This window comes from Trachemys scripta, chromosome 5 (genome assembly GCF_013100865.1).
Source record: "Trachemys scripta elegans isolate TJP31775 chromosome 5, CAS_Tse_1.0, whole genome shotgun sequence".
Lineage (NCBI taxonomy): Eukaryota > Metazoa > Chordata > Testudines > Emydidae > Trachemys > Trachemys scripta.
This window is the reverse complement of record NC_048302.1, coordinates 14513192-14585280: the sequence shown is the minus strand read 5'-3', so window position 1 is coordinate 14585280 and position 72089 is coordinate 14513192. Positions and strand designations below refer to the sequence as shown.

Genomic DNA, 72089 nt, shown 5'->3' with positions numbered 1-72089 from the left:
CCTAACTACAGTGTTGGGTAGGGTGACCAGATAGAAAGTGTGAAAAATTGGGACACGGGGTGGGAGGTAATAGGAGCTGTGACGGTTTACGCCCCTCATCACAGGGCAGCACAGCCTAGTGGCCAAGGTCCATAGAACAAGCCCTTGGGTACAGGGCAGCACAGCCTAGTGGCCAAGGTCCATAGAACAAGCCCTTGGGTACAGGGCAGGGGGACCTTACTGCTGGCTCAGGGGGGGTCCTACCAAAACACGCTGAGGCTTACCGGGGGCAAGGTACCAGTCCATCACACACACACCCGGGTCAGTTCCTACCAGCTTGGGAGTTGGGGTCGCCCACAAATCCCAGGGTCCTCCGCGGGTCTCCGGGTCCATTGCCTCCCCTGGTTCCTCCCCCGGTAGGGGTTCATGCCGGCCTGAAGAAGCCTCCGTTCCAAGCGGCTCCAAGAGCGTCAGCTGGTCCTGTGCAGGAGCTGCCCAATTAGGTCCTTTCCCTTCAGCCGCCTGCCCAGATTGAACTGAGTTCCCTCCTTTTATACTCACTGAGCATTTGGAGCATGCCCAGTACGGGCGGGGCGGGACTTCCGCTGACAGAGCTACTTGTCTGGCGCTGCCGGGGCTAGTGCGGGGTGGGGCTGCCCCGTCACAGGAGCCTATATAAGAAAAAGCCTCAAATATCAGGACTGTCCCTCTAAAATCGGGACATCTGGTCACCCTAGTGTTGGGCTATAATACATGGTTCAGGCATCCTGCATTAAAAATGATACCCTAACGCCAAGAGTGCCAACTGCCTCTGATATACAATCAGTGCTCTGGCAGTCTCTACAGACCCATTCCCCACACAGCACAACCCCAATTATAATCCCATTCCGATTAACAGTGCCTTGATGGCAATTTCATTACTCAGAAAGTAACAGTTATTAGTCTATTGTAACGTGTTGTGATTGTAATTCTAATGCTAATAGGAAGAAATTTAACCTCACTTCATTTTCACTACCGTTAAAAACCTTTTAACAATGTTCATAAATCAGGGCTTCAAATGTCATAAAAGCAGAATTACAGCTCACCACTGTGGGGTGTTTGCCCCCCATATTTTCATATTAAGCGTAGACTCTCTTTTTGAAAACTCCACACAGAAGCCACCTTTTAGCTAGATTATTATAATTATGAGAGCAGGGGGGAAAAAAAACCTGTATATAATTTGCATGATTTAGGTAGATTCTGTTTTCAATGACATTAATAAACCAAATCCGAGGCATGTTGATTAAAGCTCCTTCCTTGTTCAGAATTAACATTTTTATTAGTGATTTCTTTGGGGATGCCCTGCCTCCCACCATCACTCTACGACCCGAGAATGATTACTGGATTTTGTAAATAAAACACATTGCAAGTGTGGATTCAGTGAACTGATTGAAGACCTGGTGTGAATGACTTAACTAAATTAAAAGACCCTATAGCAGACAGTTGAGCCATGGTGAAATTCTCTCAATTCCCTCTTCTTTTTTGTAGGTTGATGATCTACTTTTTCACGTCTATTTTCACATGAAGCTCTTTAGAAAGGGAGGATTGTGTTGTGGTTACGGCTCTAGACTGGGACTCAGTTGCTCTAGGTTCAATTCCTGGCTTCGTCACAGAGTGCCTGTCTGACCTGGGGTGAGTCACTTGATCTACCCTGTTCCTCCTCTGTAAAATAGGGATGATGATGATAATACATTCTTCCAAATGCCATCCTTGTGCATCTCCCCAGAACTCAGACTGAGCAATGGGCGCTGGATTTGGGCCAGATTCTGATACCTTACTCCACAAGTGGTCCCATTGAAGTCAATTGACTATTTATGGGGCAAGGTATTCTACAACATGAGCGGGGATATTGGAATCTGACCCGTAGTAATTCATAATCAGACAATTCAGAACTTTGGACTGGCAAAGCCCATTTGAAATTTCAGGTCTTATTCAAACCCTTTTTTAAAGTGTTTCCTTCGTTTTCAGTCTTTTCCATATTTTATGCTTACTTCACTCGTTGCATATCTGTAAGGTTACTGCCGCTTTTAAATACAGAGTCAGCATACGGCAGGCAGCTTTCAAGCAGGCAATAAATTTGATGTTCAGAGCCAAATTCCTTCTTGCATACGTGGGGACAGCTCCATTGACTGATAAAATTACTCTGCTGACCCCAGGAGTGAGTGAGCCTCTCGGCAGAGCCGGTTCTGGCTTTTTTGCTGCCCCAAGCAAAAATAAATAAATAAATAAATAAACTTGCGGCGCGGCCGGNTGCACGTGGCTCCGGCCGCGCCGCAAGTTTATTTATTTATTTATTTATTTTTGCTTGGGGCAGCAAAAAAGCCAGAACCGGCTCTGCCGAGAGGCTCACTCACTCCTGGGGTCAGCAGAGTAATTTTATCAGTCAATGGAGCTGTCCCCAGGAGTGAGTGAGCCTCTCGGCAGAGCCGGTTCTGGCTTTTTTGCTGCCCCAAGCAAAAATAAATAAATAAATAAATAAACTTGCGGCGCGGCCGGAGCCACGTGCAGGGGGACTCCCTGCGCTGGTGCCCCGGCTAGCGGGGGGAGGGAGCAGGGGGAGAGAGAGAAGGGGGTGGCCAGTGCTTCAGTGGGGTGCTGTCAGCGGCCCCAATCGCCGAGCCGCCTGCCGGGTGGGCTTCGCGCCGCGGTTGGCTGGGAGGGAAGGACGCGGGCTGCCCTGGCGGGCTTGCTGCAGGGCGCTCCCCTCCTCTGCACCGCCGCCCCCTACAGGGCGGCCGGAGCGGAACAACAACAACAACAACAAAAGCGGTCGTGCCGCCTTAGGATTGTGCCGAATGCCACCTCGTACAATCTGCCGCCCCAAGCACGAGCTTGCTCGGCTGGTGCCTGGAGCCGGCCCTGCCTCTCGGTGTTCTGTGTGCGTGGTTGTTAGAACACTGTCAAGTCCCAGCAATTTCTGTGTCATCCTTGGAGCTCCTGTTCCAAAGATAGAGGCTTGGTCGTTCTTTAATACAGTTATGCCATATTGTTGAGGAGGCTGTTCATCTGCCTGTGGCTGCAGCAGACACTTCTAATCTAACAATCCCGATGAAAACCGCAGTATGGCCAATAGATGCCCCTCTGGTTGCAGCATGGGGAAACCTCCCATTATGGTCTGAGGGTACTACTGACCCAATGGCTTTGCCCTCTGTGATCTTACAACCGGCCTAGGTGTGAGCCCAAGGTGTGCTCTGTCCAACATTTCATGTTTTAAGCTCCAAAGGATTGTGTACGCTACCAACCATGCTGACAGGGCCTACTTTTGAAGATGCATCCTGTGATGGGGTGTCCACAAGGCCTGACGGGGTTATGGCCTGAATGGGCCAATTAACTGCCTAGGCTGCACCTGGAGGAGGAGATAGGGAGCAAGGACTAATTAGAGATGAAATGCATCTAGACAGGAACAGGTGGGGCCTGTATAAAGCCCCATAGTTGAGAGTAGAAAGGAGGCTGCCGAGAGAGAAACTGCAATCGCTCTCAAGGTGAGAGAAGGTAAGATAGGAAGTACCCCAGGGATACAGCAGTGAGGTTCAGGACTGTGCAGACTTTGACTACTTGTTGTAGGGCCCCTGGCCAGAACCCAGTGTAGAGGGCAGGCCTGGGTTCCCCTATGCCACTGGGCAGTGGCACCATTAAGGGGCGGTGAGAGGAAGGACTGCCTGGGACAGTGGGATTCAAGAGACTTATACTCTGGAAGAGGAGGACTACATTGACCTGGCCAGAGGGTAAAGCCATGAAGTGGGAGCAGTTGAGTCCCAAGTGAGGGAGACAGGTAGAGAGTACTGGAGTGATCAACTGCAAGAGGGACATCAGACTGGCAGCGCTAATCCCCAGACGCAGCCAGAAGGAGCCACACCATGAGGCCTCCATGAAGCCTACCAAGCCTTTGATAACCATTTGTCACTATCCATCCCAGGAAAGGGATAAGCAAGCATTCCCACAACTACACTGCTGTATAAACTGTGGGCATTAACTCAGGCCAAGAGAAACAGAGGTCGTCTCAGAAAAGCTGGCCTTATTGCTGGAACAATATACAAAACAGTGAAATCCTGGTCCCAGTGAAGTCATTGATTTCAGTGTGTCCAGAATTTCACCCTGTATCTTTAGAAGCCGTTTTCAAGCTGGGAGGAATAAAGCTTGGTATACATTTTTTACCTGTTGTTTACAGTACCTTGCAGGGGAAGGCAATGCAATTCTGGATCTGTCCTTGATGTACATTTTTGTTGCTGATGAATTAAAGTTACATCTTCACAGATACTAGGAGGGAGGTCAGATCAGCCTGTTTTCTTCTGCTGTAGTCCTTTCCCAATCCATCTGGACTCACACAAACCAATCTCTTCCCACTTATACGTTGAGAGGGCATTTTGTATTAGCTTGAGGGAACCTGCTTTCATGGTACAAACATTCCACATGCCAATGGAAAACACTTGCTTTATTAGCTTAATTTGCTTGGGCTCTAGTCACCCCTTCTCAAATGCACCGCTGGAATTACCCAGAGCAAAAGCATCAATTCCCCCGAATGTGGTAGCCAATGTGTTGCCTCTATGCTGAAGTGTCGCCATGTCATCATGATTGATTATGAATAATAATGCTGGTGGTGTCCATCTCCTCTCCAGCATCCACTGCCATTAATATCCGAGGATGATCATCTGCCTTGAGGGATGTGGCTTGGTTGGCATTAGGAGTTTCTTCTTCTAGGTGGCTGTGTACCGAGTCTAAAGAACCCTCCGTGCCCTGGGCAGCCTGGTTTCTTTTAAAGAGTGCCAGAGAGCTGCCTTTCACACCCCATTTTTTGGTAGAAACACCCTTTGAAATGATATTTAGGTTCCTAAATCAGTTAGGTGTTGCAATGCTCAGTACAGCAATGGCTAAATATCTTCAAAATCTGAGCCCTAGTGCTTGTGGAAAATACTGTAGAGATGGAGCAGCTGTGATCTGAAGAACACTGGCATTCATTTCCTCCCCTCTTTGGATGAGGATGATGATGTGTCATTTTTAAGAGCATATGTTATTTTGTTCGCTCAAAATTGATTGTAAAAAAACCATCTTCACCAAAAATAAATCCAGGGGGGGGGGAAAAGGGAGATTTTCACTCAGTGGTTTCTACTTTTCTAGTAACTTAACCGTGATTTTATTTTTAACGTCCTCTGCTCTATAGTGTGGGATTGCATCCCTGCTTGTCTTAATTCAAATTTTCTAACCAGAAAGAACAGAAGGCAATGTTATGCAATTTTAAAACATAGGGCTGGATTATGTCTGCAGGCACGTCCCTAAGTAAGGGGCAGTGGATACGCTGCACCATCCCAGGACAAGATCTGCAGGCTAACCCCACGGATACACAAATCTTTCCCTGCTCTCCCCTAGCCCTGGGGACAAATCATTTGTTAGTGGCCTATCACGGCACCATATTGCCTATGCTGGCTGGTGCTTGTGGGGTGAGAGGGGCAGAACCTTGGTCCACTTCCCCTCCACACTTCCTTACACTGAGGGGGAGTAACAGGTGCACAGAACCCACTTAGTCTTGCACATCCAAGCTGGGGCAAAAAGAGAGTTCTTATTCCCTCTTGCTCCCCTACAAGGGAGTGTAGTCCACTTTACAGTCTAGCCTTATTGTTTGCCAGGCAGAGGAGGTGAGAGGGGAAGGGGGAAGAAGGGACTTTGCATGAAGTTCTCAGGCTTTCTTTCTACCTTTCTGAGCTTTGCCATCTGGATAGTAATTATTTAAGTCTGAATGGTGCCTTCCCGCTAGCAGGAATTTCATTGGGCACAGTGTAGTGGAATTGCCCAAACTGAAATCAGGACTTTCATGTGCAGATGGTGCCATGGACTTTTTAATGATCCAGGTGGGCAGGACCTCAGCTTTATGTTTCTTTCAAAAGACAATACAACATTTGTGGTTGCATGGTGTCTTAGCACCTCCTTAGATGATGGCACATCTATCCCCCAGGAGAAGTGCCTTTCTGGGTCACATCACAAACTTTATAACACAGAAACAGACATAAGTGCCTGATTTAAATAGCAATGTAACAATGGGAGAGGTGTTAATAGATGTGGCAGGTGTTAGGTCGAAAGCTACACTAGACTTCCTTTTGTAATGGGCTTTTCTCTCTCATGCAAAGTTCCTATGAAACATGTCAGCAGAAGGGGATGGGCAATGTAAGGACATGGAGAAACACGGTCTCTGAGGGAAGCCCCAAGTCCAGTACCAAAGCCTGCGGCTGATGTGCCAAGTCCCCCCCAATCCTGCCCCCATCCCTTTCAGCAGCCTCCATCCCTGTGTTGTATAAAGCTGCCATCCCCATCTCCCTTCAACCCCCTGCTCCTCACCATCCCACACCTTCCAAAACAATGGGCCTAAAACGTGCTGCCCTACCACACTGGCTCCATGTCTTCCCCAAAGACATCTAGGGACTTTTCCTCTCTTGGTTGGGCTTTTCACTGTGTTTGAGCACCTGTGCTCAAGAGTTGCCTTTACTCATCTCCTCCTTCTCCCCTAATTCACTGTGGTGTGCGTCTTCACTGAATGCCATGAGGGAAACAGCCTTGGTTCTTCTTTTGTTCTCTAAGTTACTTAGATCAGATATTTGGGAGACTTCACAAAAACTCTATCCACTGAAATGGCCAAGATTCCTGGCCCTTCCCATTCTGTGGGACAGGGGGAAGGGTGGGCTTACACAGGGAAATCCCATTTTCTCTCACCAGCTCTCAGATGCTATGGTGCTTTAGCTGTCCCACCTTGGCTTATGCGCCTTCAAGAGCATTCAGAAGCCATCTCACTACCATTTTACCAGGTTATCCTACAAGCTTTGCTTTGTGAAGATGCTAAATGATGAGGTTATATCTCCTCCTAGCTCCTCGGCCAATAAGAAAACCCTTATTTGCCCAAGTATCTAATTTCTATTAGTTAAATTTGAATATCCACTTTTGGGATGCCCTCAGTGACTTGTTGCTTTAGCTGGACTGTCTCATCATGAATTTTCTTCCACTGGCTAATAATGTAAGTCACTGGCATTCTGCACAACCAGGTTACAAATAACAGGGCAGGAAATGCTTCCCCTGAAGCCATCTGGAAGGATGGGGAAATGGGTTTGCTCCTCCTCCTGAAGCTGCTGACTGCTTCCAGATGTTCGTCTTTTTATCTGATGCAAGCACCTGACCTTTTGGAAGTTTGATTCCCATCATTCACAGCAAGGTGATGCAATGGCAACTGTTTCACAGTTCTGTGACTAACTGTACCTCTGCCCACACCATGATTCCTTCAAAGGCACCCCTTAGGTCTCAGGCCTCCAGCCATCACCTCTTGAGGGGCAGGGACTGGTGTGACTCTCCCTCCAGACCAGAGCTTTGGGGTTTCAGCCTCCTTGCAGTCCGTTGTAATTATCCCACCAGGCTGACTTTAGTCCAGCCCCTGCGGTTCTGCTCTCCCTCAGGGGCTACTGTGGGGTTTACTAGTGACTAGAAGGCTTTCACAGATCACAGTAAATTTATTTAGTACAAGAGCATTACAGAGAAAATATGAAACAATAAACAGTCTACATGCATGCTATGCCTACCTGGAATCGCCCATCTTCCACACGGCAACTCTGGTAGGTTTCAAAATTCCTTCAATCCCTCCATCAGGTTAAAGTTTCGTGTCAATTCATGGATTGAATGAGGGTCACCCAAGTCAACTCAGGCTGATGCTTTATACCATTCCTAGTTCTTTGCTGGCCCTCTTCAACATGGTCAAAACCAGTGTATGTAATTTCCCCCAGGAGATGGTACTTCTACAGATTTGTTTACCCTGTCTAGGGATTTGTATTAATGTGCTTCCAGATTCCACAGGAAACCCACTCAGTGAGCCAGGAATATAAAGCTATATTGATACAATAGTCTACGTGCTCATAGCATCAGGCACATCTCAGTATGATAGTCTTTGATGTTTCCATGCTTCCAAGATCTCACATCTGTCACAGCAACTGCATGTTGTGAAGCCACCCAAAGTAAATTCACAGCGTTTGAAATTTTCCATGAGCTGAGCCAGCCCGAAGAACCCCTGGGAGGGGAGTGTAATCTACTGGTAAGAGCTGGGCAGGGAGAATCAGGAGATCTAGGTTCAATTCCTGGCTCTGGGAGCAGACTATGGTCAAGCAGTGAGATCAAGGCAGCTGAAATATAGCAGTTAGGATAGGAGTCAAGAGATCTGAGTCCTGTTCCTGTCTTTGCCACTGGATAACTCTGGAGAAAAAATAATTTCCCCTCACTTCAATTTCCCTGGTTGCAAAATGATCATATTTATCAACCATTTAAGTACTTGGAGGTCCTTGAAGGAAAGTTGCTATCGATGCAGTCTATTATTACTTGTCTGTGGATATTGGCACACCATCCCACAAAGTTTAAATGGGTGACAGGCAAAATCCATGCCAGGCCCCCCTTGTAGCTTTTATCTATTCCCCAGAAGTTGGAGGAGTTCTGTTTCTTGCTGTTGATTTTTGAGACTCCAAAGCCAAAAGGAGCCTTTGCTGGGAATTGACTCAAAAGCACATGCACTTAGGAAACTGGTGGCATCTGTTTCTACTCTGTGGGGAGGAACCTGTGGGTGGGAAGTGACTGAGAAATTCCTCCCCGCTCCCATCAGACTTCCAGCATTCTGTCTCCTTCTTGCTTGCTCATCCCTGTTTATAGGCGCCTCTGGGACAGGAACATCCCAAACTATGAAAGTAGTTTGCAGGCAGAGAGATGTCACCACAAGGGGATTGATGAACAGAGCTGGGGATTTATTGAAACCATTTCTGCTTTCTTTCTTCTTCTGCCCAGCCCCCCTCCAGGCCTTTCCAAAGTGGAATGTTTGTGGTACAGGAAGCGTCTGATCGCCAAACTGAAGAGTCTCCTGCTGAGAGAACAGGGATTTCCTTTTAGGGCTTCCCCTTATCTTTGGATTGTCAAAGGCTTCCTCAAGTTCCTCTAACCACCCCGCTATACAGACAAACGTTCCTGCCCACAAACACCCTCTGCCCCAACCTTCCAGCTAACTTCCTTCCAGCATTTCCTGAGCTGAGTAATTCCAGGATTCGTAGAACAGGGGGGAAATGGATAGAGAGATGGAGCTTCGGAGTTAGGATAGGAAACTCGTTTCTCATTCCATTAACATTGTCCAAAGGCAACAGACAAGAGGGAAGGACTACAAGGTACCTCATTCAGACCCAGTTCAGCCCAGGAATTCAAGCTCGTGACTTAAATTTAAGCATGTGAGTAGTCCCATGGACTTCAGCTGCTCAGATGTTCAGTTACGCACACAGTTAAGAACCTTGCTATATTGTGGTGTGAGACTTTCCCTAGATGCCTCTTTCTCATTTGTTTGTACTCATCACCTAGATACCACAGTGGTGACTGCATTAGAAATATAGAGGTAGTGTTAATGGTCATAATACTGAGCTCTTATCAAGCAGTTTTCACCAGGACTATCTAAGGGTTTTAATTCTAAAAAAGTCATTCTATTGCCTGTTTTTCTCAAAAGCAAACATAACCCTGCCCAGGGAAGTATATCCTTGCTTTCTTTTTCTGTCTTTTCTGATGGTTCTTATTTTTCCAGGGAAATGGCAGGTCAGTAAAGTTCGGTGATTTGGTTTTTTTTTTTTAGTACAGTCAGAAAAACATAAATAGGCAACAATCCCAAAACTGAAAACACAACCACCATTTCTCTTCTTCATTAGTATTTTCTTTTCTAGCCATATACCAACAATGTTTTCCTGTGTTTAGAATCTAGAGCCACTGAGCTTTCAGTCTAATGATTATGCTGAGTCTATTGTATTGATCTTCTGCCTAGCACGGATGTGACAATACTGGATTCCACTCCAATTAGAGGTTTCAGAGTAGAAGCCGTGTTAGTCTGTATCCGCAAAAAGAACAGGAGTACTTGTGGCACCTTAGAGACTTTTAAATTTTAAATTTGTTAACTTTTAAATTTGTTAGTCTCTAAGGTGCCACAAGTACTCCTGTTCTTCTTACTCCAATTAGAAAATCTTAACAGCGATGGTGGACAAACGTCAAAATCTTAGGACCCAATCCTGCAAGGTTCTGAAGCCCAGATTCTCAAAGGTATTTAGGTGCCTAAATCCCACTGATTTCAATGGGAATTAGGCACCTAAATAACTTTGGGCCTGAATGTCCAGGAATGTGATGAGCAGTCGTTGTGCCAACTGACTTCACGTATATACATATTAATTATTATTATTATTTATTTGTATCACAGTTATCTCTAGAGTCCCCGGCCAAGACTGGGGCCCCAGTGCAATAGCCACAAACACCTACTGTGTTACATTCACAGCCCCAAATTGCTTACAGTCTAAATAGAGAAGACAGAGAAAGGGTGAAAGGGGAAACCGGCTCAGAGAGGGAAAGTAACTTGCTCAAGGTCAGACAGTAGATCAGTGGCAGGGCAGAAATAGTGTCAGGTCTGCAGCTGGGTGCAGACACACATACACACACAAACACACACACACTCTCTCTCTCTCTTTCTATTTTCTTGTCTGATATCTCTGGACAATAAAGTCTAAAGAATGGTGGTCTGTGTTTGATTTTAGAGGTGATTGGTGATAAGGCAGGAGATACCAAGAAGTCTTAAAGGGAATTAGTTGGCCTAGGTCTTCTGACTAGTTTGGAGTGACATAGGGGGGCTCAGGTAATTCAAGCGCTTTCTCTGCCAGGTTACTGCAAGAGCAGCGGTTCTCAAACTTTTGTACTGGTGACCCCTTTCACACAGCAAGCCTCTGTGTGCGACCCCCCCCTTATACATTAAACACACTTTTTAATATATTTAACACCATTCTAAATGCTGGAGGCAAAGCCGGGTTTGGGGTGGAGGCTGACAGCTCGTGACCCCCCCATGTAATAACCTCACGACCCCCTCAGGGGGTCAGTTTGAGAACCCCTGTGCAAGAGCATCTAGCTGGAGCATTAGGGCGCTATAGCAACGAGAGGCCAACACAGCTCATCCGGCCTTGTTGGCTGAGTCCTGTGCAGAGATTGATGGTGTGTTGATGCTCAGCAACAGCTGGCAAATCCCCACTCGTCAAAAATCTTCACCCTTCAAAGCTCACAAAAATAAAATGGGGGCAAATCCGACCCGTCTGATTCACAAGCTAGAATAAAAGCTACTTTTCATTGGCATGCTCATGACCTTCAGGCGACCCAATACATTATTGATGTCAAATGTGGTGTTTGCAGGGAGGTAGACTATGGGGGATAAGGGGGCGGGGAATGAACGAAGACTGAGGATTTCACTTGACTCGCGAGCTATTTGGCACAGTCCCTTCCTGTAGTAAAATGTAGTGTTTCACAGCAGACCACGCTCGGACTAACCTGGCAGCTCGCTGAAAAGGACCGGCAGGAGTTCCCATGAAAACCGGAGGCAGTCTCATTCCTAAAGCAGAAAGGTGACTAGCTCGGCTGAGTGAAAAAGTGCAGCCTTATTCGGAAGATGAATTTTCTAACTGCACAGACGCCACCCTTGGGGCTGAGCTGCTGTTCCAGTCTAATTATTACCTCCAGTGTGCTGTCAGCAGAGAAAGGGTTGGGCCCTCTGAACAGGAGTGCATTTGTCGAAAGGAAAAATAAAGGGCAGGTTCTTTGACATAAACCCGGCCTCAAAGGACAAAAGGAAAGACGGCAGACACTTTCCAATAAAGGATAAACGTGATTCAGAAGATTTAGGATTTTGTGTGTGTGGTGGTGGGGAGGGGGTTTAGAATACTGCACAGCACAGAAGGTTTGCAGTATCTGACAGCACAATTTTGTTGTCTTTTGCTTCGGGTCACATGCAACAAATAGACAATAGGGGCCATTGAACACGCACAGACTTTACCTCCCAACCCCTAGCTGAGTTCAAGTAATGGCATCTTGCACTGCTCAGGGAGGGACTTTAAGGTGTGCTCGTGATCGAGAAAGGTGTTACCCTGACTGTCTTAGCATTGTGTTTGTCAGTTCACAGGCCAGGTACACCCAGGGCAGAGGCAATGCCGACCTTCATCCCACTGCCCCGCCATGGGATGCACCCCTACCTTAGAGGTCAAAGAGTTGTTCGGTTTACATTCCCATTTAATCTTTGATCTCTCTCGTGAAATTGACTATCAGTGCTGGTTGTGATGATGGTTTTGTGATGAAGCCCTGGGATTCTGAGAGGTGGAATAAGAGGGCCAGCCTGCTTCTCATACCTCCGTGAACATCCATGGGATGGTAGTGACTTTCAATCAATACTAGAGCTGAATAAAGCCAGTTGATTTTAGGTTGCAGTAATTTGCACCCTGTTGCTTTTCATCTTCAGTTTTGTGTTCCCATGAACCTGAAAACAAACCAAAACCCACCAGGCAACACTGAGTTTTGGCAGCACTAAGAAGTTTTGCATGGTCTCCACCTCAGTCCATAAATCACTCCTCAGCATCTCCTCTGTGGCCTCAGCAGAGAGGAAGCGGCTTCCCAGTTCCTCTGATCCGCTGAAGAATGTTGGATTATGAAGTCATGTCAGGCCCTCTTCTTCCTTGTAAAAAATCCTAAAATCCATTAAGGTTGCTCAGTGACAAAAATGTGCTTCTTACCTATCACATCATTCACAAAAAGCCAGCACTTAAAGGCAAGAAAATGAATAGTTAAGGAAATCACAAATCTTACACTGCCCAGCTAGTAAACAGAAGCATATTCTTCTTACTGAGTATTAAAAAATTCATAGTTTATCACCTTAACTCTGACCCAAGGAGCATTATTTTTGTTATCTTGATTCCAGTATCTAAATAATTTTGTTCAAGGGATATTGTTTAATGGGAATGATAGTTTACAATATGTATAATTTAACTGTTGGGTGTTTTGTTTTGTTTTTGTAAAGTTGCTGCTTCTTACTCATAGACTCATAGACTTTAAGATCAGAAGGGACCACCATGATCCTCTAGACTGACCTCCTGTGCATTGCAGGCCACAGAACCTCACCCACCCACTCTTGTGATAGACCCCTAACCTCTAGGCGAGTCAGTGAAGTCCTCAAATAATGATTTAAAGACTTCAAGTTACAGAGAATTCACCATTTACACTAGTTTAAATCTGCAAGTGACCCGTGCCCCATGCTGCAGAGGAAGGTGAAACCCTGCCAGGGTCCCCATCAGCTGCCCCAGCTGTAAGACATGGTTTGCAGCTTGGTGCCACTCATAGCTTATAGGGTTTAGCTTAGGGCTTTGGCCTGTGTTCACTAGTGGTTCATGCTGTTGGCTGACCATCCAGGACTGAAATCCCCAGTGTAGTAGCCTAGACAAGACCAAAGACCAAGATTCACAAACACAAGACTTACAACCTGTTTGAAAAAGATGGTTGTGCACATCAAATCTGTCTCTATGGCATCTTTGACATCTACAATCAGCTCTTACAAGATCAATAGCTTATGCTCGCAATGAACTCAGCAGCATTATAGGACAAGAATTTTAGATAAAGGCTGCTAAGTTCTTACAAACTCTCTCCTATTCATTAGCCACAAAGAGGCTTTCCTTCCCCACCAAAAATTTAACCTAGTTTCAGATGCAGCATGGAATTTTTTTCCAAACCTATATTTGTCTTTTTTCCTCTTTTTTTGCTAACTCCCCTGGAAGACTCCAGTTTCATAAAGCAATTGCTCATGTTTAGTGACCTTCTGCACCAGTAGTTCCATCTGTTGAGCACTGAAATCGATTTCCCTCATCTTCGCTTGCGAAAATCAGTGAACGCGAGTGTCCTTTGTCCCATTTGCCCAACACGTGGGCAGCAAGAGCCTGTGAAGGCAGCAGGTTTTAAGGGCATCCAAAGTGACACCATCAGGAGCACCGGCATGAACAAACAGTGCTGCAGCAATTCGCCTGGCTTCTGCTATGAAACCAATCCATTCCCACGCAAGGCACAGTCCCGCTGACAACCTCTTTGTTGCTGAGCATTGTGGAAAGTGTTTAGTCCGTGTTAGAGACTTGGGTGATTCTCATGCCATGGTCAAACATTCCGCCTGGCCTATAGATAGGTGCTTTTTGGTTTTCTCACACCTGTCCTGTTGCAGAAAAAACCCAGTGATAGGAAACAGCGCCTATATAATTACAGCAGTCGGACTGTGTATGGAACCCTATTGCAGGGTTCTGTAAGAACCAGGATATTTTATTTCCTCAAATGAACGTGAGACATGGAGAGGGTTTTTTCCTCCCAAAGTAACAAAGAAAGGCGTTCTAAACCAGTACAGTGATTTTTGCTGGTGCCTTATGGTAGTCACTGAAGACTTCTTTCAAATGTCTGTTAGAGCTAGATCTTCAGCTGGTGTAAATCAGCAAAACTTCAATGACTTTAATTTATACCAGCTGAGGATACAGCTGCCCATGGTGTCTAACTATGGGGATACTTTCACTGATCTTTAGACCTGCTCTTTTATCATCTCTCCCAAGTTATTTTTGTCCTGAGCCAGTCCCACTGAATACAATTGCAAAACATCACGCCCACTTCTAATGCTATATAAATACACCTCTACCCTGATATAACGCTGTCTTCGGGAGCCAAAAAATCTTACCTCGTTATAGGTGAAACCGCATTATATTGAACTTGTTTTGATCCGCCGGAGTGTGCAGCCCCGCCCCCCCCCGGAGCGCTGCTTTACCGCATTCTATCCGAATTCGTGTTATATCGAGTCGCCTTATATTGGGGTAGAGGTGTAATATTAACTGTTGGCTTAATATTAAGGAAGTTGCTTTTGGCCGATTGTAACTGATCAAATCCTCCTTGCCTTAACCACAAGAGTTGACTTTGCAAATGCAATTTGGTGGTTAGTCAAAATATATTGTTTTTGTTCTATTTATGCTGACTAAAAAAATAATATCCTCCAAATATAGCCAGAATAGAAGTGGAAAATGTGTCTTGACATCTGTCTCCAAATCTCCTCATTTTAAATTAAATGATAAACATACAGGGCCAGATCCATTCCTGGAGTAACTCCACTGAGTTTCAGTGGAGTTACACCAAGATGAATTTGGCTGGTGGAGTTGATCTTATCAAGTGAAAAGACTATATGTACATAAATGCCATCTGAAATATCAAGAAACAATGGACAAAAACTTTTTTGCCATTTGAAAGGGAACTTTGCTGTAATTTTTTTCAATTTCTTTCCCTGCAGGGTAAACCTTCTAGAAAATAAATATTACACACCCACACACACTCGTGGGGCTTTAGTCAAGATAATATTGTCATGTTCTCACACTGTTTGATCCTTGCCCTCAATATTCTGATTGCAGTAATTTGATTCATTCTGCTTTGGGAAAGCAGCTTTGTGTGAAAGGGACAGAGCATGAGGAAGGGTTCTCTCTTATCCTCTTTAGGTACTTTAGGTTAAATTAAAATGACTGTGTGCATCTGCATATGTTGTAGATTAGCATCCCTTCACAAGCCCTAAAAGCATATTTTCTAATGACTTTTTGGGGGGGAGGAGGAAGCATTAGTCAGGTAATGTTCCATTTGGGAGGGGGTGGTGCATTCAGATCAAGATCAGGAAAACACTGACATGGCATCTGTATGCAACTTGGCTTTACTGCAATGTCTAATCAGTAGAGGGCTCCCTCGTCTATTCCAGGCATACATGTACAGTACATTTTCTCTCTCTCACACACACTCACAGAGAATCCAGATGAATAAAGCTGTCATTTCTCATTGTTCTCAACTCAACCTTAATATCAGCTGATACTAAGACACAAGGGCTTAGAGAAATTAAAGTCCACTGAGCAGTACCATTGGCATCCACTGGCAATATGTTAGGGATATTTCTTACCTGGAAATACAGTTTCCTTCATGATTGAGTTCTTCCCCCCTTTGTACAGCTGCATTCAGCAGGTTTTGGACTTGTTCTTGTGTACGATGCACTTGGAATATTTGCACATCTCTATTCATCCCCCCCTGTACAACTTTGCTTACAGGGTAACTATTATCTTGCAACTAGCAATGAATGTAATGGAAAAAGGATACAGGGCCTCATCCAAACCCTATTGAGGTCAATTGCATTGAGCTTTGCAGCAGGCCCTATGAGATGGTAGAAAAACAGAAGAACAGTAAAGCTCATTTCCCTAATCCTTACCAGTGGGTCTGAGCAACTTTTAATTGTACCAGGGTGGATGGGTGAGTGGGGGCAGAAGAAATGTTTTTGACCAATGGTGTGCTGCTTTTCCTAGCAGCGTTGCTCTTGGGTTGGCCCTGCAGGAGATAATATATCTGAGGATCATGTGTGTACTGGTTCAAGCAGGTAGTCAAAATAAATGACTTGTTCATTGCATTTACCCCAGAAGAGCACTGTTGTCCGAGCACAGAACTTGCAGCTAGGAACTTTAATCCCATCTTTGACACAAACTCTCTCCCTGTGGCCTTGGGCATGTCACTTAACCTCTCTGTCTCATTTTCCCCTATCTGTTAAATAAATATGTTCCATGGTGATCATATGGGTTGCCTGCTTCATGGGGATGTCACAAAGTTACGTTCAGCTAATGCCTACAATGCATTTTTAAAGTGAAAGCTACTGAATAATTATTATCCATTGAACTTTGATGCTCTTGTGTGGTGGCACTGTACATACATGTATATCCTGTTTAAATTAGTGCATAGTGCGCGTGAATGTTGTTGCATTAGATCTTTCTCACTCCTTTATGGAGTAAACGTGGTGGGACTGGGAGGCTGAAAGCCTGGGTTCTGTTCCCAGTTGTGCTACCTACTCACTATTGGTCTGATCCAAAGCCCACTTGAAGTCAATGGAAAGACTCCCACTGACGTCAGAGGACTTTGTATTAGCCTCTGTGGGTAGGTCTACCCTGCAATTAGACACCCACGGCTGGCCTGTGTCAGCTGGCTCCGGCTCAGGGGCTTGGGCTGCGGGGCTGTTTCATTGCTGTGAAGACGTCCGGGCTTGGGCTGGAGCACAGGTTCTAGGACCCTACAAGGTGGGAAGGTCCCAGAGCTCAGGCTGCAGCCTGAGCCCAGCAATCTCCACCGCAATGAAACAAGAACCCAAGAACCGAAGCAAGAACCCAAGTCAGCTGGCATGGGCCAGCTCCGGGTTTTTATTTGCAGTGTAGACATGTCCCCTGCTGTAAAACCAGGGGTAAGGATACTTTTACCTCAAAGAGGCACTGTGAACCTTAAGAGGCCTAATCAATTCCTGTTTGTACAGTACTCCTGCCTTGTGTGGGAGACAAGCACCCCCACGCTTCAGAGTTAGTACCCTAAATGCTGCATACAGGTTAGGCTGGATAGAGTCCTTATTCTGTAAACATTTATTGCCTAGCTAAGATATTATAGGGTTTAAAAATCTGTCCCAGTGATTTTTCCTTGGAACCCCATTGCTCCTGATGCCTCTGAGCACCACCACTTCCAGGAATTCACCGTCTATGGGCATCACCAATGTAGCCGCTAACATGGGTCAAGACGGAGACAGAGAGAAACGGAGCTATGACAGATGTGCCAGGCTGGGCCATTAGCACTGGGGGCTTTGGTCCTCCTCAAGCAGCAGAGATGCTCCAAACTGGACTCAGCCTAGGCCCCATACACCATCAGTGGGATCCCGTATCGTAAATGGCCGCTCTACAAGATCCAAGCGGCATCTGCGGCAAGGCCAGAGAAGGTGGCCCATGGGAATGTGCTGAGGCCTTGCCACTTTGAGCCCGAGCCAGGAAACAAGGTGGGGAGAGGAGATCCTAGTCCTAGTAGCCAGGAGGCAGAGCCAGGAGGAGTCACTGGGTTGCCACTAGTGGGGTGGATGAGACTTGGGGGATCCCCACCGGAAGCACCCCGCCCTGAAGCAGGGGAAGAGCAGAGTGAAGTCAGGGGACACAGGGAGTAGGCACCTGAGTCAGACCCTGAGGCATGGGAGGAGCAGGGCAGGTAGGAGGCAGCCAAGCCTGAGCATGGGTTAGAGGGGAACAGAGCCAGGAGACCCCCGATGTTCTCAAAGGCCAAATAGGGGAGATGCCCCTACCCGAATGATCCAGCAATGTGGAGGCTGGCCAAGCCACAGGGCGTGCCTGTTACCTGGGGAACAGTTGTATTCACGTGGTGGCAGGTGTGGAGTGGGCGAGAGCGATCCTTCCCCTTTTCTCCCCTCCCCACCAGGCTGCACAAAGTGGATTGGCTGCAGGGGAGAGCCAGCCAAAGACACAGAATTAACTCTGACCCCTGAGGGTTTGAGCAAATGAGCAGACAGGGGCGGGAGAAGAGAACAGCCTGGAAAACTGGAAAAGGAAAGAAAGAAGAAGCAAGAGCTCTGAGCTGGGGCAGAGAGGGAGCTGCTGGGAGGAAAGACGGCTGCTGGCAAAGGGGACTCTTGGAAACTCTCAGCCTGGAGCTGACCGGCCAGCTGAAACTATGTAACTGACACAGCATCCTGATCTCACCCAGCCTGCCAGCATCAGCCCAGAGCGCACAGGCAGGTAGGAGTGAGGGGATTGCATTGGGGTGGGGCAGAGAGTCTGTGGGCATCCGTTGGGGGTGGAGGGAGAGTGGTTTTGCTGTATGCTACACCAGGGACGAGGGAGTTTGAGTAACCCCAGCTAGAGATCCTGAGCTGGGTCTGCTCCTGGCTTTGCCTGCTTTAGAGAAGTGTTGTTCTCTTGTTCAGTATGGAGCTTGTTCCAGGGGCTAACTCTCACCCCCCTAGGAGGGAGGCTTGATGATTGTGCTGAGGCACGTGGTGGGGACCTGGGAGCCCTTCCCCATCCCTGCTCTGCTCAAGATCCCCGCCCATCTCTTTGTCTGGCTGGTGCCCCCAAGGTAGGCCACAGGCCAGGAATTAGCTCAAGTGACTGAGCGCTTGCTTCGCGTGCGTTGCATAGCGACCTTGCTATCCACATGCTCCAGCTGCTGGGGTGAGGACTCCTGCCCACTCCCTGCGAGGTGGTCGGCCTGTGTCCTTCCTCATTTTGGCCTCCCTGCCCATAGCAGTGAGATAAAAGAGCAAAAGCTAGCCTCCCTCAGCCAGTGGTCACTGAGGGAATTCAACCCACTGTCCTGGCAGACCTCTAATCAGCTGAAGCATCTCTCTCTCATGAGTAGGGTGACCAGATGTCCCGATTTTATAGGGACAATCCTGATTTTGGGGTATTTTTCTTATATAGGCTCCTATTACCCCCCACCACCTGTCCTGATTTTTCACACTTGCTGTCTGGTCACCCTACTCATGAGTATTGGGCCTGCAAGGCATTTCCCTGTTGCAAGCTCAAATGTAAAAAGTATGTGAAAGTTCATAGGGTGTTACCATAACTGTGGAAAATAAGAGTTGTAATTTTGGCACGGCAGCCATTTTGAATGTTTTATTTATTTTTTATGGGGCGCATTAGGACTGTGTGTGTGTTTGTGTTTTCACATTGAGAGCCATTTAAAAAGTGTTAAGGCTAGAAGGAAAATAGGCTTTTTACACATTTAGGGCCATTTTCATTAAAGTCTTGCCATTTCTGTATGGCTGAATGGGGTTAATAATACAGTGCACAATTCCCTATGAAAAAAAATCTCTGTATGTGCGATTGGCTACCGGCGGGTAGAGTCCTGTGCCTGCGTGCTTGCGTCCTAGGGAAGGATACTTTGACCCTTTGAGAATTAGGGAAAAATGGTAGAAGAAAATAAAGCTGATTTAGAGTGCCCGTACCCCATGGAACAGTTCTCCTGCTGCTCCTCGCTGGCTGACCTGGGCACTCCAATCTCGGCATGTAGGGATGCCTTTGCCCAGTAGGCAGATTGGGTCCAGGAATGCCCCAGCCTCACCCCCCAGGAGGCTGACTATTAAGCCTCTCCTCTACTTTTGGGTGTCGACTATTAAGCCTTCCTCTGTGGCTTCTGCTGGAGAGCGTGATTCCCTACATTTAGGTCAGCATCTTAGCCAGAAAGAATTGGGCCACCAGTTCAACCCATTGGGTACAATGGAGCAACCTGGTGGCCTTGCGACTTAGGCCAATTCTCCTACAAGTGGGGGAGTCAGCTGCCAAGTGTTGCCCTGTCTGCCCCCTCCAGCCCTGGGTCCAAGAACCTTTCCGTCACCAGGTCGAACCAGACAGGAGAGGAAAGGAGGTGGCCAGACCTTTCTCCCGTAAGGGTCGCCCTGCCCACCTCCTCCTCTGGTCTGGTCCTAGGCCCTAAATCCCTCTCGGCCACCAGGTCAACCCGGAACCCCAGAGAGGGGCAGAAAGGAGGTGGATGGCCCCACCTCCTGTGAGGGTCACCCTGCCAACCTCTCCCAAGGAGACAGAGGAGGGAAGCACCCTCCACCAGGTGGCGAGGGTAACCTTTCCCATCCTGCCAGATGGCCCCTTTAGCGAAGGTGTTGGGGAAAAAAGTCTTGTGTCAAAGCCTGACTTTCCACAGATCACAGTGAGGTAGCTGCTCTGCTACACATGAAATCCTGACCCAGAAGCAGTTCATTTACGAGACCATGAACATGCAGCCCACTACGAGTCAGCGGTGACTCCCTTCTGTTCATACTCCGGTCCCGAAATGAATGGCTCTTCATACCAGGCCCTGTCCCTGGAGTGTGTGGCCAGCTCTCAAGGGCCAACCAAGGCTCCACAGCAGTGCCATTTAGGGAGGATTCTGACTTAGAGGCATTCAGTCATAATCCCACAGATGGGAGCTTCACCCCATTGGCACCTCAGCCAAGCACATACACCAGATGTTTGAACCTGCAGTTCCTCTATGACTGAGCAGGATTGCTATTGCAACCACACATCATCAGCAGGGTAAACTTGTGGAACGCCTTACCTGAAGAGGTTGTGAAGGCTAGGACTATAACAGCGTTTAAAAGGAAACTGGATAAATTCATGGAGGTTAAGTCCATTAATGGCTATTAGCCAGGATGGGTAAGGAATGGTGTCCCTAGTCTCTGTTTGTCAGAGGGTGGAGATGGATTGCGGGAGAGAGATCACTTGATCATTACCTGTTAGGTTCATTCCCTCTGGGGCACCTGGCATTGGCCACTGTTGGAAGACAGGATACTGGGCTAGATGGACCTTTGGTCTGACCCAGTATGTCCGTTCTTATGTTCTTATGTAAAACTAACCTGTCTCACAACAGTTGAAACCCAGCTCACGTTCCCTATTAGTGGGTGAACCATCCAACGCTTGGTGAATTCTGCATCACAGTGATAGGAAGAGCCAATATTGAAGGGTCAAAAAACAACATGACTATGAACACTTGGCCTCCACAAGCCAGTTATCCCTGTGATAACTTTTCTGACACCTTCTGTTTAAAACCCAAAAAGTCAGAAAGATCATGTTGCCCCACTTTCGTGGTCTGTATTCATACTGAAAATCAAGATCAAGTGAGCTTTTGCCCTTCTGCGCCACCGGAGGTTTCTGTCTCCCTGAGCGTGCCTTAGGACACCTGCGTTACGGTTTGACTGTAGTACTGCTCCAGTCAATCTCCCCACCTGACACTGTTCCCGGAGCAGGTCATGCCTGGCATGTACTGGATGCTTGGAGTGAGAAGTGAGAGTCCCTCAGGGCTCGGCTCCTGGCCTCACCAAATAAGTGAAAAAACAATAAGAGTAGAGGTATTTCACCAGCAGCCTGGAGGCCTCCAAATTATTCTACACACTCATGTCTCTTCACAGTGCCAGACTCAAGTTCAAGAGGATCTTCTTTCCCCGCTGATTTGGCCAAGCCCATTCCCTTGGCTGTGGTTTCACCCGATAGTGGGTAGGGACAGTGGGAATCTTGTTCATCCATTCACACATGTCACTAATTAGATGATGAGGCATTTGGCTATTTATAGAACCCCTGTGGGTTGCTTTTCTGGGTTATTTGGGGGGTATTGAACCCATCCTACCATGTCCATCCATCCATATGATCCTAGAATCATTTTAATCACCATGAGATTCCCAGAAAAAAGGGAGAGGTAGATAGGTCAGAGAAGAGAGAGTAGGGGGAAAAAAGACATTGCATGAGGGAAAAGACCCCATGGAACAGGTATCATCAGAACTTTCTAAAGCCAGCACTGCAAGGCATTCACCAACCTTTTTCAAGGGCTAGTGACTCTAATCCTCTAATCCCAGTCCTCTAATCCAGATTCAGCTAGTTCTCTGTAAACCAACCTTCAGGTGTAGCATCACTCTCAGGGGTAATATGTCTGTGTAGTCTTCCTTAGCAACAATTCAAAGCAAGCCACTAGGGGCTCAGACCAAAAGATGTGGCTCACCCAACTGGGTGAACGAATCCATGCAATCCTGAACATGGCGGCTCAAGCCTCTCCCCATCACCTCCAACTTCACTGCGGGCAGTCTTGGGGACTGCACTGAGGAGTGGCTCTGCTCTTTTGGGGGTCCACCATCCCAACTTCAAGTGACCAGTTCTTAGTGCCTGAGGCAGTGAATCCCAAGACTTCAGACTATCCCGGAGTGGACAAAGAGATGGCATAGAAGTTCTACGCAAGAACCCCCAGCGTTCTCAACATGTGATTATCAGGGGGGCATCATCCCCAGAGGCATGCTGAGGAACCACCGCCATGGCCTCGCCCCCTCCCAGGGATCTGGGTCTCGCCTCTGTTCCTAGTATGCCTGGGAGGCAGAAATGACACAGGCTATCTCAAAACCAACTCCTGTGCTCCATCCCAGCTGCAGCCTGCATTGAATGCCCCCCCACAGTCAGTCCTACTGAGGTCCCTTCCAGTCCTACATTTCTGTGATTCTATGATTACACAGAGGCCCAGTTTCTTACATTTGGTCTGATTTATCAACCAGTCCATAGCTGTAATATCACTACGCATAACAACTCAGAGATCTATGGCCCTGCTTAAGACATTTATGACTGTAGTTGGTGTATTTATTGCCTGTTGATTTCCATTGTTTATTTTGTTGCTTTTAGATGTAGCCTACAACGTAAAAGAGTGTGCCATTTTATACTTGGTTGACTGGTTCACTGCCGTGGTAGTTATTAATTCTGTGCTGAATCCCAGCGTTTACACTGTGCCCAGCAAGGAAATGTGGCAGGTTTTCTTGTGGCTGTCTAATGAAGACCAGCATGGCCAAAATTTTGCCTATTCATCTCAATGCAGATTACAGTTGAAGTCAGTCTATGGCTTTTAGGCTACAATTACATTTTCCCCAACTTTTATGCACTTAAATCATGGGAGAAAGTATTAACCACCTTTTTAACTTTGAGTATCTATTTATCACATAACTTGTTTTGGTTTGGCTTTTAGTCCTGCAAGATAACTGGCTCAGGAATAATACAAAACTAAGGGTGCAACAGTCCTCATCCTCCTATGCCCTTAAACAAAAGTTCCTCCTTACTTAGGGGGAGAGACCAATGGCCTTTTGAAATATTAGCCCTAAACTATTGGCTAAGAGCATTGTGCCACAGTTGTATAGACGACGATAGGTCATTTAAACAGGCCTGTTGATTAAAGATGGAAGTTCCTAAAAGTCCCTTGAATCAAGCAGTCAAGTGGCTCCTGAAGAGACAGAATACAGGTGAAGTTGTGGGAACTGAAGGAACATATATACTGTTGACACAAGGGGTTTTTGAAACATGTCATAACAGCTGGACAGCAGGGCTGGCTGCTGGTGAATGGGATCACAAGAACAATGTGGAGAAGAAACATTAGACCAGACCGTTGACCCAAGTTTTGTTTGAGACTCCGGACCCCAACCAGGAGACCCCAAATGATTCAAACGGAGAGTTGTACAGAGACAAGTCACAGGTATGTTTCATGTATGAATGTTTAGGGGGTTGGAGGGGACCTGGCTATGGTAGCTTGATTGTATGGACTCAATCCAAAAGGCTTTAACCAGAGTCAATATTTTTAAAGCTGTGAGCTGAAGGGGTCTCTCGATACAAAAAGTAAAAGGCTTATAAAAAAGTACAAAGATGCCTTACATCTTATCATATTCTGGTATGCAATCTAGACCAGCTGTGTCATGTCTTATTCTGTCACCCTGAGCGCTTCACAACACCACTCTCCTGTGACTCGCTGCCTGGGACTCCCATAGTCACCAAGAAGCATATGCTCCATGTCTATATTTTGGGCAGCTCTGGTCCATGGCTTTAGATCCTGGAGCCTGCCTGGTCTCCACCAGCCTTGGTTAACAATTGGTAGGTGATTCCTCACTGTCCCCAGCCCTGAATTTTCCCAAAACCACGTGTTCTGAACTGTCCTGAGCCCTGTCCTGGAACAATCAGAGGAATATTAAGGTCCGTTGCTCCTTTAAAGAGTCAATATTCAACAGTTTGTTACTTTAACTGGCGTTATCAATCAGTTCACTTAAACACAGCACTGGATTGGTTGAGATTAAAAATAAAACAAGTTTATTTAGTTAGAGATTTTAAGTGAGTACAAGTATAAGGATTAATGTCAGAAATGGTTACAAGAGAAATAAGGATAAAACTCTTTCTAGTAACTAAAACTTAACAAGCTAGACTTGGTTCAAGGTAAAATTCTAACTACACATTTCCATCAAGATGGCTGACCAAACTTCTGTGTCAGGATCTAACCCCCAAGTCAAAGGGTTGGTTCCTTTGTCTTCTTAGGTGAAAGATAGTTCACTTGGGACTTCCTGCCCCTCTCTTTTATTGTCCAGTGAATCTTTGAAATGGATTCTTCTGAAGGATTCCTCCCGATTAAAGTCTATTTCCAGCTGTGAGATAGGCAACCTGGAGTCTATCTTGAAGGAAGTGCCCTAGTGCTTCCTTCCCACTGGAGCTGTGTCTGCTAAAATGCAATTTTTTTAGTTCCTGCCTCCTCTGGTGCCACTGAATGAACATTAGATATGTGATTGTCAATCTCCTCCCCTGCCATGATAGTGTGAGGTTTGCCTCCACACGCTTTTAGCTTGATGGGTTTGTTTACGTGATATGTAAATACATTCTCATTGTCTTTCAAAGTACTTGGGAAGTAACTTTCCTTTCCTAGGGTGGGGTAATTCCTGCTTGGCTGACAGACACATTTTAAGAATTATAATTTCAGTTTATGTCTATAACTTTACATCCATTGCTTTCAACTATATTATGCAATGATATTAATAACCAGTGAATCATGAACTTTTCATTGACACCTTGCATGACACTTATCATTTCTTGTTCTTAATATCACACACGTATTTCTTATTTTAAATTTTCTAGCAGCTCAGCGGTGGTTCTTCAGAGGACTTCGCAAATCTGGACACCGAATGCTCCGAAGGAGCAAATGGATTGGGCCTGATCTGGTATTGCCCAGACCCCAAACCAGATGCTCAACAGGATGCTGAGAGAGAGAAGAGATGTTTATTCTATAGGTTGGTACGATCTAACATTGGAGAAGAAATATGGTGTCAAGCCTATGTGAGGCGGTAACCAGGAAGTGTGCAATTGTGTGAGTTATCAGGCACTGCCGGAGAGAGATGCAATCCGAGGACTGCCCAGGGGTGTCATAGGTGTGGTGGAATCTCCTTTCTTAGAGGTTTTTAAGGTCAGGCTTGACAAAGCTCTGGCTGGGATGATTTAGTTGGGAATTGGTGCTGCTTTGAGCAGGGGGTTGGACTAGATGACCTCCTGAGGTCCCCTCCAACCCCGATATTCTGTGATTCTAGGAGGAATTCAGAGGAGTCATGACTGTGTGAACTGGACTGGAGATTATGTGAACTGTAAAATCAGAGAAATTAGTGGTAATTTGTGCTTTGGGGATGTTTTAAATATTCGCATCCCACTGGGACACCCACTGGAGTGCCTCTGTTTAACCCAGGAATATTTAGCTCAAGGGGTAGAGCTGGTGGACCAAGTGATAGAGGCAGAGATCCCAGACAGAGTGTTAAGTGAAATAATCAAACCGACAGAAGGAACAGAGTTAGTGTCAGAAATGTGAAGGCCAGAAGTGCCCATTGTGACCATCTAGTCTGGCCTCTTGCATTATCCAGGTGACGGTTTCACCCAGTGACCCATAACTTATGGCTGGGCTACAGCCTATATTTTGGAAAGAGCCAGTCCTGAGGGAATGCCAGGAAGTGATAGAGAATCCACTGCATCCCTTGTTCTTGCAGAAGGCTGGTGCAACTAGCTATGGCATGGGAATGGCAGAGTCCTGCTGGGTCCATTTGTCTGAAAACACCCTGCCCTGCACATAGGCGCTAAGTTCCCAGATGCTGGTTTTTCTACATCAGGAATATTCTGCTCCCAGATGAGATCGCAAAGTTGATAAACATTGAGTTGTCCATTGTAATCCTGAAGTTCCCACCCCTCACAAAGTATATTTACTACATTAGGCCTGAAAATCAGGCTTTGCCCTTGTGCTGGTTCTGTCCAGGTGTGGCAGGGCGAGTGCCCCGCCCCCATGTGAGAGGGGGCTAGAGTACGCCAGAGCGCCTGCACAGACAGGCAGCCAATAAGCAAGAGGCTTACTGGGGGCCAATCAGAGCCAAGATTGGAGACAGCCAATCAGGGCTCAGTTTGGCCCTATATAAAGGCTGCCCAGGAAGGGAGCAGTCAGTCTGTCCCAGGCCTTTGACAGGGGAAGGTCTGTCTCCAGAGCTGGGAGACTAGCACCTGGACAGTGCAGTGCTGGCCAGGCTCGGGAAGCAGAATAGAGCTCTAGCCTGTAGCCTGCCAGGCTGCAGACCCTGAAGGGAAGGGCCTAGCGGGTGCAAGGGGCCATAGGGGAAGCATCCCAGGGAAGTGGACAGACGAGGGGAGAGAAGGAGGACAGCAAGGCTGCCGCCAGAGAATCCCTGGGCCGGGACCCAGAGTAGAGGGCGGGCCTGGGTCCCTCCCTTCCTCCCTTGCAGTCCACCCAGCCATCGGCCGTAGGGAGCGGCCATTATAGACTACGCCAGATCCCTGACAAGAGGGATTAGAATGTGGGGGTGTGGTTGGACATGGTGGCTGGGGTGTAGGAAGACTGCTGATCACCGCCCCCACCCCCCGGAAGGGGGTGTGGATGGACTGAGGGGTACTGCCAGAGGACACCGCGAGCTGGAGAGCGATGTGGGCTCAGACGCCAACCAAGGGCGAGACAACGGGTGGGACACCACCAGGAGAGGGCGCTCCACTGGACTGAGCTAATTCCCAGAGACAACCAGCAGGAGGCGCTGGGTGGTGAGTCCCAATCCTGTCACACCAGGGCTAAATTTTCCCCAGCCTGAGCAGCAGGGAGAATTCACCAGCGTTGGCCTCAAGCAAACTCCCCAGAGAACCTGTTGTTCAGTCTGAGAGCCAGGCTGCTGCGTGGGGCCAGCAGAGTGGGATGAGATCAGAGGGGTTCCCAGGGAAGGCCTATACCGATGGACAAGCCTGGACCTTTCAAGGTGGAGGGTGGGTGCTTCTCATGCAGGAGTGGCACTATCCTCACCTGGGGAAGCGAGGGCTCTAGCTCCAGAGCCAGGGATCCACTGCCACCCCCTGGCAGAGATGGGAAGCAGAGTATTGGTACTGGGCAAGGTCATTCAGGAACCCAGTGGCGGAGGGGACAGGAAGCCCATCTCCATGAATGCCAGGCCCCACCAGTAACCCTCAGCTCACCTTCCTTCTCACACTGCCCACTATGTCCTCCAAGGGTGGGCCCTGGGGCCTGGTGCCCAGCTCCTCCTTGCCTGCCTGGAGCCCCCTAACCCAGAGAGTTCCACTTGCAGGGAAAGGGCAGACTGGGGGCGACTTGGACTGACTGGACGTTTCCCAGGGCGTACGGGGGGGAGGGGCAGTGGTCTCCGAGTTTAGGGCACCACTGGAATGTCCATAAGAAGCCCGCGGTCCAGGATTGGTCTTAGCACAGAACGCTGAGGAAAGAGCTAAACAACTGCCTAAAGTGTGTGGGAGGTAACATGACACAGCTTCTACTTTGCTTCCCCAGCTGGGCTCTGACATGCCTGTGGAAAAACGAGCCAGTAGCAGATCGTACCCTCCCAGGCTGGAGCTAGAGAGGGCTCTGAAGGGAAATTTGCATGAGGACTTACCTACAGAATTTGTCGTCCCTCTGCTGTGAGACTCCCCCAACACACAGACAAATGGAGACAGAAGAACGCGTTGGATGGAGTCATCTGGCTCGGCCTGGCCTCAACTGTTGCCCATTCAGATCCAGGAACAGTTAAGGCATCTGTTGGTTGTTTCTAAAGCACAGGGATACTCTTTGGACTGAGCGCATATGCCAAAAGACAGCCCGGGGCGGTCGCTGGAAGGACCTCCCCCAGCCCGATGTAGCAGCAGAGAACACATCTGGATAAATGAGATGGTACAGAAAAGGGAGGTGAACCTGGGACTGTCCAGGCGGGAGTCAGGGCTGGGACTAGTAGCAAGGAGAGTCACCTGAGGAGGTGACATCAGCGAGGAGGAAACTATCTTGCAGGTTAGCTAGAAGCAGCGTTGGCCCCACCTCAAGTAAACATGGTCAGAGAGACCCTCTCACATGGAGGATGGCTCTGGGGAAGAATAGGCTGCTTAGAAGTAGTGTGGTGCATAGAAGGGCATGGCCAGTGCAGGTCATTGCATGCGTGAGGATTGGACTGATCAGGAGACAAGGAGGGCTGGGATAGGCTGGGAGAGTGTGCGCTGAGTGACTAATGCAGAGATGGGACTGCTGAGGTCATAGCAGGGAGCAGAGCATGTAACCCACAGGGGGGAACAACCAGTAGCTGAGCAGGGTGAACAGCAAGTGAGTAGCAAATGGATGGAGGGAATTTTCTACAGGGAGTTCTTAGCCGGAAGAGAAAGGCCAAACGCCCACAAGGAGTACAAGACCTGCCCGTGACAACCCCTCCAGCACCTGAAAATCGGCTGCAACCCACCCTCAGAGATTTGCTGCCTGTTGATTGGATGCACGACTCAAAAACAACCCCCTCCCAAATAAAGCTGGGGGAAGGATGACTTGTTCAATTTGCTGGCAATTTTGGCAAACTACAAACAGGTTTGTTTGGGTAGGCAAAACAAAGTAATGGGTATGCATGCGGGTGAATCAAAAAAACAAACAAATTTCACTCAAGTCAAAATGAAATATTTTGCTTTGATGTTTCCAAACAATATAATGGCTGTGTTTTGGATCACTGGACAATGTTGAGGAAACAGGACATGAAGTTGCAAATAGCTTCAGGTTGAACAAAACAGCATTTAGCAATAAATAAACTACTCCGCAAAAATGTGTTTTGCTCATTTGCACGTACCAAACCAAAGCACTCGTTGCCCCAGTAATGAGAACCACGGATCCTGTTCTCCGGCAGAAGGTTGTCGGAAAGCAGGGGAAAGAGAAGCAGCCTCTTGCTCCTTCTCTTAGAAGCTGTTTACAGCACCCCACTGTAACCAGATGACTGAGCTGGTCCACAAGAAGAACAAAGCAGTTGAGAGCAGCCAAAGAGCGCACTCTCCCATTCCCTGCCAGGGAGTCGGTCTCCCTCTTTTTCTAGTGTTGGCCTCGTTGCCCATGGCAGAGAGGGAAAAGAGCACTGGCCACTTCCTCACAATGAGTTCCCAGTCTGGGGCTTCAGCTCATGATGTTAGTGTTTGTAACACAAGCCTCTGACCAGCTGAGCTAAACTGACCACAAAGATTAGTCCTTCACTGCCCCTTTTGGGAAGAAAGAACATACACCACAATGATGTTCAGGGTATAGCATGATTGAAGAAGGTGATAAGAGTACCAGTGTAACTGGATTAGGACCAGTGGTAGAGTGCCTGCTTTCTCTGGAGGTAAATGGAGTCATCTAGGGTCACAGAAGTTTAATTTACAGGCCATTCAGGTCACAAAGAGGTCAGTGAGGTCATAGGAGGCCAAGAAGCATAAGGCTCTGATTATGGGGGTTCATACGAGGTCATCAAGAAAAATTTGGATGCAATTAGGGTCATCTAGGGTCAGAGAAACTGAATTTACAAGCAATTGGGCTCATGAAGGGGTCATGAGGTCATGTGAGGACAAAAGGCATAAGCCAGTGATTAAGGGGGGTCATACGGGGTCATCAGGCAAAAATTTGGAAGCAATTGGGGTCACCTAGGGTCACAGAATCTGAATCTAAAAGTAATAGGGGTCATGAAAGGGTCAGTGAGGTTGGAATGATGTCAGTGAGGTCATATGAGGACAAGTAGCATAAGCCTCTGATTAAGGGGGGTCATACGGGGTCATCAAGTTAAAATTTGAAGGTAGTTGTGGTCATTTAGGGTCACAGAAACTGAATTTACAAGCAATAGGGGAGTCATAAGGGGTCATGAGGTCATATGAGGACAAGTAGCATAGGCCACTGATTAAGTGGGGGTCATACGGGGTCGTCAACTTAAAATTTGAATGTAGTTGGGGTCATTTAGGGTCACAGAAAGTGAATTTACAAGCAATAGGGGGATCATCAAGGGGTCGTGAGGTCATATGAGGACAAGTAACATAAACTTCTGATTAAGTGGGAGGCCACATGTCATCAAGTTAACTTTGAATGCAGTTGGGGTCATCTAGGGTCACAGAAACTAACGTTACAAGCAATTGGGTTCATGAAGGGGTCATGAGGTCATATGAGAACAAGGAGTATAAGCCTCTGATTAAGGGAGGGGTCATATGGGGTCATCAAGTTAGAGTTTGGAGTCAGTTGGGGTCATCTAGGGTCACAGAAACTGAATTTACAAGCAATAGTGGGGTCATCAAGAGGTGATGAGGTCATATGAGGACAACTAGCACAAACCTCTGATTAAGTGGGGGGGGTCACACGGGGTCATCAAGTTAACTTTGAATGCAGTTGGGGTCATCTAGGGTCACAAAAACTGAATTTACAAGCAATAGGGGGGTCATGAGGTCATATGAGGACAAGTAACATAAGCCTCTGATTAAGGGGGGTCACACGAGGTCATCAAGTTAAAATTTGAATGCAGTTGGGGTCATCTAGGGTCACAGAAACTGAATTTACAAGCAATAGGGGGGTCATCAAGGGGTCATGAGGTCATATGAGGACAAGTAACATAAGCCTCTGATTAGGTGGGGGGTCACACGGGGTCATCAAGCAAAAATTTGGAAGCAATTGGGGTCACCTAGGGTCACAGAATCGGAATGTACAAGCAATTGGGGTCATGAAGGGGTCAGTGAGTGTTGGAATGATGTCAGTGAGGTCATATGAGGACATGTAGCATAAGCCTCTGATTAAGGGGGGTCATACGAGGTCATCAAGGCAAAATTTGGAGTCAGTTGGGGTCATCTAGGGTCAGAGAAACTAAAATTACAGCCATTGGGGTCATGAAGGGGTCATGGGGTCATATGAGGACAAGTAACATAAGCCTCTGATTAAGGGGGGTCACACGAGGTCATCAAGTTAAAATTTGAATGCAGTTGGGGTCATCTAGGGTCACAGAAACTGAATTTACAAGCAATAGGGGGGTCATGAAGGGGTCATGAGGTCATATGAGGACAAGTAACATAAGCCTCTGATTAGGTGGGGGGTCACACGGGGTCATCAAGCAAAAATTTGGAAGCAATTGGGGTCACCTAGGGTCACAGAATCGGAATGTACAAGCAATTGGGGTCATGAAGGGGTCAGTGAGTGTTGGAATGATGTCAGTGAGGTCATATGAGGACATGTAGCATAAGCCTCTGATTAAGGGGGGTCATACGAGGTCATCAAGGCAAAATTTGGAGTCAGTTGGGGTCATCTAGGGTCAGAGAAACTAAAATTACAGCCATTGGGGTCATGAAGGGGTCATGGGGTCATATGAGGACAAGTAACATAAGCCTCTGATTAAGGGGGGTCACACGAGGTCATCAAGTAAAAATTTGAATGCAGTTGGGGTCATCTAGGGTCACAGAAACTGAATTTACAAGCAATAGGGGGGTCATGAAGGGGTCATGAGGTCATATGAGGACAAGTAACATAAGCCTCTGATTAGGTGGGGGGTCACACGGGGTCATCAAGCAAAAATTTGGAAGCAATTGGGGTCACCTAGGGTCACAGAATCGGAATGTACAAGCAATTGGGGTCATGAAGGGGTCAGTGAGTGTTGGAATGATGTCAGTGAGGTCATATGAGGACATGTAGCATAAGCCTCTGATTAAGGGGGGTCATACGAGGTCATCAAGGCAAAATTTGGAGTCAGTTGGGGTCATCTAGGGTCAGAGAAACTAAAATTACAGCCATTGGGGTCATGAAGGGGTCATGGGGTCATATGAGGACAAGTAACATAAGCCTCTGATTAAGGGGGGTCACACGAGGTCATCAAGTAAAAATTTGAATGCAGTTGGGGTCATCTAGGGTCACAGAAACTGAATTTACAAGCAATAGGGGGGTCATGAAGGGGTCATGAGGTCATATGAGGACAAGTAACATAAGCCTCTGATTAGGTGGGGGGTCACACGGGGTCATCAAGCAAAAATTTGGAAGCAATTGGGGTCACCTAGGGTCACAGAATCGGAATGTACAAGCAATTGGGGTCATGAAGGGGTCAGTGAGTGTTGGAATGATGTCAGTGAGGTCATATGAGGACATGTAGCATAAGCCTCTGATTAAGGGGGGTCATACGAGGTCATAAAGGCAAAATTTGGAGTCAGTTGGGGTCATCTAGGGTCAGAGAAACTAAAATTACAGCCATTGGGGTCATGAAGGGGTCATGGGGTCATATGAGGACAAGTAACATAAGCCTCTGATTAAGGGGGGTCACACGAGGTCATCAAGTTAAAATTTGAATGCAGTTGGGGTCATCTAGGGTCACAGAAACTGAATTTACAAGCAATAGGGGGGTCATGAAGGGGTCATGAGGTCATATGAGGACAAGTAACATAAGCCTCTGATTAGGTGGGGGGTCACACGGGGTCATCAAGCAAAAATTTGGAAGCAATTGGGGTCACCTAGGGTCACAGAATCGGAATGTACAAGCAATTGGGGTCATGAAGGGGTCAGTGAGTGTTGGAATGATGTCAGTGAGGTCATATGAGGACATGTAGCATAAGCCTCTGATTAAGGGGGGTCATACGAGGTCATCAAGGAAAAATTTGGAGTCAGTTGGGGTCATCTAGGGTCAGAGAAACTAAAATTACAGCCATTGGGGTCATGAAGGGGTCATGGGGTCATATGAGGACAAGTAACATAAGCCTCTGATTAAGGGGGGGTCATATGGGGTCATCAAGCAAAAATTTGGAAGGAACTGGGGTCACCTAGGGTCAGAGAAACTGAAGTTACAAGCAATGGGGGTCATGAAGGGGTCATGAGGTCATATGAGGACAAGTAACATAAGCCTCTGATTAGGTGGGGGGTCACACGGGGTCATCAAGCAAAAATTTGGAAGCAATTGGGGTCACCTAGGGTCACAGAATCGGAATGTACAAGCAATTGGGGTCATGAAGGGGTCAGTGAGTGTTGGAATGATGTCAGTGAGGTCATATGAGGACATGTAGCATAAGCCTCTGATTAAGGGGGGTCATACGAGGTCATCAAGGCAAAATTTGGAGTCAGTTGGGGTCATCTAGGGTCAGAGAAACTAAAATTACAGCCATTGGGGTCATGAAGGGGTCATGGGGTCATATGAGGACAAGTAACATAAGCCTCTGATTAAGGGGGGTCACACGAGGTCATCAAGTTAAAATTTGAATGCAGTTGGGGTCATCTAGGGTCACAGAAACTGAATTTACAAGCAATATGGGGGTCATGAAGGGGTCATGAGGTCATATGAGGACAAGTAACATAAGCCTCTGATTAGGTGGGGGGTCACACGGGGTCATCAAGCAAAAATTTGGAAGCAATTGGGGTCACCTAGGGTCACAGAATCGGAATGTACAAGCAATTGGGGTCATGAAGGGGTCAGTGAGTGTTGGAATGATGTCAGTGAGGTCATATGAGGACATGTAGCATAAGCCTCTGATTAAGGGGGGTCATACGAGGTCATCAAGGCAAAATTTGGAGTCAGTTGGGGTCATCTAGGGTCAGAGAAACTAAAATTACAGCCATTGGGGTCATGAAGGGGTCATGGGGTCATATGAGGACAAGTAACATAAGCCTCTGATTAAGGGGGGTCACACGAGGTCATCAAGTAAAAATTTGAATGCAGTTGGGGTCATCTAGGGTCACAGAAACTGAATTTACAAGCAATATGGGGGTCATGAAGGGGTCATGAGGTCATATGAGGACAAGTAACATAAGCCTCTGATTAGGTGGGGGGTCACACGGGGTCATCAAGCAAAAATTTGGAAGCAATTGGGGTCACCTAGGGTCACAGAATCGGAATGTACAAGCAATTGGGGTCATGAAGGGGTCAGTGAGTGTTGGAATGATGTCAGTGAGGTCATATGAGGACATGTAGCATAAGCCTCTGATTAAGGGGGGTCATACGAGGTCATCAAGGCAAAATTTGGAGTCAGTTGGGGTCATCTAGGGTCAGAGAAACTAAAATTACAGCCATTGGGGTCATGAAGGGGTCATGGGGTCATATGAGGACAAGTAACATAAGCCTCTGATTAAGGGGGGTCACACGAGGTCATCAAGTTAAAATTTGAATGCAGTTGGGGTCATCTAGGGTCACAGAAACTGAATTTACAAGCAATATGGGGGTCATGAAGGGGTCATGAGGTCATATGAGGACAAGTAACATAAGACTCTGATTAGGTGGGGGGTCACACGGGGTCATCAAGCAAAAATTTGGAAGCAATTGGGGTCACCTAGGGTCACAGAATCGGAATGTACAAGCAATTGGGGTCATGAAGGGGTCAGTGAGTGTTGGAATGATGTCAGTGAGGTCATATGAGGACATGTAGCATAAGCCTCTGATTAAGGGGGGTCATACGAGGTCATCAAGGAAAAATTTGGAGTCAGTTGGGGTCATCTAGGGTCAGAGAAACTAAAATTACAGCCATTGGGGTCATGAAGGGGTCATGGGGTCATATGAGGACAAGTAACATAAGCCTCTGATTAAGGGGGGTCACACGAGGTCATCAAGTTAAAATTTGAATGCAGTTGGGGTCATCTAGGGTCACAGAAACTGAATTTACAAGCAATATGGGGGTCATGAAGGGGTCATGAGGTCATATGAGGACAAGTAACATAAGCCTCTGATTAGGTGGGGGGTCACACGGGGTCATCAAGCAAAAATTTGGAAGCAATTGGGGTCACCTAGGGTCACAGAATCGGAATGTACAAGCAATTGGGGTCATGAAGGGGTCAGTGAGTGTTGGAATGATGTCAGTGAGGTCATATGAGGACATGTAGCATAAGCCTCTGATTAAGGGGGGTCATACGAGGTCATCAAGGAAAAATTTGGAGTCAGTTGGGGTCATCTAGGGTCAGAGAAACTAAAATTACAGCCATTGGGGTCATGAAGGGGTCATGGGGTCATATGAGGACAAGTAACATAAGCCTCTGATTAAGGGGGGGTCATATGGGGTCATCAAGCAAAAATTTGAAAGGAACTGGGGTCACCTAGGGTCAGAGAAACTGAAGTTACAAGCAATTGGGGTCATGAAGGGGTCATGAGGTCATATGAGGACAAGTAACATAAGCCTCTGATTAGGTGGGGGGTCACACGGGGTCATCAAGCAAAAATTTGGAAGCAATTGGGGTCACCTAGGGTCACAGAATCGGAATGTAGAAGCAATTGGGGTCATGAAGGGGTCAGTGAGTGTTGGAATGATGTCAGTGAGGTCATATGAGGACATGTAGCATAAGCCTCTGATTAAGGGGGGTCATACGAGGTCATCAAGGAAAAATTTGGAGTCAGTTGGGGTCATCTAGGGTCAGAGAAACTAAAATTACAGCCATTGGGGTCATGAAGGGGTCATGGGGTCATATGAGGACAAGTAACATAAGCCTCTGATTAAGGGGGGTCACACGAGGTCATCAAGTTAAAATTTGAATGCAGTTGGGGTCATCTAGGGTCACAGAAACTGAATTTACAAGCAATATGGGGGTCATGAAGGGGTCATGAGGTCATATGAGGACAAGTAACATAAGACTCTGATTAGGTGGGGGGTCACACGGGGTCATCAAGCAAAAATTTGGAAGCAATTGGGGTCACCTAGGGTCACAGAATCGGAATGTACAAGCAATTGGGGTCATGAAGGGGTCAGTGAGTGTTGGAATGATGTCAGTGAGGTCATATGAGGACATGTAGCATAAGCCTCTGATTAAGGGGGGTCATACGAGGTCATCAAGGAAAAATTTGGAGTCAGTTGGGGTCATCTAGGGTCAGAGAAACTAAAATTACAGCCATTGGGGTCATGAAGGGGTCATGGGGTCATATGAGGACAAGTAACATAAGCCTCTGATTAAGGGGGGTCACACGAGGTCATCAAGTTAAAATTTGAATGCAGTTGGGGTCATCTAGGGTCACAGAAACTGAATTTACAAGCAATATGGGGGTCATGAAGGGGTCATGAGGTCATATGAGGACAAGTAACATAAGCCTCTGATTAGGTGGGGGGTCACACGGGGTCATCAAGCAAAAATTTGGAAGCAATTGGGGTCACCTAGGGTCACAGAATCGGAATGTACAAGCAATTGGGGTCATGAAGGGGTCAGTGAGTGTTGGAATGATGTCAGTGAGGTCATATGAGGACATGTAGCATAAGCCTCTGATTAAGGGGGGTCATACGAGGTCATCAAGGAAAAATTTGGAGTCAGTTGGGGTCATCTAGGGTCAGAGAAACTAAAATTACAGCCATTGGGGTCATGAAGGGGTCATGGGGTCATATGAGGACAAGTAACATAAGCCTCTGATTAAGGGGGGGTCATATGGGGTCATCAAGCAAAAATTTGAAAGGAACTGGGGTCACCTAGGGTCAGAGAAACTGAAGTTACAAGCAATTGGGGTCATGAAGGGGTCATGAGGTCATATGAGGACAAGTAACATAAGCCTCTGATTAGGTGGGGGGTCACACGGGGTCATCAAGCAAAAATTTGGAAGCAATTGGGGTCACCTAGGGTCACAGAATCGGAATGTAGAAGCAATTGGGGTCATGAAGGGGTCAGTGAGTGTTGGAATGATGTCAGTGAGGTCATATGAGGACATGTAGCATAAGCCTCTGATTAAGGGGGGTCATACGAGGTCATCAAGGAAAAATTTGGAGTCAGTTGGGGTCATCTAGGGTCAGAGAAACTAAAATTACAGCCATTGGGGTCATGAAGGGGTCATGGGGTCATATGAGGACAAGTAACATAAGCCTCTGATTAAGGGGGGTCACACGAGGTCATCAAGTTAAAATTTGAATGCAGTTGGGGTCATCTAGGGTCACAGAAACTGAATTTACAAGCAATATGGGGGTCATGAAGGGGTCATGAGGTCATATGAGGACAAGTAACATAAGACTCTGATTAGGTGGGGGGTCACACGGGGTCATCAAGCAAAAATTTGGAAGCAATTGGGGTCACCTAGGGTCACAGAATCGGAATGTACAAGCAATTGGGGTCATGAAGGGGTCAGTGAGTGTTGGAATGATGTCAGTGAGGTCATATGAGGACATGTAGCATAAGCCTCTGATTAAGGGGGGTCATACGAGGTCATCAAGGAAAAATTTGGAGTCAGTTGGGGTCATCTAGGGTCAGAGAAACTAAAATTACAGCCATTGGGGTCATGAAGGGGTCATGGGGTCATATGAGGACAAGTAACATAAGCCTCTGATTAAGGGGGGTCACACGAGGTCATCAAGTTAAAATTTGAATGCAGTTGGGGTCATCTAGGGTCACAGAAACTGAATTTACAAGCAATATGGGGGTCATGAAGGGGTCATGAGGTCATATGAGGACAAGTAACATAAGCCTCTGATTAGGTGGGGGGTCACACGGGGTCATCAAGCAAAAATTTGGAAGCAATTGGGGTCACCTAGGGTCACAGAATCGGAATGTACAAGCAATTGGGGTCATGAAGGGGTCAGTGAGTGTTGGAATGATGTCAGTGAGGTCATATGAGGACATGTAGCATAAGCCTCTGATTAAGGGGGGTCATACGAGGTCATCAAGGAAAAATTTGGAGTCAGTTGGGGTCATCTAGGGTCAGAGAAACTAAAATTACAGCCATTGGGGTCATGAAGGGGTCATGGGGTCATATGAGGACAAGTAACATAAGCCTCTGATTAAGGGGGGGTCATATGGGGTCATCAAGCAAAAATTTGAAAGGAACTGGGGTCACCTAGGGTCAGAGAAACTGAAGTTACAAGCAATTGGGGTCATGAAGGGGTCATGAGGTCATATGAGGACAAGTAACATAAGCCTCTGATTAGGTGGGGGGTCACACGGGGTCATCAAGCAAAAATTTGGAAGCAATTGGGGTCACCTAGGGTCACAGAATCGGAATGTAGAAGCAATTGGGGTCATGAAGGGGTCAGTGAGTGTTGGAATGATGTCAGTGAGGTCATATGAGGACATGTAGCATAAGCCTCTGATTAAGGGGGGTCATACGAGGTCATCAAGGAAAAATTTGGAGTCAGTTGGGGTCATCTAGGGTCAGAGAAACTAAAATTACAGCCATTGGGGTCATGAAGGGGTCATGGGGTCATATGAGGACAAGTAACATAAGCCTCTGATTAAGGGGGGTCACACGAGGTCATCAAGTTAAAATTTGAATGCAGTTGGGGTCATCTAGGGTCACAGAAACTGAATTTACAAGCAATATGGGGGTCATGAAGGGGTCATGAGGTCATATGAGGACAAGTAACATAAGACTCTGATTAGGTGGGGGGTCACACGGGGTCATCAAGCAAAAATTTGGAAGCAATTGGGGTCACCTAGGGTCACAGAATCGGAATGTACAAGCAATTGGGGTCATGAAGGGGTCAGTGAGTGTTGGAATGATGTCAGTGAGGTCATATGAGGACATGTAGCATAAGCCTCTGATTAAGGGGGGTCATACGAGGTCATCAAGGAAAAATTTGGAGTCAGTTGGGGTCATCTAGGGTCAGAGAAACTAAAATTACAGCCATTGGGGTCATGAAGGGGTCATGGGGTCATATGAGGACAAGTAACATAAGCCTCTGATTAAGGGGGGTCACACGAGGTCATCAAGTTAAAATTTGAATGCAGTTGGGGTCATCTAGGGTCACAGAAACTGAATTTACAAGCAATATGGGGGTCATGAAGGGGTCATGAGGTCATATGAGGACAAGTAACATAAGCCTCTGATTAGGTGGGGGGTCACACGGGGTCATCAAGCAAAAATTTGGAAGCAATTGGGGTCACCTAGGGTCACAGAATCGGAATGTACAAGCAATTGGGGTCATGAAGGGGTCAGTGAGTGTTGGAATGATGTCAGTGAGGTCATATGAGGACATGTAGCATAAGCCTCTGATTAAGGGGGGTCATACGAGGTCATCAAGGAAAAATTTGGAGTCAGTTGGGGTCATCTAGGGTCAGAGAAACTAAAATTACAGCCATTGGGGTCATGAAGGGGTCATGGGGTCATATGAGGACAAGTAACATAAGCCTCTGATTAAGGGGGGGTCATATGGGGTCATCAAGCAAAAATTTGAAAGGAACTGGGGTCACCTAGGGTCAGAGAAACTGAAGTTACAAGCAATGGGGGTCATGAAGGGGTCATGAGGTCATATGAGGACAAGTAACATAAGCCTCTGATTAGGTGGGGGGTCACACGGGGTCATCAAGCAAAAATTTGGAAGCAATTGGGGTCACCTAGGGTCACAGAATCGGAATGTACAAGCAATTGGGGTCATGAAGGGGTCAGTGAGTGTTGGAATGATGTCAGTGAGGTCATATGAGGACATGTAGCATAAGCCTCTGATTAAGGGGGGTCATACGAGGTCATCAAGGAAAAATTTGGAGTCAGTTGGGGTCATCTAGGGTCAGAGAAACTAAAATTACAGCCATTGGGGTCATGAAGGGGTCATGGGGTCATATGAGGACAAGTAACATAAGCCTCTGATTAAGGGGGGGTCATATGGGGTCATCAAGCAAAAATTTGAAAGGAACTGGGGTCACCTAGGGTCAGAGAAACTGAAGTTACAAGCAATTGGGGTCATGAAGGGGTCATGAGGTCATATGAGGACAAGTAACATAAGCCTCTGATTAGGTGGGGGGTCACACGGGGTCATCAAGCAAAAATTTGGAAGCAATTGGGGTCACCTAGGGTCACAGAATCGGAATGTACAAGCAATTGGGGTCATGAAGGGGTCAGTGAGTGTTGGAATGATGTCAGTGAGGTCATATGAGGACATGTAGCATAAGCCTCTGATTAAGGGGGGTCATACGAGGTCATCAAGGAAAAATTTGGAGTCAGTTGGGGTCATCTAGGGTCAGAGAAACTAAAATTACAGCCATTGGGGTCATGAAGGGGTCATGGGGTCATATGAGGACAAGTAACATAAGCCTCTGATTAAGGGGGGTCACACGAGGTCATCAAGTTAAAATTTGAATGCAGTTGGGGTCATCTAGGGTCACAGAAACTGAATTTACAAGCAATATGGGGGTCATGAAGGGGTCATGAGGTCATATGAGGACAAGTAACATAAGCCTCTGATTAGGTGGGGGGTCACACGGGGTCATCAAGCAAAAATTTGGAAGCAATTGGGGTCACCTAGGGTCACAGAATCGGAATGTACAAGCAATTGGGGTCATGAAGGGGTCAGTGAGTGTTGGAATGATGTCAGTGAGGTCATATGAGGACATGTAGCATAAGCCTCTGATTAAGGGGGGTCATACGAGGTCATCAAGGAAAAATTTGGAGTCAGTTGGGGTCATCTAGGGTCAGAGAAACTAAAATTACAGCCATTGGGGTCATGAAGGGGTCATGGGGTCATATGAGGACAAGTAACATAAGCCTCTGATTAAGGGGGGTCACACGAGGTCATCAAGTTAAAATTTGAATGCAGTTGGGGTCATCTAGGGTCACAGAAACTGAATTTACAAGCAATAGGGGGGTCATGAAAGGGTCATGAGGTCATATGAGGACAAGTAGCATAAGCCTCTGATTAAGTGGGGGGTCAGACGAGGTCATCAAGTTAAAATTTGGAGTCAGTTGGGGTCATCTAGGGTCAGAGAAACTAAAATTACAGCCATTGGGGTCATGAAGGGGTCATGGGGTCATATGAGGACAAGTAACATAAGCCTCTGATTAAGGGGGGTCACACGAGGTCATCAAGTAAAAATTTGAATGCAGTTGGGGTCATCTAGGGTCACAGAAACTGAATTTACAAGCAATAGGGGGGTCATGAAAGGGTCATGAGGTCATATGAGGACAAGTAACATAAGCCTCTGATTAGGTGGGGGGTCACACGGGGTCATCAAGCAAAAATTTGGAAGCAATTGGGGTCACCTAGGGTCACAGAATCGGAATGTACAAGCAATTGGGGTCATGAAGGGGTCAGTGAGGGTTGGAATTATGTCAGTGAGGTCATATGAGGACAAGTACCATAAGGCTCTGATTCATGTGGGGTTATTTAGGAGTCATCAAGGAAAAATATGGAGGCAATTAGGTCATGTAGGTTCATAGAAGCTGAATTTCCAAAGCGGGAAGTGCAATGTGGGTAGGAATGAAGTCAATAAGGTCATATGAGGACAAGTAGTATAAGGCTTTCATTAATGGGAGTGTTATGCAAAATCATGAGTTAAAAATATGGTGGCAATTAGGATCATCTAGGGTGACCGAAGCTGAGTTGACAAGAAATGGGGTACATGGGGGTAGGAATGATGTCAGTTAGGTCATATGAGCTCAAGGATTACATGGCTCTAATTAAAGGGGGGTTCACATTGGGTCATCCAGGGAACATTTGTTTCCATTGGGATCATCTAGGGTCACTGAAGCTGAATATAGAAACAATTGCGGTAATGAAGGGGGTCAATGCAGACTAGGCGCGGAAGGTGGGGGTTATGCAGGGTCTATGAGGACTAATTTGGAGGCAATTGGGGTCACATTGGGTCCTAGTGGATAAATTTGTGGGTAGCTGGGTATTGTGAAGTCGTCAATGATGGTGACATTGGAAGCAGTCAAGTCACAAAGGCATCAGTGAGGGGGTAGGTTGGCGTCAATGGGGTTTCACAGAGATCACAGACGATTAGTCTGGAGGCAGTGGGTGTCATTAATTGGGTCAGTGAGGATCACGCTGGAGCCAGTTGTGTTACACAGGGTGAGTTTGGAGTCAGTGTGTCACACAGGGACCAGTGTGGCTGGGTAGCAAGGCAATGAGGTCACATGGGGTCATGGTGAGCAAGGCTGGATGTAGTTGGGGGTCACCCAGGCATCATGAAGGCAAATGCACCACACTTTAACCAGCTGAGCTAACAGCGCCACGAGCAGCCCACCTCCCACCACTATGTTGTAAAGGAGGTAGAAGCCATCACGGGGTCATTCTCCACGGGGTCATCATTGCTGGCTGCCTCCCTCTTTTTTTGTCTGCCTCTCCCTGAGTGTCAGCAGAAAAGCAGTACCTACAATCTGAGGACTGCACCAAGGTTGCACAGGGAGCCAAACTCACAACCTTGGGTGTTGTTAGCAGCACAGTCTAAGCACTGAGCCAGCCCCTGCCTGAGGACTAGCTAGTCTCCCTCTCTCTTCTTCCGTCCACAGCATTCAGACAAGACAGACCCCAAAAGCTACACAAAGGCAGCCCCCATTCTTGGTGTCATTAACACCCTGCACAAACCAGCCAACAAGATATGTGCCTCCCCCAGCCCTTCCAGAAACGGGGAACAGTCCATGCTGTGAATCTCGCAGCCTCTAGAACAACAGCAGGGGCAGCAGAGATGGTACATAGCGGGGAACCCACATGGTGAGGGAAGGGAAGATGTTGCAGAGGAGAGCGGGACACAGACATCACTGGGTGTTGGCAGCGCTGGTAACATGACTGATCAGCCTGTAACCAATTCGCTCCCACATCTCTCAAACGTGTGGCATAGCTCTGCCACCCTCCATGGGTATTTTAAGTCAGGCAGAGATCCCCATAGCAGATTGCTGGCAAGAGGGGTTTTAACCCACAGATGCTGCTCAAACTGCAAGTTAAGTACTTTGGCACCCATGCAGTTCTGCCTCTCTCAGTGCACAGGGGTGGGGGGGTTCATCTCCCATCCCACACTGGTATGAAAGTGACAGCACTGCCCCTATCAAGGATGGTGCCTGGGCAGAACCTCCTTCCTCCAGTTCATTTGGAAACACCTGCTCAGTGGAATGCTCCAAGCTGGGGTTCAGGGAGGCAAAAAGGATCAGTGCTCGAAAAATAGGGAATGTCAGGGAGCAGCCAAGCCTCCCAGGGTAGCTGTGTGTGCACTGTCAGTACCCGCAGGCTCCAGGTACCCACACAGCTCGCACCTTATAACCACCCGTGTCTCTCTAAACAGGGGTCAAGAGGCAGCAGGAAGACCCCACAGCCACAAGAGGGGACCGGAATGTGCTGTGCTCTTGCTGTTCGCTTTCTTGCTCTAAGTAACTGAAAACATCAGCAGCTCTCTGTGGAGGGGGACTGGATGGCTAGGAAGTACAGAGCCTTCTTGAGGTGACTGGTTCACACCCAACCCAAGTCACCTAACCAAAAGGTCACATCCCCTGATGGCAGTATGGGGATCTTAGGCCAGTTCCCTTTGAACATGTGACCATATCACAAAACCACCCCACCGTGAGCTCAAATCAGCTGCCTTGGGGGTCTCTGCAGAGACGTTGGGACACTGTCAGGCCAGGGCCCAGCTCATACCGAGGTCCCCCTGTCTCAACTGGACACTGCCAGATACAAAGCTGGAACGTGTCTGGCTCACTGGTAGCTTAGTATTGATGAAATAGGTATAGGAATGTGTTGGGAACCTACTGAATGATTGTGAGCTGTGGCATGTTTTGGGGAGCAGACAGTGGGAAACCGAGTCTCTTCCCCTCTCCCCCACTTTAGGCTTAATCAGTTTTGCCTTTATTTAATACAATTTCAGCCAGAATTATCACCACTTGTAGTGTCTGGCACATACATTCATGCCAGACACGTAATAACAGACAAGACAGAATAGATAAATGGGCTCCAGTGCACCAAGAAGTCCATCCTTCCTCCATGACATTTGTCACCTCCTCTGAGCTCCTGCTCTGGTCTTTTAGTCTTGTTCTTCAGTTTTTGACCCAGGATTTCTCCAGTTTTTGGGGGGCCATTTTACATATACTTATACATTTTTACATTTTCCACTACCTAATTTTCCTCCCATCAGCATTGAACACATTATCCATTGAATTTTACATAACCTGAATATTACACATGCACAAACATTAATCACTGAATGCCCACACTTTTCCTGCTGAATTTACAATTTCTGGGTCCTTTTGCCCTGGGTCATCCAGTTTTTAAATTTCCCAGAAAAAGGAAGATTTTGTTGATCATTACATGTTTGTATCTATTTCTTTCCTCTTCTAACATGACACATTAGTTATCCTGCTAACAACAGCATTTTAAACAAATCAGTCAGTTATATTAAAAAGAAATTAACAAAAATACACTGATGCCAGGCAAAACCTGGGCCTGCCTGTTACCTTACTCAATTCATTACAAATATAGATAACGAAGCTTTTAATTCTGGTCATTAACAATCCTTCGTTTCAATGTTATAGATCAGTTTGTGTATATTACCGTCCCCCTTAGTCTATTAGGAAGGGAATTTTAGAGAGCATATTATAATTCTTCAATGTTAACATTTCTTATTTTCTGCAAACACAAAGTTGTCAGGGGATTTTTTTATTTTACACAAAGTCCAAAAAAATTTGTACAGCCAAATCTTATCAATGTTTTTCCTGTTACAAAATTTTAGGCCCTCTGGGTGTTTTAGGCCTTGGTATATAGTTACTTTTAATGATACCCCAACAATGCATTAATCTTACTTGTAATATCTGTGACTGTATAAATCACCATACAGGAGAGGGGCATTAGTGTGAAGAGTGGCTCTTCTATAGAAATTGTTATGCCCCTTCCCACAGAGGAGACCCTTCAATACCGGATGGGTTAGGGTTGGATCTTACAACTGGAAACTCCCTACATCTGGATTGAAAACCCATCAACAAGAGGACTAAAGACTTTTATTGTTTTGCTTTCCTCCCATCAGATGACGTTGCAGCTCAGAGCACATGGAAGGAGGGGGATAAATTCCCAAACCAAAGGAACTAAGCAAGTGCTATGTTTTATGTCAAAGCATAAGGGGTTAAAAGGACCCTGCAAGTCACCTTTTCAGACTTTGCCCATCACCAAGGAAGTGTTTGCCAGAGTTTCTGTAGATATTGTGGGACCTCTACCCAGACCTTCCAGAAATGGGAAGAAATATATCCTGGTTATGGTGGATTCTGCCACCAGATACGCTGGCATTTATGCTGCCCCTACTTGCTGCTGGGAATAACTACGCTTTATTGCACAAGGAATGTTCTTGGCCTCAGTGAACTGATGAAAGTGTTGGCTCTGATTCTGGGTCAGGCCCCTTCTCCTCTCCCCAGCTGAGAATTCCTCTGGTGCACGGTTTCTCCAGGGGGTTGAGGCTGGAATATCAGTGTAAGGCTCTGTAGGGACTAGATCCTGGGCCTGAGGGGTAGACAGCCTCTCTACAGAGTTACCTGACAGCCATGATAGAGCCATATGCATTATCACATTGACCCTGTGGAGATAAACACCACAGGAAGTATCAATACGGAAGGCCAGACTGATCACTTCCCTTGTGGTCCCTGATTGGCCTAGGTGCCCTGTTTAAGCCCAAGAGAAGTTCCAGGAAGTGTTCACCTAGCTGCATAGATTCCCTAGACAGCTGTAGCGACTAACCTGCCCCTTGACTCACTCCTGGATTTCAACCCTGACTCGGACCTCTGGCTTTCCCCCTTGAACCCTGGCTTTAGGCTTGGACTCTGCCTCCTGCTTTGACCTCGGGCTTCGGAACTTGGACTCTGCCTCTCGCTTCGACTTCTGGTAAGTTTTGGGTCCTGAATTTGTCTTCTGAAATAAAGAAAGGAGACATGGAAGTCAGAAGTTAGAGCTAAATAAGAAAAGAGACAAGGACTGACAATACTGAAGACCCACACTGAAGTCCGTAAGTGACCTCTACCCGGCTTCCGTTGCTTCCTCCATATCTTTCAGATTAAGTGGATCTAACCATACCAGATGGCACAGAGTTTCTTGGAAATACGGCATCCTGCCTACTAGGGAGACAGCTAAAACACTCAGATTTTTAAAGTTATGCTACCTATCATCCTGCAGGTGAAAAGGTAAGTCCTCTAGCTCCCTAAATCAGCTGCAACACATCCCTCCTACCTCTGCTGGCTTTCCGGCTTCCAATCTGTGATTGGCTACAGCACTAGCTCCACAGTCGACTGTGAGGGATGAGTACCAGGAGAAGATTGAGAAACTTTGCTCTAGAAGTTCATGGAGGATAGGTCCATCAATGGCTGTTAGCCCTTATCCTGCTGCTAATGGATGTTACTATTGGTTTTAACCTTTGAGTAACATGGAGGTTTCCACTGACTAACCACAGGGCAATCATCTGTCAGCATCATTAGTTCACATAAAAATTACGCCTCCAATCATGGATGAAAACAATTGATACTGGAGCAGCACTGGGTATAGTGCTGATCAAACTCACTGGAGAAAAGAAGATTATAAATGGTCCTAATGCTCAATCAGTTTGATTTTTCTAGACTGTTTTTGTGCATTTCCTTGTGTGCTTATTAAAAACAATCCCACTGCATCAAAACTAGAATAAAGACTAATTTAGTGGTGTGCAGTAAGCAGGTGTTGATTTTGTTTTTTAACTTTTACTTGTGAATAAATGATTACTGGAAAATCAGCTGAAAACATTCCACTTTGCTTTATAATTATTATATTTGAATGATACATAAAATATGGCCTTAGTCCTGCAAGAATGTCACTCATTTTAATTCCAAAATTCTCGTATTCCACGCAAATTTGGTGTTTCTTGAGTGTTATTTTTGAAAATTGTTTACATCAGAAATAAACATAAGAATATGATCACAGGCAGTTATTTCCATTAAAGAAAGGAATCCCACAGCATTTTGTGTTTCCTACATATTCAATTATTGTGCGTCCTTCATTTTGGGTCTTTGTCACACATTTCATCCCATATTTGGGCCTTTGCAGGCTGACAAATCTGTTGCTAACAAGATTCTGTCCTCATTGATCTAATTACAGGATTATGGCCTATATCAGTGCAGCAGTATTCATTGCATACCATCCCAGCAAAAATAAGCCATAATTTCTTTTTAAATAGAAAAATGTGTGTATGATCTTGAAGTCGTGTCAACTATGTGACCTTTATGCTGTATGCTGCTCTGTAGAATATTCAGTAAACACATACTAGACATAAATACCCTCACTAGATGGAAATGGAAGAAGTATTGATAATAATGCAGAAGAAACAGAAGTGTTCAATAAATATTTCTGTTCTGTATTTGGGGAATAAATAGATTGTATAGTTTCATCATATGATGATGATAACCCTCTTTCCATTCCATTAGTATTTCTGAAGGATGTTAAACAGAAGCTACTAAAGTCAGACACTTTAAAATCAACAGGTCCAGATAACTTGCATGCAAGAGTTTTAAAAGAGCAGGCTGATAAGCTCAATGGATTGTTAACATTGATTTTCAATAAGTCTTGGTGCCAGGGGCGGCTCCAGGCACCATCGCAGCAAGCACGTGCCTGGGGTGGCAAGCCACGGGAGGAGGCCTGCCGGTCGCTGTGACAGCGGCAGACAGGCAGCCTTCAGCGGCACGCCTCCCGGTCCCGCGGTTTGGCGGCAATTCAGCGGCAGGTACGCCGAAGGCACGGGCACGGGACTGGCAAATCACCCGCAGAAACGCCGCCGAATCCGCGTGACCAGCGGACTGCCAGCAGGCATGCCGCTGAAGGCCGCCTGACTGCCGTGCTTGGGGTGGCAAAAAACATAGAGCCATCCCTGGTTGGTACCCTAGGGAAGCTCTAGAAGAAAGCTAATGTGCTATTTTTAAAAAAGAGTAAATGGGATAACCTGGGAAATTATAGGCCTGGCAGCTTGACATTGATCTTGAGCAAGATAATGGAGTGGCTGATATGGGATTTTATTAATAAAGGTCTGTAGGAAGGTAACATAATTAGTGCAAATCAACATGGGTTTAAAGAAAATAGATCTTGTCTAACTAACTTGGTATCTTTTTTCTTTTATGACATTCCGAGTTTGGGTGGTAGAGGTAACGGTGCTGACATACTATCCTTAGCCTTCTGTAAGGTGTTAGACCTCATACTGCACAACATTTTGATTAAAAAACTAGAATGGTATAAAATTAACATGGCACACACTAAATGGAGGAAAAACTGGCTGATGGGTCTAAAAATGTAACTGTAAACAGGGAATCATCATTGAGCGGGGCTGTTTTCAGTGGAGTCCCTCATGGATCTGTTCTTGGTCCTATGCTATTTAATGTATTTATCAATGCCGTGGAAGAAAATATAAAATCATCACTGATAAAGTTTGAAGATCACACCAAAATTGGTAGAGTAGTAACTAATGAAGAGTACAGTTCACTAATTCAGAGCCATTTAGATCGGTTGGCAAACTGGGTGCAAGCAAACCATGTATTTTAATACAGTTAAATGAAAATGTATACATCTGGGAACAAAGAATGTAGGCCATACTTAAAGGATGGGGAAATCTATCCTGGGAAACACTGACTCTGAAAAAGATTTGGGGGTCATGGTGGATAATCAGCTGAACATGAGCTCCGAGTGTGATGCTGTGGCCAAAAGAACAAATGCGATCTTGGGATGCACAAACGGGAATTTGGGTAGGAATAGAGAGTTATTTTACTTCTGTATTTGGCACTGGTGCGATTACTGCTGGAATCGTGTGTCCCGTTCTGCCTTTCATTTTTTCTCTTTTCTGATTTTCCCTCACTTTCTCCCACAAATCCTTCTCAGTGTCAAAATAGAAAGGGGAAAAAAGGGTAGGGGGAATGATGGTGAAAAAAGGAAGGACCCCAAAAATGAAAAACAAAATAATTCAATAAGAAAGCATTTTTTCTCATTGTCACCCAGCTCTGCTGTTATAATCTCAAATTCTAGATTCAGCAAATTGTACCCACAGAAACCATCCTCCTAGTTATGTTGGGTACAATATGCACATTCCCTCTGCTCTCCACATTGGTTCACCTTGTCAGCTCACAGAGGTCTCCATCTGAGAAGATGCTTACTCTTTAAGAGAGGAATAGGTAACATTTTAATATTAAGGGCCCAGGCCTGCACGGATTTACATAGGTTGGTAAGAAGGGCAGCTAGTTAAAAAATTCAGATTTTGAAATTTTCTGAAAAAAGTGGACAAATTTTTCATGATTATTTACTTATTCATTCTGTGAAAAATGTTCCAATATCTCAACTAGACCTAGTAGTAAGTTTACCCTCATGTTTACCCATTGAAGTCAAGAATGGGTCTTTCATATCAAAGTGTTACCACGCCTACTTTTGAATGTGCTCAAAGACTAGCAATAGGTAGACAGAAGTATTACATTTATGGATCAAGTTCATACTGAAGTCAGTGGAAGGATTCCCACTAACTTCATTGCGCTTGGAGTGGGTCTCAAATCAGCTGAACGGTCTGTCACTGATTTGAATGGGATCGCTCCCTAGAGCTGGTCAGGAACTTTGCAGCTAATGTCTTTTTTTGTTGGAAAAATGCCACTTTATCAAAACTGAAAGGAAAGGGGTGATTCCAACGAACTTCCCCTTTTGACAAAAAATTGAAAAAAAGTTTTGGATTTACAAAACATCCCACTTCAACCCTTTCTACAATGAAATCGCTCAATTTTCAGTGCAAAATTACTTTTATTTCAAAAATTAAGTTAATGTATAGTACAAATATTTAAGTCATAAAAATATAAAGTCATAAAAAAGATCAAAATAAAAATGAACCATTTTGATTATCCCAACCAACCAAAAAAAAAAAAATCTGGATTTTTGGTTGATGAACATTTTCACAATTTTGACTTTTTGTCCTGATTTGGGATGGGGGAAACTCTTTGAAATCTCAAAAAATTCACATGGGATGCCCAGCTCAGCTGCTCATGTGAGTCAAGTTTATTGGTACTTGCAAGATCATGCCCAATATCTTCTAGGGAGATGTTCCAGGAGCTGTTCTTTTCAGGTAATAAAAATGAGCCACTGCCTGAGGTGTCCAAAGGGGAAGTGTTAGAACAGATGAATAATTTAAACAGCAGTATGTTACCAAGACTGACGGTAATCAGCACGAGTTCTGAAGGAACTTCAGAATGAAGTGGCTGAGCTGCTGACAAAGAATATACAATTTATCATTAAAATTAGCTACTATACAAGAGAACTGGAGGGCAGCCAACGTTATAGCTATCTTTTAAATAGGACTGGGGTGATCCCGGGAACTGAAGGCCAATGAGCCTTACGCTTCAGTACCAGATACATTGGTTGAAAGTAATGGTCAAAAATAGGTTTATAAAACGCATTCATTAGCATAGCGTGATCAGGACCACCCAATGTGGCCTTTGTCACTGTCCTTTGATCATTTCCTTCCCCAGGAAAACTGTGCCTCTCTGATCTACTAGAATTATTTGAGAGAATTCAGACAATTAATGGCTAAAAAAGAAGAAAGAAAGAAAAAAGCCAAGATGTTCACAAATGGGTGCTCTGAGTGATTCCTTAGCACCACTGGTGCCTTAAGTTTATCCTTCTAAGGCTGAGATTTTCAAAGGTGCCTAGGTGACTTAGGAGCATACGTCTCATTGACTTTTGGTGGGACTTAAACTCTTAAATTAGGTGCTTTCAAAAATCCCACCCTCTAGTCCATAGTTAGGCACCTAAATAAGTGGCCTGATTTTGAAAGGCATTGAGCACCCAGCTGACTTGAACGAGTTCTGAGGATGTTCAACAGTTCTCAAGAAGTGGTGAATATCTTCTATGCCCTAAGGGAACTGATGCAAAGAATTCTGAGGCCAGTGGAAAGACTCCCATTGACTTCAATAAGAAGTTTTTAATCATGCCCCAAATGCACCATCCATTTAGGTGCTTGATTCTGTCATTGTTAAAGTCAATGGTAGTTTTACCACTGTCTTCAATAGGAGCAGGATTAGGGCCTAAAATGAAGAGACCAGCTACGCTTACTGAAAGAAGAGGAACTCCGTTGGACCTGCACTCTGAGCTGCTTTGATTTTTCTTTTTCATTCTCTGCTTATTGAGGTCAGAACTGACACTTTTTTCATATACAAGTGTCCAAGCTTCACATGGGGAACTACTGTATCACCGCAGGCATGATAAGGTTGAGAGTTCTTTTACTTCCCTTGCCACCTCCAGGAAGGCTGGGGCCTGAAAGCCCCCACCCAGCCAGGCACAGAACCACTCTAAAACCTGTTGTTCTGGTGGTAGGGAGCACCAACTCCCTCCCATAACTAGACTACTTGTGTAGGAGACCCTGCCAACATCACCTCACCAGCAGCAGGACAAACTCTGCTTCTGGCAGGATTGTTGGTGGAGCAGCATCATTCAGAGACAAGATGAATATGGCAGTTCACCGCTGGGAGCTATTGTTTCAGGCCATCTGCTGACTCAAACAATCACCGGTTAGGCTTAAGTGACATTTTCAAGCTTTTCTTCACAACCACAAGGGCTAGAAACATTGTTCTTCCGTGAAAGTTGAGATTCTGCTCTCATTATTGACTCTAGGAGCTAGAGGACTAGGCACAGCCTATAAAGCCAATGCCGTACTTTTGCCATACTCCCTTGCCCATGGGTCCATTACCCCAGACCCTTTTCCCCTCCCCACCATCCCTCCAGCTTCCTTTTATTACCATTCCCCACCCTCTCCCCAAACTCCCTGACGGTTGAAAAGAGCAGGAAGGGTGAGGGTTTACTTACAGTTGAGGAATTAAGACAGTAGATGCGGACTGGAGGTTGATTAGCCTGTCACTCTCCATTTCCTGATTGCTGAGTGCTTCCACGCTCTCGTTTAAGGTTACTTTTTTTGCTTGGAATTTGCTTGAAAAGAGAAAAGAGAGAGGAATGTGCATTTGAAGCTAGAGATTTAGACCAGAGCTCTTCCTTAATCTCAAATACAGTGTCCCAGATTCTTGGTTTTTCTGAGCTGCGCTCAGCACAATTCAAGAGGGGGGAGCTACAAAGGTGGCTTAAATCATTAGACCTCGCTTATACCCCACCTCTGTCCCTGGGGCTGGCTGGGCATAAGACTAGTCCCTGAAACAAAATGGAGATACCTTAGGACATTTCTTTTTTATGCTGGCTGCTCTCTCCAGTAAAGGTCATTCCAGCAACCAGGGATTGCCAAAGGGCCTGGTTGAGGCCACACCTCCCTTCTCCAGGCCATGCTGGAGAAGCTGGGACGAGACCCTCTCTACTGGCCTTCCCACCTTTCCAAGAGCAGCACAAAGAAATTGGGGTGAGCGCCAGGATCTGGTCCAATTTTTCCTACCAATGTGACTATTTTGGGCTAGATCCTAAATGGTGTAAATTGGTGTAACTCTGCTGACCCCAATGACGCTATGCCAACTGACACCAGCTGTGTATCTGGCCCACTTCCTTTTATGCAGTATTTTCCATTTTCATTTCTCTTTGCCTTTTCACTGTTCAGGGCCCAATGCACTCCGTGATTTCCAGAATACATCAGCTAGTGTTTGTCCTGCATTGGGATTGCAAAATCAAGGGTTGAACATTTAATGAAGCAATCTGACGTAGCAAAGGTGCAAAAAATCCAGGCATTGTAAAAGAGGAGGGGAAAATGCCATAAACCATAATGTAATGCAGATGAGAAGCACAAAGAACCTGCTCAAAATATAACCATTTTATTAATTGTTTTAAATTTAATTTACTAACTTCTATGAGAGGAGCCCTGCTACATTCACAGTAACCCTTTGCCCTTGAAGGAGACTACCCGAGGAGAGCAAATCATGAAAGACAGAGGAGGGAGGTGGGAAAACTATTTCCAGAGTTCACCGTTAATATTACTTTCCTGTTGTGTGTATTTTTAGGGACAAGACAGAACCAGTGGAACTAACGTAGGGTGAAATAATGGAATGCCATGCAGTTCGGAATAACTGCATTTTACTCACTGGACGTCCATCACTGACAAATGTTGCTCTCTTGCAATTCCCAAATGCCCTGACACCAGCGTGTACAGAAAAGACCCGCTAGCCAACCTGCAAATGTCCTCACAATTTTGTAGTCCAGTAAATGGGGCAAGTGCAGTTAACAGCAGTAGAGAAATGCTTCCTATTTGATTTTATTAACTGATTGACATGAATTAATGCATGAGGATATTTGATTGTGTCATAAAATGTGTATATGAACATCATGATTCAATTTAATGTACCCATTACTGCTTGATGTGCCATTATATTAGACTAAATTAAAAGAATTTTATGGAAAAAAAATTACAATTAAAGACTCAAAATTGATTACATTCATAACTTAGAAGAAGATTTTCACTTCTATTAATATTTTGAATAATGACAATAAAAGTACTAGAAAACAACACAGTCTATTTGGAAGTGGACAAAGAAAAGAATGGCCGAGATAAACAAAGACAATGCAAACTAAAGTTAGGATTCTTTAGAATATCATTTATGCTGAGGTTAAGAGACATGGGAACAAACAAGCGATACACCTACGGCAGTTACTGTTAAAAGATCAGTGTTTGGCAAGAGCCCCAATGCAACACAACACAGCGGTTTCTAAGAGACAATTGTTTCCCTGCTGTGTAAATATTGGTCATTGTTTATTTTTTTCCTGTGGTATCCACTACAGTACTTTCTATTCAAACTAGTAGATGACAGCCAAAATTTTCAAAATGAGTCCTAAAAGTTATGTTCCATATTTAGGTGCTAAATAGGTGGCCCATTTTCAAAAGCTCCCAGCACTCAGCAAACTCCCACAGAAGTCAATGGGAGTTACTGAGCACTCAACAATTTTGAAAATCAGCCCACTTTTATTCAGGTGCCGTAAGGAAGGACCATTGATAAACCAATTACTACTAGCAGCCAGACATGGGATAACTTTATTGTTGGAAAAGGAAAGATTCCCCCATATTAGTGGCCTGGAGAAATAAAGCACGGGAAAACCTTTCAATGGAAAAAACGACAACCTTATAGCAGGATTAAATGGATTTTATAATATATGGTGGTAATTTGGGGAATTGGAACAAAATAAATATACAGATAACGGTAAGAGGCTGTCCAAACACAGACTGGTATTTTAAAGGTAACAAACAGAAGTAAAGATTTGTTTATAGTTAATTGCATGGAAATTTCATGTATGTTAATTATAACAAAAAAAGGTTTTAAAAACAAACAAACAAAAAGGCTTCAGAGGCTATCTTTAGACACCTATTGTTGAAAACCTTAGCACACATTTTTATTAGTTTACTGGATTTCTTTTGCTTTGATATGTAACCCTTGTGCCAGATACCCTGGGCAGCAAAAAAGGCCAAGTTCTAATGTCTAAGGGTTCCTTCTGAAAATGTAACAAACACTGGCTCGAGCCCTCTGCCAGAAACCTGGGAAACTATTAATCACCCTGCGCACCTTCGACAGACAATACTTCCCCCTTGCAAACATGAAGTCCATTGTACAAGTAAACAAAGTTTATTGGGGGAAAACGGGGCACAGAATAAATCAATAAGAATAAATAAATAAGCAATCAACACTACCTATTCAGGGCCAGCTCCAGGGTTTTGGCCGTCCCAAGCAGCCAAAAAACCAAAAAGCTGTGATCGCGATCTGCAGCGGCAATTCGGCGGAAGGTCCTTCGCTCGGAGCAGGAGTGAGGGACCATCCACCGAATTGCCATCGAATAGCTGGACCTGCCGCCCCTCTCCGGAGTGGTCGTCCCAAGCACCTGCTTGCCAAGCTGGTGCCTGGAGCCGGCCCTGTATCTATTAGATAAGACTGCTGCTCCCCAGAGTGTCTTGGCAATAGCCTTAACCTCAGCCCTCCTCTCACAGCTGTGAGTGGCTAATGAGGCACTGCAGTGGGACATCAGCCATTTCCCTCCTCCTCCACACCCCACTCACCATTTGTTGTCCAAGGTTGGTGAAATCCAAAATTCAGGCATATCCATTTCCATCCCCTAAGGGAAGGGATTACAGCTTTGGTGCTGACAAGGGAGGGCCTTACTGGAGTCCCACAATGAGGCCACTGGTCTCTGTGGCTTCAGCCCAAACTACCTCAGTGTCATTGCCTGCCTCAGTTCTGACCATCACCTCTACACTGTCCACTGCCTTGAATCCACCTTAGCTCTGTTCTGAGTCCTCAGAAAAGGATCAATGGCAGGTAGGACCACCAGGGAGGCACTCTCAGCAGAACATAAGAATCTCTTTACTCTCTTTTTAGTATTGCCCAGATTCTCTTACCCACCTGTGCCAGACTGCAGTTTTGGTCAGGGTGACCCTCACCCCAGGCACACTTGGTGCAGTCCTCTTGTCCTTTCATTTTCCAACTGGGATAATAGTGCTTTATTCCCCCCAAACTCAAAACTTAACTGTATTTTAACCAAAATGCCCCACACTATCACGTAACTGAAATGCAAATGAGGTCACATGTATTCAGTCATTTCCCCTCGCCAACCAACTGATGCTGGTAGAGACCTCCCTCCCCTATGGATCCTGGGCCGCTCTTCTCCCTGCTCTCAACAGGTGTCAAAAGTGAGCTCCCTACTCTCTAGGACTTCAGGCCACAAGGCTTACAGATGTTCTAAAAAAATATGAAATATGCTCAACTGAGTCTGCTAAAAGGTGCCGTTACAGCTCTGAGAGTACAGAGATAGTAATTTACACTAAAAGAAGTGGGATCCCACATCACTTCAAATTTTCTTCATGAATAATTTGTGTGTCCCCCTCCCACAAATTGTGGTCTTTTCATACATCATGTGCCAGGTGGAAAGTACCTACATAACATGTGAGTTCAAGTACCCACACAACATACCGTATCTACCCAGCTGTAACGCAGTTGTTATCTCACTCAAATAATATTTGAAAACCAGTCTGACTCTGAGAATGGAGAATTGAAGTCCCCAGGGAAATATGTCTGGGAATATTCTCTTTAGGGTTACCTCCCTGATGGAGAGAAAATTCAAGGAGCAAAGAGGCAAGATATCACATAGGCCTATCACACTTGCTCACATTTCATCTGCCACAAGATATGCGCTGACCTGGAGTTGACCTTACAGTTTACAGAATCAAAGGAACAGATACATAAGTGAAATCTGCACAATGTTACTGGTATCAGAACAGATGGAGAGGCAGGCAGGCAGGCATCTAAAAATACAAATCGAACTACATTGATTGGTAGAGTACTTTTAAGCAATGGCCCACATTCCTTGCCATCATTTACTCCCGCATATGAAGTCTACAATGCAAAGCATAGGAGGTACAGGAGGTTAATGCACTTGCCCAGTGGTTCTCAAACGGGGGATTGTGACCCAGATCGTGTAAGTGGGTCATTGGATGCTGTAGTCTTCACTGAAACAGGTTACAAATCTGCCCATCCAGCTGGGCTGCACCTTGACAGCCTGTGGATCACACTATCCTTCTTTTCTAGTATTTGCTGACCTGGCACAGGCATCTGGAAAGGTAAAGCAGTGCCATGACCCTGCACAGAAAGGCTGTACCTTTGGTGCCCACTGTGAGTGAAACTGACCCGGACCACACCATCTTACTTAGTCAATTTCACTCACAGCAGGAACTTTGGGTAAAACTCTTCAGTGCAAGAGCCCGGCACTATTCTATGACCCTGAAAGAAGGGAAAAGAGCTCAGAGCCTGCACACTGAGGATAAAGGGAGAGAGAATTAGGAAGGAAGACAGAAGCCAACACACAAAGACAGAGAAATTGACAGACGGACACACAGACAAAGAAATGTACAGGAGCAAAGAAGTGAGAGAGAGAACACAAAGGAAGAACAAGTGAAATATCCAGGATTCTTACTCCCAAACATTTATCCAACTCACTATGTTAAACACATTGAACAACCAATTTTGGTAGCCCACCTCAAAAATTTGGTAGCCCAGTAGTGCAAACCTACAACAAACCAAAATTAGGTGAAAATTGAATGATGCAGGAGTTCTGTCAAAAAATAGTAGGTCATCATGTAACTAAAGACTATATCATAATGTATATGCATCCAAGAGGCCAAATTAAGGTGTCATAGGCAACCGTAATTCTGACATTTCTTGACTTTTGAGTGCTTGAATAGGCAACATTCTTTTAACATAGTTTTTTTTTTTTTTTGTATGAAGTTTCCTAGGTTTGTAAACAAGCAAACTGAAAAGACAGCAATTCCATCATATTGACAAGCACATGGTTCAGCAGCAGGGTTGGAACTAGAGCTGTGTAAATAACTGAGTTCTCCGTTCACAGCCAGTTCTCAAAAACTGAAGAAAAATTCATTTCAGGTTGAACAGAAACAAAAATGTTTTGAATTTTTCAGCAAACTGAAAAGCTGGGGGGAAAAAAATCAACCCGAATGAGAATGCTTCATTTCAATATTGAGCTTTTTTAAAAAAAAATTAAAAAATGAAATTGAAGGAAAATTCTAAATGCAAAGCTGTTTCAAATAGAAAAAATTCATTTCTCATATGTCAAAAGGAAACATTTTGATTTTTTCAGAATTTGGCGGAGGTTTGGTTTTTTGTTTTTGTTTTTTTCTGACACAATTTTGGCAAAATTGACATAAATTCACAAAATGTTTCTATTGACCTGAATCAGCATTGATTTTGACAAAATTAATTTTCAGCCAAAAAGGTTTTCCCAGCTCTAGCTGGAACTTTGTGATCCATCAGACAGACCTCTGCCACTTGGGCTAATGCTGTAACTGATAGTAGTAATACGTTGTCAGCCTCTGTGTGGACCAGCACTACAGAGGGATGAGACACACACTTTTTATCTCTCAGTCCTTTTCACTGTGTTTTCTTTTCATTGGCAGCTGGTATTTACACAAAATGATTAAACCGTCCTCCCCAATCACCTTAGAGATTGTGTTTGGAAAGAATCAGAGTCTATACTTAAATTTTTTCCCACTTTTTCTATGAAAAAAAATTATACAGCAAGAAAATCCACATAAAACTCTCTCATAGTTATGTGTTTGAGGTGGATGGAAAAAGTTTTCAAAGTTTACACGTGGTACGTGTTCTTTGTGCTATATACTGTGATGGTTGTACAAAAGATTTAAGATATAGCATTTTATATGCAATGGCTATTAACTATTCACTAAGCGTTACGTTCTGTCACTCTTACTCATGTTGAGTAGCATCTGATTACACAAGTAGTGCCACTGATATCAACTGAACCATATGGGAAGAATTCTCAGCAGCTGTCTTAAGACCAAGTACTAGCTCTACAGTTATCTCCAAGCTTTGGAAAACTCTGCATTTGTCCCAACCAAAGGAACTCCTACACAGAGGAAGCCTTAGCTACCTTCTGAGAATGTTAGAGCTTAATTGATCCAATCTTCAGTGGCCAAGTCCAGGGACACAGGCAGCACTCCTTGGGGGAAAAAGTCACTCAACAGGGATTCCCTCAGCACAATCTTCATCGAGGGCCCTTTAGATACTATTACAAGCAGATAAGCCACTGGGCCAATGGGGCCCATGCCCAGAGGCACCAGCCAACTGGGGGTGGTGGTGGAAAAATGGGCTACTAGATGATTCATGGGAGGGACACAAAGAGGAGGCACCAGCTAAGGGGGGGTACATGACCTCCCCACGTGACCCCTCATGTGACTCCTCCCCGCCCCGCTCCCAGCCTGGGTCCCCCGCACTCTCCCCGTCCCCTCCCCTGCATCCCATGTTACCTGGGGGACAGATTTCTGGACTGCAGGGCTCTTCGGAACCACAGCGGCAAACGGAGCAGAATGTGGGGCTGGCAGACAGCCCCTTCTGGCAGCTCCTCCGGCGTGGCTGTACTGGTTCTGCCCCCAGCAGGGCTGTACAGACCCCAGGAGATGCAGCTGTGTGCAAGGGCTGGGGGTGGTACCCACATTCTGACCCTTTCACTGCTGCAGTTCCCTGTTGAATGTGTCCCCCCCCCAGGTGTCTGGGGAGGGGGATGTGACTCTTTTTGCCCCTCCCAAGCATTGCTCCACCTGCCACTCCTGTCAGGGAGCGGGGTCGGGGCACAGGGGCTTGTCCCGCTCCACCCGCCCAGCACTCCTGCCGGGGAGCAGGGCAAGCCCCCACGCCCTGACACTATTTCCCCTCCAGGAGCGCCGGGGGGGGCACTGCAGGTGGCAGGGGTGGGGAGGGGCCCCCATTTGCTCTGGCCCACGGCCCCACAAAACCATAATCTACCTCTGCTATAATATAAATATTTACTACTGCTATTATTACTTACATATCAGAGGACTGGCCTAAGAGCTTTTCTCCTTCTGTGGACTGGAAACATGAAGTCCTAAACGCATTCCATTGCACTGTAACAGGCAAAAAAGAATCAGCCGCGGCACTGTGATCCAGATAGTTCCCAGACTACAGGCTGAACATGTTGGTCCAGTTACAGTTCTAGGGAACCCACTTACGATTCCACCTCCCTCCAGATCCCTATTATCATCCAAACACTCCAGAAAAAAAGACAATTTCTCAGGTCTGCTCTCTGACACAGGCAAGTCCTCAGGGAGGGGATCTCTCTTTTTGGAAACACAGTCTAACTGTCAGATTCTATACACAGAGCCCCAAAGAGACTCACTCCATGCGTATCAAAATGCAGCCAAAGATGTCGCATGGACATCACGGAGATGTCACAGCTGTGGATTTAGGTCACATGGATAGTGCCCATTCTAAACATGGTTGTTCTTGAGCTTCCTGTTGAGGCTAAGAAGCAGGGCTACATGCAGGTTGTTTCTCCGCAGTGGTGGCAGCAGAAATAAGGGAGAAGAAAGGGAAGTCTAAGCAACTCCCTGCTCAGCTTTGTCTTGCTGGCAGGCAAGTTAAGCTTACTGTCTCGTATTAGTGCAGCTTAGGAATATGCTGCAGAAATGACCTTGGTGCATGGTACGTTCAATGCGGCCTGGGCGGCAACAGACAGCCTAAAACACATTTAAAATGTGCCAACCAGGTTTACATAAAAAGGCTCAATATCAAGGTGCACTGGGACCACGTGCGTCTGTGTTTGCAGTCAGCATACCTGCACCGATCACAGCCTATTGGAGACCAAATGGATTTACACCAGCCAAAAGGTGTGAGAGGAGAATCAGGACCATTACCTTCTATTCTGTTGTGAGATCAAATCTCAGTTGCAAGACATTTCGCACCACTGAACAACAAGCATAAGGCCCTCGCTTCCATTAGCCGTACTTGCCACCCTTTTAATATCTATTCCATGCTTAACTTTAGTGCTTCAGCTGATGCTACCAGCCTTACAGCAGATACCGTTACTTTGATCAGAGCCGTACTGGGGGAATGGTGAAAGGAGCTGTGAGTAACCCAGTGGGAACGTGCAATTCTAGGTGTGTGGCAATGTCTACTCAAAGCTGCTTCTTTTTGCTTTGAAAATTAAACTGAAATGTTTAAAAAAAAATCCTTTTGGCTGAAAGGGACCTTTGGTGCTTTATCATTTATTCACTTGTTCAGCTTGCAGCTATCTGGGTTTACTGTGGTTGCTGCTCTCTCTAATGCCACATTCCGCAAGTGTCAGCAGATAAACATCACTAGCAGGTCAGATGGGCTAGCCAGGATGGTCTTTCTTGCACCACATACATTACTGGTCCTTTTCTGTAGCTCTCTGCTAGGTATTGAAAGTGTGATGTAGTCTCTCTCTCCATTGCACCTTACAGATTCTGGGCTGCCTTGGGCACCAATGCAGCCCACAACGTAAGTTACAGTCGCAGTTGGGACTGCTTCAACTAATCACAGCCTTCCCTGAGTACTTAGGGGCTGTTCTACAGACACAGAATTTATTGCTATCCATTTTAGGTGGAAAGCGCTCAGATACTGCAGTGATGGCAAAGCACTATGAGACCCTAACAGATAAAACTGCTGGATCACAGAGCTCTCCAGCCTCGAATGCCCTCTCCCTTCCCTAGCACTTCTCTACACTGGGGAATGTGAATAGGACCGCATACGCCAGCCCTGTGCTATTCCTGTTATGGGAGAATTCCCCTTGGGTCTGCTCCATCCCCTTTACTACCTGGGTACAATGCTGGAGTGCATTACAGGGGCCATAGCAGTGACCAGAATCTGGCCCATGCTGGATACTGCTTTACAACTTCAGAACACTTTACTAAGTAATCACCACAACTCTCCCGGTGGGGTAGGTCAATATCATTATTCCCATTTTACAGATGGGGAAACAGAGGTACAGAGCAGTTGCCCAAGGTCACAGAGTGAGCTAGTGACAGAGGTAGGAACAGAACCTGGGCATTCTGATGTCCAGCCTTTCTCACTGGTGTGCCAGGTTTCCGTTTCCTGCCCTAGACGAAACTCCCAAGTGTAAATGTCTGAAAAAATATCTCCAAAGTGTCTCAAAAGGTTAGCAAAGGTGTGGCTGTTTGGAACTAAAAACAGGTGACGGTTTTGGAAGAAAGTTTTCTTTTGGCTCATTTATCTCAACCACTCACCTATCCCCTACTAACGAAACTTTGTGGAAATTTTTGTTTTGGCTGAAATGTTCCATTTTTTTTTTAAAAGCTCATTAACTTTAGCAAAAGTTATAACACAAGCAAAGAGGAAATAGACAAGATATATACAATTCTCAGTAAACAGAGACCAGGGGTCCACTGTACTGAATAACATTGAGCAATAACGCACATATCCTAAACAATGATATTTTCTCTATATCAGCAAGGCCAGATGTCTCCCGGCCTAGTCGTGAAGGGTTAGATTGTTCCTCTGACTTACATGTACATGTGTGGTGGGGAGACAGAGTAAGAAGCAAGCCCAATGAAAGCTGGTTGAAATTTTTTTTAATGGGATAATTTTCCACTGAAAAACAAGGTTTTGGAGAAGCAGATACTGTTAGCTTGAAAATTCCAATTCTGAAGAAAAATATTTATTTTCCTGTGAGGAATCTCAAAATAAAAAATTGTTCACTTTGAATTGACAAATTTACCAAATGAAAAAATTCATTTCATTTCTACTTAAAATATTGTTTTGTTTCAGTTTTAGGAAACCAAAACACTTTGGTTTTCCATTTTCTGATTTTGGATTTTCAGGGTTTGTTTTCTCCTCATTCTCTCTCTCTCTCTCTCTTTTTTCTTTAACCTTTTCCCTAAAGGAGGGGTGGGGAAAAAATAAGTGAGCAATTTGGGGTGGAGGACAACTACTTTTTGCAACCCTGTCTTATTGTTTTCCAACTGAAAATAACTGAACAATAGTTGAAAAACTTCAAAAAAGTGTTACAAGTATTTTCCGTCCCCCATATTTGTTACAAAATTTCCCATAGGAAAAAAAATTGACTGAAAAATTAAGAACTGAAATTTCTTTCCCAAAAATTTGTTGTGGGGAAAAAAATTTGTTTTTCTCCCCAGCTCTGTGCATAACATGGAGCATGAAATAGCCTCCAGGCTGAGGAGAACTCAGGGGGTAGTCAGGAGTTGCTCCCTTCCCACTCCTGGGAATGTCTTATGAGAAATAGAGGGAGCATTTTAGGAGTAGCTCCTGTGTTCCCCTGAGCACCAGGGGATGTAATTCTGTGCCCTTCCTGTGTGGACCTCACAGAATGAGGTGGTAGCGTCTTGACTTCTCCCTTTCCTCAGAGTTAGTGGAGCTGGCTGGGTGCATGAAAGAAGGGTGCTGCATCCCAATAAGGGGCGATACAGAATTCTTTGTCTCTCCATACAGTTTGCAGCTAGGGAGCCCTGGAAAACCACTGGGTGCTGCTCTGGGTGGCACAACTCTGTCACCTCCATATGGCACAACCTAGCCACCATAAAAACAACACGCATCCAGAGCAGGAACAAAACCACACTCATAAACACTTAAAATGCATGAAGACATTAAAGAAATGGTAGAAGCATTTGCTACATATTAGCAAAGTATGCAATGGGGCACCACAAGACTCAGAAAACAGTAACAAACATTTCTGAACTCCTCCAAATTTAATGAAGCACAAATAGAATATCTTAAATCATGTACAGAAATTTCAGATATAAAGGATCCTATGCAACCACTTTAAAAAGGCAAGGCACCCAGCTCTGAGAGGTGTAGAGAGGGATTCTATAAAACGTTTTTTAAAAGTCTCCTTGTTACAGATATGGCAATTTTGTGCAATATCTTTGGGAGACCTTATTATATTAAGTTTATGTATGAATAGGGGCCAAGGACTGTATATAATTCCAGGGGGGAGGGTAACTACAGTCCTCCAGGATCTAAAAACGGTGTGGAGTGATTAGCCAAATTCACTCACGTTGTAACACTGCAGATAGATTCCACCTCCTGGGAAGACTTGCATATACTGGTTCAAACTGGACCAACAGACTTTGGATAAATTGCCTGTGCTTAAACTGACTCAAGGCCTTGTTTCTGATCCAGCAAACAGACAGGACCTTTTACCCAAAGGGAAGGCCCCAATCCATAGGGAAGGATTCGAAAGTCTGACACCAGCCAGAGCCTTTGTGGAGTTGGGATAATCTCTGGTGAGTTTATTAGCAGGTGGGTTCTTTTGCTGTTTTAATGTTTTCACCTTAAGAATAGAAAGGGCTGTGTCGTACCTTGTAACTGTGGGCAATTCTGCTGTTTATAGCCACTATGGAAGGCAGGCAAAGCAGGCCTACTCAGGCAGTCTGACTTGCTGAGGAATTCACACTGTAGGCAGGGAACTGTGCAGCCCGGTCAGGAGGGAGAGAGATCTTCAGACATATTAAAAGGTTTTAATTGTTATTCAAAAAAAAACAAGGGGGGGGGGAATAGAAATTTATTAACACTTGATGCTGAAAAGTCTTTTGACAGGGAAATTGTCCTTTTTAATTTTCAGTTTTAGGAAAAATAAATTTCCCAATATAATACATTTAATGTAGAGGTGGCTGGGGAAAAAATATATTTGGATTTTTTTTTCCACTGAAAAATCCAATTTCCAATTAAACATTTTGTCAAAATCTCAAAATTGAGAAAATTTTGACTCACTCTAGGACAATAGATTAAGCCTATCTATCTTGGGGTTTATATGGTCATGTAAAACCAATAGCAATGGCCCAGACTCTCAAAAGGTATTTAGGCTCTTAACTTCCTTTGTAATCAATGAGACAAGGTGGGTGAGGTAATATCTTTTATGGACCAACTTCTGATAGAAGATATTATTTCACCCACCTTGTCTCTCTAATGTCCCGGAACCAACATGGCTACCACACCACTGGAAATTTGAAATCAATGGAAATTAGGAGCCTGAATACTGAGGATCTGCACCTAAGTCTCTAGTGGACATCAAGAAGTCTCTGGCATTTCTGCCTTTTTGAAGTGAAAACTTTGCTTGGGGTAGGGCTTTTGGGATGGATGCATGGTAGGAATTAATTTTATTCATTGATTCCCCTTTTTTGGTTGGGTTGATGGGTGAAAAAGCATCAGTGTTGTGTGTCATTATTACGGTGGAAAGGCTTTTTTAAAAGAGGAAACCATGAATGACAACCCTGAAGCTCATGTTAGACTTAATGGCTAAGATTTTCAAAGCTGGCTTAGGGATTTGGATGCACAATTAATTAAAATTAATGGGGACAGGGTATCCAAATCCCTTAGGCACCTTTGAAGATCCCAACTAGCAGCTATACCTCAAAGCCCTTGACACTCGGGTGAGATACACACCAGGCTTGTCTGTTTTCCCACTCCTGTTTTCCATTTCAACAGAACCACTGTCAGCCACTGCCAGAGAAAATGAAAAATTAATGGGAATAAAACTAGGGAACGTCCTACATACAACTTCCTTTTACGTTTTAGTCTAGATTTAAAATTCTTCAAAATCAATCCCAGAGCCATTCACAACAATAAAGGAATGAGACTCAATTTCTGGCTACATGATAAATGACAAGAAACAGAAGCTATGGTGCTAAGTAGCTGGAAACCGAAAGGGATTCAAATATTGAGGAGTGCAAATGTGTCAGGTACCCTAAAATCTTTTTAAATGGCCTCAAATGTGCTCCTCCAAGGCTCTATAATATTTCAAACTTTTTTTCTGAAGTCCATGACTTCAGTACTTTAGCTCTTCTTATGATCATTAGCATATAATATTTTTATTAGAATACCACACAGAGGCCCCAGTAAAGACCAGAGCCCTATTGTGCTAACAGCTGTACAAACATGTATGAAAACAAAGTACTTATCCAGAAGAATTTACAAACTAAATAGACATATACAAATAACGTATACATTTGTGGGAGCCTGGGGGTAGGCGGCCGGAGGGAGGTGGTTTAAAATCAAATGAATAACCTTCATACGTACTCATATAATTTACATTGAAAATCTTGGCCAAGATTTTCAAAAGTCACTAATGATTTGGGGTGCCCAATTTCTGATAATCTTTTAAAGGGTCTAATTTGCAGTGACTTTGTACTCAGCACTTTCTGAAACTCAGACTCCTTCAAAGTGTACCAGGTTGGGCACCCAAAATCACTAGCTAATATTGAAAATATCACCCACTATTGTTATAGAAAGGTGAAGTGCCAACTAGCATCATCTGACCTTCAATCCAGATATCAGAAATTGTTTAATTTCTTGCAGGCATCACAGCAGAGGTCATACTGGCAGCAGGAGACAACAACAGTGGTCTTATGGAATATCCTCGAAGAGATGCCAAAAAGTAAATGGTTGAAGAAATAAAATGGTACAAGGTATGTCGGATTTTTAATTATGTGTCTCTTTCCCCAACAAACAAGTGCAATTAAAGTTAATCATTTCTATTATATTACACAATGCCTCCATTACTAATGGAATCAAGAATGCATGAAAGAAAAGCGCATTAATACATAAACACTCTCTTTTCATACCAGATGAGTATTTTGTACTCTAAACACACTCAGATATAGTAGTGCTTAATTATGCATCACCAGCGTTACTACATAACTATGTCAAATGCCTTTAGAGAGACAGAGAAACTGACTTAAAACGCTCCACGTCCCTGTGGATACTCATTTCCCCTTATGCACTGAAAGCATCCTGAAGATCCTCCAGCATTAGTCTTTGACAGTTGTCACCTCTGTATACTTATGAATAAACCAGTGCGTCTCTCAAGTTTCCACTGAGCCCAACTGCAGCACAGCACATCAGATCTACAGGAGTTTCAGTATGTTGCGCAAATGACAAACAGTGGGAACAACAGAAAAGATCAGAGTGTTGTATAATTTATACGGCACAGTACAATGTAGTGCAATGTTTGGAATCTAAGATGCACGGTACAGGGTCAGATTCGGATTTCCCTTCCACCGGTGTCCAGCCAGAGCAGCCCCACTGTAACCTGGGGGTTTACTCTTGATGTACACCAGATACAAATGAAAGCAGAATCTGGCCCACTCTTTTTGATCTCATATTAAAACAATGTTTCTTAACAGTAAGATTTTCAAATGACATATTAATTACTCTTTCATTCATTATTATATAATAAATAGTATGGGCTAGAGTGTGACACTTTAAGCACAGCATTGAGCAAGGGTCACTATCTGAGCTACACCTCTCCTGGATTAGCTCCAGAAGAATTGTGCCTCAGAGATACCCCGGTGTCAGACTCTTCTTATGCTTCCCCCTTTCTTAGGGTGAGGGGACAGGGCAGGAACTTGATGCTTCCTTATACCACTAGCAAATTGGAGCACCATCATGTGGAGCAATTGCTATTGTGGGATCTGCCTGCACAGCCTCTGTGTTCAGAAGGCTCTGGACTAGCCACGGGCTGATCAGAAGAAGAGTTCAGCATACAGCAGGCGGTAGTTTCTGTGTTAGGTAATGTCTGAATAAAGAAAGAATATAATTGTTAAATACAAGCTCTCCACGTGCTAATAAGAACAATGCATCCCCTCTGCCAGCTCGTCTGCAGGAAACGGAGTCAAAGATCCATCTACTCCCTGCCCCTTAAACAGCATGTCTCAGGATTCAGCCTGCTGTGAAAATATCTGAAATATGGATGAATATTTGAAAATGACAAAATTTTGTACTGATTCCAAGGTAGGGGTGGGTTTAGTGGTTGTGTGCGTGTATGTGTGTGAGAGAGAGAGAGCAAAAAAATCATAAAAACTGGCAGAAATTTCAACAAAACTTCAGTAAACTTTTAACGTCACTATTTTCATACTACTTATGTGAATTTCACAATTTGTATAAGATTCTACAGAATATGGACTCTGCGCACTTCCTTCTGGTGTAAATCTGTGCACAAAGGAGATGGGCTGGATCTAAAAAAATATACCTGGCCAACACTTCATAGCGTGCCCCTAAGCACAGTGCAACCTGAGCTGTTGCATCAGATGTAGCACGGGGTGTGTCTCTTTAAAAGGCATGGAGGACGTGACAGAACAGGCTCTCACAGACAACATGAAAACGCAAAAGGTTAGCTTGCAAGAAAGCAATATATGTCTATTTGTATTAAAATTCTTTGAGCCCTAGGGAGACATGAAAAGGCATGACCCAAACAGCAGAATAGGTACTGCGGGTTTGGTGTCACCTTCTAAATGACCATATCCTTAAATAATGGAGTGTTTTTACCTTAGAATCATAGACTTTAAGGTCAGAAGGGATCATTATGATCATCTAGTCTGACCTCCTGCACAACGCAGGCCATAGAATCTCACCCACCCACTCCTGTAACAAACCTATGTCTGAGCCACTGAAGTCCTCAAATCATGGTTTAAAGACTTCAAGGTGCAGAGAATCTTCCAGCAAGTGACCCGTGCCCCACGCTGCAGAGGAAGGCGAAAATGTGTTGGTAGAATTACCTTGGTGCTAAGAAGCAGCAATGTTTAAGACTCCATTCTGAGTCTTGTGGAAGGGGACTGATTGGTCAGACCCTATGAAGGGTGGAGATATGGGACTAAAGCCTGTATCAGGTATTTATCGCTTATGGAGCTGCTTCTCCAATTTTGTGCACTAAAATTTTAAATCCCAGAGGAGACGTTAAAAAAAATCCTTACTTTTCTATATTTTAAGGGCTCCTGACTTTTTCTGATTTTTTTCCCTTCACTGCTCAGTTACAAGTCTATGCTGACAGAGGACATTACAAAGCAGCTGCATACATCTCCTGTAACACTGACTAACACCTGTGAATTGCTTTCGTGGCAGGTCTGGGACAGAATAATCTTTACCTATGTGGAGAGGTTTTTACAGCTGGCTTGCTGGGCATCCCTATTTCACCACAACTCCAGCTCTATTGCCATGGAAACATCCATGAACAGGCAATGCACGGCTCAGGTTTCTTCAGCTGGCATTTTAAAATAGCCTTTCCCATATTCGCTGATAGGGCACTGGTCCCAGTGCCAACCATAGAAGCCTTGGTAGAACTTCCCCATGCAGCTTTGTAGTCTTATGGGATCTTCTGCAAAATCTATGTATATACATGCAAAGAGAGAGAGAGAGAGAGAGAGAGAGAGAGAGAGATAACCTTGATATCTCTCTCTCTCACACACACACACACACACACACACACACACACACACACACACACACACAAACACACACAGAGACACACGGAAGAAAGGTCCAGTGATTAAGGCAGTAGCCTTAGTGGGTTTAAATCCCTGATCCAAAAGACTTCCTGAGTGACCTTGGGCAAATTAGTTAGTCCCTCTATGCCTCATTTCCCCATCTGTAAAATGGGGATAATAGTGTTTCTCTAAAAAAAAGCAACAGAGGGTCCTGTGGCACCTTTAAGACTAACAGAAGTATTGGGAGCATAAGCTTTCGTGGGTAAGAACCTCACTTCTTCAGATGCAAGTAATGGAAATCTCCAGAGGCAGGTCTATCTGGAGATTTCCATTACTTGCATCTGAAGAAGTGAGGTTCTTACCCACGAAAGCTTATGCTCCCAATACTTCTGTTAGTCTTAAAGGTGCCACAGGACCCTCTGTTGCTTTTTACAGATTGAGACTAACACAGCTACCCCTCTGATACTTGACAGTGTTTCTCTACCTTACCGAGGTGTTGTGAGAATAAATACATTAAAGATTGTGAAGCACTCAGATGGGATGGAGGCCATGTAGGTACCTTAGATGTGTGTATCCATATATATCTATACAAAATACAGTTTTTGTGTGCGTGGAGAATGGTTGAAAATTGGACAAAAGCTAACTGTTGCAATGCATGTAAAAGGCTTGTTAAAAAAAAGCACCAGGCCCCCTAGTCTATTAAAAGCCCGATACCAGACTACTTACATAGGGCAATCTTACAAAGCCCAGTGACATGTTATAAAGTTTCCAGAATCTGCATAATCCAAATAATTACTTTATATACATTTTTGTGTTTGACTCTCTGCCAAAAGAAACAATTAACAATGGTGTCTTAGATGCATTAAAAACAAAAGGCAGATAAAGCAGAGGACACTCATATTCAGCAGAAACAGCTTTAACAGCTTTTACTGTAATAACGAATACTCTTCAAAAATATCTTTAAAAATATGAGAAAATGCATTGTTTTAATTTCAGGGAAGGTGACTCAAGCCAATAAGCCTGAGCAGCTCATTATTACCAGGACTGTTTGAAATGTTTTTAGTTAAGGAAGGTCAGTACTTGAAAAAGTGAAAAACTGACAAACTGCTCTCTTGTAACGAGCTCTTATAATTATTGTTGCCCCGTGGCAGGACTCTGGATATATGTTTACTAAAATATTTTCATTATGGTTCAGACTGGCTTTCCAATAATCAAATTAGGAAGAGATAAAAAACTTTAAAAAAACATTTATTGAAAAATGAAACACAAACGAAAACCTGAAAAATGTCAACTCTTTGAATTCCTTTCTAAGGGGTTGTTTTTAGTCAGAAAGACTTACCATTTCCTTCTGTCCTCACAGCTCTGTGGGACATCTGTCTCCCCATGATTACTCCAAGTGTCAAGGTTCCCTCCCCACTCTGAACTCTGGGGTACAGATGTGGGGACCCGCAGCTTAGGTTAAAAGCTTCCCCAAGGCACAAATCCTTTTCTTGGATGGTATTGCTGCCACCACCAAGTGATTTAGACAAAAATTCAGGAAAGGGGTCACTTGGAGTCCCTTGTTCCCCAAAATATTCCCCCAAGCCCCTTCACCCCCTTTCCTGGGGAGGCTTGAGAATAATGTGAGTACTGACCAGACCCTTTGTCTCTAGGACACTGAAAAATTAATCAGGTTCTTAAAGGAAGAACTTTTTTTTAAAGAAAAAGTAAAAGAATCATACCTGCAAAAATCAGGATGGAAGGTAACTTTACAGGGTAATAAAAAGATTTAAAACATAGAGGATTCTCCTCTAGGCTCAGCTTCAAAGATACAGAAAACAGGAATAAACCTCCCTCTTAGCATAGGGAAAATTCACAAGCTAAAACAAAAGATAATCTAACGCATTTCCTTGCCCTTCCTTACAATTTTTGTAATCTTAGATGTTCATTTCAGGTATGTTTTCAGGAGATGTTTTTCCTGCCTGGTCTTGCTCTCCATCGGGAGAGGGAACAACAAAGATAGCACAAACAACCCCTCCTCCCCCAGATTTGAAAGTATCTTCTTTCCTTATTGGTCCTTTTGGTCAGGTGCCAACCAGGTTATTTGAGCTTTTTAACCCCTTACAGGTAAGGATTCAGTACAGCTGCTCAGGAGGGATTTTATGCTACCCTTAGCTGTATGTTTATGACACCAAGTCACGTCCACCAGGTTACACTGCAGCAGGCCTGAGGTTGATCCTTCGCAGCTCAAACCGCTCCCTTCAAAATTCCTCCTCTCTTCAACAAGCCAGTAACCTCCACCAAGCAGGCTGACAAGGCAACAAATCATCCATGCACAGTCCTGAAAATGAACATGGTGCCAGGCTCCATGTGACCTTGCACCATCACCGTTTGAACTTAATCCAAGAGGAAAGAAGAGAGGGGAAGTCCAGCGGGCAAGAATAGGTAAGATGTTTTCTGAGGTTATTTGGGGAAAATCAGGTGTCCCAGTGAAAGAAAAGAGGACTAAAACAATGGGAGTCTCAAATTAGCAATTGCCAGCCAAACAGAACATCAAAACAATGATAGAAATGGAGTGAGTCAGAAATCCACTGCTCCCTGCTTGGATTTTGTCTCAGTTTAATTAACATCCGATTGACTGATTGATTGATAGGTTAATTAATTAAAAAGACAGGAAGTCCATATCTTTAGACTTGAGATGGGACTGGATCCAAGCTGCAGGTCTGAACACCCTGAGAACTTTTCAGGATGACCATAACACCTGGATCTAGATCCAATTTTGATATCTAGCCCACAAATCTATAATGCTACAAACCAAATTCTCTAGCTATACAAATTGCTCTACACACAAAACTCCTCAGTACAGTGCACAATATTAATCTAAATTGTCAACATTAAATGGAAGATCAACAGCCTTCTGGATGAAATGACAATAGCACCACTAGTCTGGATGTTTCTACGTACAGAGAGTAATCTGGATAAAACAGAATCTGATTGGGTCAAAATCACTTGGGGAACAAAGCCAGCAGAGGCTCCACTGGGATAGTGCTTGGGGTCTGCTATGGACTCCCCAGGATTCGATTTGGATATGGATAGAAATCTCTAATATTTTTAATGAAATAAATACTCCTGGGAATTTGGAGACTATGGGAGACTTTAATTTCCCAGATACAAATTGGAGAGAAGTGCTGCTAATAGTGGTAGGGCCCAGAATTCCTGGATGCGATAGCTGACAGATTTCTTCACCAAATAGGCACCAAACCAACAAGAGGTGATGCCATTTTAGATTTCATAGAGGACAGCCTTGGTTCAAATGATCATGAGCGAATTCAATTTAAACTACATGGAAACAAACAAAAGTACATCTGCAACTAGGGTGCTTGATTTCAAAAGGGAAATTTTTAAAAAAATTAGTTAAGGAAGTGAACTGGTCTGGTCTGGACTAAAGAACTCAGGATCTTAATGTGGAGGCGGCTTTGAATTAGCTTCTACAACTTTGATTTAAAGTATCTGAAACCTGCATCCCAAAGAAGGGTGGGGGGGGATGTAGGGAAGGGTTGCAGATCAAACTGGATGAACAAGCATCTCAAACAGGTTATTAGGAGAAAGCAGAAAGCCTACAAAGAATGGAAGATGGGATGGATCATCAAGAAAAGCTACCTCTTGGAGGTCAGAAAGCACAGGGGGAAAGTGAGAACTGCCAAAAGCCAAGCAGAGTT

The 72089-nt window shown here is 45.1% G+C and overlaps 1 long non-coding RNA gene across 1 annotated transcript; it reads right to left on the bottom strand.

The window, feature by feature from the left end:
* Window positions 1-43769: 43769 nt before the first annotated feature.
* On the bottom strand, window positions 43770-59272 carry LOC117878214. The gene is made up of 3 exons (XR_004645927.1): window positions 59184-59272; window positions 51705-51824; window positions 43770-45776 (listed from the first exon to the last, which is right to left on the bottom strand). It is a non-coding gene; the product is annotated as an uncharacterized LOC117878214 (long non-coding RNA).
* Window positions 59273-72089: the final 12817 nt, after the last annotated feature.